Here is a 72,089-nt window from a genome sequence, read left to right on the forward strand (position 1 = left end):
ATCTCACTCACCCTTGCCAATCAGAGGAAAAACAAACAAAGAAACAAAACTCAGCACAAATCTCACCCTGTAGGAACCATACACAAACCCCTGGACCAACCTTCAGTTCAGTTCAGTTCTCTTCAGTCGCTCAGGCATGTCCTATTCTTTGTGACCCCATGAACTGCAGCACACCAGGCCTCCCTGTCCATCACCAACTCCCGGAGTTCACTCAAACTCATGTCCATCGAGTCGGTGATGCCATCCAGCCATCTCATCCTCTGTCGTCCCCTTCTCCTCCTGCCCCCCATCCCTCCCAGCATCAGAGTCTTTTCCAATGAGTCAACTCTTCACAGGAGGTGGCCAAAGTGCTGGAGTTTCAGCTTTAGCATCATTCCTTCCAAAGAACACCCAGGACTGATCTCCTTTAGAATGAACTGGTTGGATCTCCTTGCAGTCCAAGGGACTCTCAAGAGTCTTCTCCAACACCACAGTTCAAAACCATCAATTCTTTGGTGCTCAGCTTTCTTCACAGTCCAACTCTCACCATCCATACATGACTACTGGAAAAACCATAGCCTTGACTAGCCGGACCTTTGTTGGCAAAGTAATATCTCTGCTTTTGAATATGCCATCTAGGTTGGTCATAACTTTTCTTCCAAGGAGTAAGCGTCTTTTAATTTCATGGCTGCAATCACCATCTGCAGTGATTTTGGAGCCCCCCAAAATAAATTCTGACACTGCTTCCACTGTTTCCCCATCTATTTCCCATGAAGTGATGGGACCAGATGCCATGATCTTCATTTTCTGAATGTTGAGCTTTAAGCCAACTTTTTCACTCTCCTCTTTCACTTTCATCAAGAGGCTTTTTAGTTCCTCTTCACTTTCTTAGGAGGGCAGAAACCAAAAGGAAGAAAGAATTCAACCTTGAAGCCTGGGAGAAGGAGACCTTGAACCTAATAAATTTTTAAGAGTGAAAAGGCAGAGAAATACTACACAAATGAAGGAACAAGCTAGAAATACAGAAGTCCAAATAAATGAAGAGGAAATAGGCAATCTGTCTGCAAAAGAATTCAGAATAATGATAATAAAGTCAATCAAAAACCTTGAAAACAGAATGGGGAAAATGCAAGAATCAATGAACAAAGACCTAGACAAATTAAAGAATGAACATACAGAGACAAACAACACAATTACTCCAATTTAAAATACTTTAATATGAACCAATAGAATATCTGAAGCAGAAGAACGAATCAGTGAGCTGGAAGATAAAATGGTGGATAAAACCATGTAAGGGCAAAATAAAGTAAAAACAATGAAAAGAATAATGGATAGTCTCAGAGACCTCTGGGACAATATTAAATGCACCAATATTCGAATATTAGGGGTCCCAGAAGAAGAGAGAAAAAGAAAGGGTATGAGAAATATTTTGAAGACATTATAGTTGATAATTTCCCCAACATGGAAAAGGAAATAGTCGATCAAGTCCAATAGGCACAAAGAGCCCCATACAGGATAATCCAAAGGAGAAACCCAGCAAGACACATACTAACCAAACTAACAAAGACTAAACACAAAGAAATAATATTGAAAGCAGCAAGGGAGAAGCAACAAGTAACATACAAGTTAAAGCCTATACCCGTAAGAGTTGTTCTTTCAGCAGAAACTCTGAAGGCCAGTAAGGAATGGCAGAATATATTCAAAGTCCCAAAAGGGAAAAATCTACAACCGAGATTACTGTACCCAGCAAGGATCTCATTCAAAATTGATGGAGAAATCAAAATCTGTTCAGACAAGCAAAAGTTAAGACAATTCAGTACCACCAAAGCAGCATTACAACAAATGTTAGACTTATATAGTCAAGAAATACAAAAGAAGAAAAAAGATCTACAAAATCAACCCCAGTCAATTACGAAAATGATACTAGGAACATATATATCAATAATTACCTTAAATATAAATGGATTAAATGCCCCAACCAAAAGACACAGACATGCTGAATGAATACAAAAACAAGACCCATACATAGGTTGTCTACAAGAAACCCACTTCACACCTAAAGACACATATAGACTGAAAGTGAGAGGAAAAATATATTCCATGCAAATGGGAAGCAAAAGAAAGCTGGAGTACAAATCCTTATATAAGACAACATAGACCTTAAAATAAGAGTACCACAAGGGACAAGGAAGGACACTACATAATGATCAAGGGGTCAATCTAAGAGGAAGACATAACAATTGTAAATATCTATGCACCCAACATAGGAGCACCTCAGTACATAAGACAAACACTAACACACATGAAAGGAGAAACTGACATCAACACAGTCATAGTCGGAGACTTTAACACCCCACTCACACCAACGGACAAATCATCAAACAGAAAATTAATAAGGAAACACATGTCTTAAATGATACATGAGATGAGATGGATCTCATTGATACCCTCAGGACATACCATGCAAATGCAGAAGAATACACCTTCTTCTCAAGTGCACATGGAACATTTTCTAGGATAGACCATACCTTGGCTACAAATCAAACCTCAGTAAATTTAAGAAAATTGAAATCATATGAAGCATCTTCTCTGACCACAACACTATGAAATTAGCATAATCATTCCCATGTTTTCCAACCCCAGTTCAGGTCCTCCCTTTGCCTGGCCAGGCACTGATCGGGACTGGATATCTCAGTCACGCTGGCTTGATCCAAATGGGACCTATTGGATATGTGGCCCTTACGTATTTGCTTGGCTTCCCCCTGGCTGGATAGGGAGACGCACCCTAGGTCTAGCTTTTACTCATGGCTTCATGCTTTCAGAACTTCCAGAAAAACCTGCTAATTTACCAGATCTTAAAACTTGGTGGGCAAGGTCTGTATTTCACTGGTATGATTATTTGGCTGCACTGTTGTTCCCTCTCTGGGAACTACAGATGTTATGCTACGAGTGGATGCTTTGACTAATTTTATTCAATGGGATTTCTAAGATTCTCAAAAAGCTATTTCAGCTCTTAATGCTGAATGAATACAAATTAGAAAGGTGGTTTTACAAAACAGATTGGCCTTAGATATTCTGACAGCTGCACAAGGAGGAACTTGTGCCATTATTCATACCCATTGGTGTACATATATACCTGATATGAGCACTAATGTTACTCATTTTACTAAACTTGTGAACAAGATGATTCAGGCTATGGATACTCCTGAAGCCTCAACTGTCTCACTTTGGGAGAAGTTAACTAGTTCCCCATGGTGGAAAACTATCTTAATTACAAGAAATCTGATGGTTCTGTTTTTGCTGTTTGCTCCCTGCATCTGTAACTGTGTAGCTGGATTTGTTTCCAGTCACATGAAGGCTTTTAAGTTACAAATGGTTGCTCAAGCTTCTGCAACTGTGGCTGCTGCTGCTGCTACTAAGTCGCTTCAGTCGTGTCCGACTCTGTGCAATCCCATAGACGGCAGCCCACCAGGCTCCCCTGTCCCTGGGATTCTCCAGGCAAAAACACCGAAGTCGGTTGCCATTTCCTTCTCCAATGCATGAAAGTGAAAAGTGAAAGTGAAGTCGCTCAGTCGTGTCTGACTCTTAGCGACCCCATGGACTGCAGCCTACCAGGCTCACAAGCTCATGGGATTTTCCAGCTTCCTCCAACTACTACTTGGGGCCCCTGGATCAGAGACCCTCAATATGAGGGTTAGGAGAATATGTTGCCTCACCAATTTAGAGACGATGCTCCTTATCAGCTTGGAAGCAGTTACAGAATGAGAACAATGTCCCTTTCCCGAGGCAACATAATTCTACTAAAAGAAAATGGGGGAATGAGAGGGTAATAGGTAGGAAGGCGAGGGGTCTCCAAACGGAGGAAATAGATTGCAACTGTCAGACATTTTTACCTCTCTTTTAAGTGGCAGGAGAAAACAAACAAGTGTTAGATTATTTCCCCTTCTCTATACAAATTTAAAAAGAGGTTTCTTTTAAAATTCTTTGTTGCCATGATGACACCTGGTTCCACCTGAACTTAACTCATCTCAATCCCTGAGCTAACCAATGCGTTTTGCTTATAGAAATATTGACCTTCAGTTCACTTCAGTTCAGTCGCTCAGTCGTGTCCAACTCTTTGCGACCCCATGAATCGCAGCACTCCAGGCCTCCCTCTCCATCACCAACTCCCGGAGTTCACCCAGACTCACATCCATCGAGTTAGTGATGCCATCCAGCCATCTCATCCTCTGTCGTCCCCTTCTCCTCCTGCCCCCAATCCCTCCCAGCATCAGAGTCTTTTCCAATGAGTCAACTCTTCGCATGAGGTGGCAAAAGTACTGGACTTTCAGCTTTAGTATCATTCCTTCCAAAGAAATCCCAGGGCTGATCTCCTTCAGAATGGACTGGTTGGATCTCCTTGCAGTCCAAGGGACTCTCAAGAGTCTTCTCCAACACCACAGTTCAAAACCATCAATTCTTTGGCACTCAGTTTTTTTCACAGTCCAACTCTCACATCCATACATGACCACAGGAAAAACCATAGCCTTGACTAGACGGACCTTTGTTGGCAAAGTAATGTCTCTGCTTTTTAATATGCTATCTAGGTTGGTCATAACTTTCCTTCCAAGGAGTAAGCGTCTTTTAATTTCATGGCTGCAGTCACCATCTGCAGTGATTTTGGAGCCCCCCAAAAATAAAGTCTGACACTGTTTCCACTGTTTCCCCATCTATTTCCCATGAAGTGATGGGACCAGATGCCATGATCTTTGTTTTCTGAATGTTGAGCTTTAAGCCAACTTCTTCACTCTCCACTTTCACTTTCATCAAGAGGCTTTTGAGTTCTTCTTCACTTTCTGCCATAAGGGTGGTGTCATCTGCATATCTGAGGTTATTGATATTTCTCCTGCCAGTCTTGATTCCAGCTTGTGTTTCTTCCAGTCCAGCATTTCTCATGATGTACTCTGCATATAAGTTAAATAAGCAGGGTGACAATATGCAGCCTTGATGTACTCCTTTTCCTATTTGGAACCAGTTTGTTGTTTCATGTCCAGTTCTAACTGTTGCTTCCTGACTTGCATACAAATTTCTCAAGAAGCAGATCAAGTGGTCTGGTATTCCCATCTCTTTCAGAATTTTCCACAGTTTATTGTGATCCACACAGTCAAAGGCTTTGGCATAGTCAATAATGCAGAAATAGATGTTTTTCTGGAACTCTCTTGCTTTTTCCATGATCCAGTGGATGTTGGCAATTTGATCTCTGGTTCCTCTGCCTTTTCTAAAACCAGCTCGAACATCAGGAAGTTCACAGTTCACATATTGCTGAAGCCTGGCTTGGAGAATTTTGAGCATTACTTTACTAGCGTGTGAGATGAGTGCAATTGTGTGGTAGTTTGAGCATTCTTTGGCATTGCCTTTCTTTGAGTTTGGAATGAAAACTGACCTTTTCCAGTCCTGTGGCCACTGCTGAATTTTCCAAATTTGCTGGCATATTGAGTGCAGCACTTTCACAGCATCATCTTTCAGGGTTTGAAATAGCTCAACTGGAATTCCATCACCTCCACTAGCTCTGTTCGTAGTGATGCTTTCTAAGGCCCACTTGACTTCACATTCAAGGATGTCTGGCTCTAGGTGAGTGATCACACCATCGTGATTATCTGGGTCATGAAGATCTTTTTTGTACAGTTCTTCTGTGTATTCTTGCCATCTCTTCTTAATATCTTCTGCATCTGTTAGGTCCATACCATTTCTGTCCTTTATCGAGCCCATCTTTGCATGAAGTATTCCCTTGGTATCCCTAATTTTCTTGAAGAGATCTCTAGTCTTTCCCATTCTGTTGTTTTCCTCTATTTCTTTGCATTGATTGCTGAAGAAGGCTTTCTTATCTCTTCTTGCTTTTCTTTGGAACTCTGCGTTCAGATGCTTATATCTTTCCTTTTCTCCTTTGCTTTTTGCTTCTCTTCTTTTCACAGTTTTTTGTAAGGCCTCCCCAGACAGCCATTTTGCTTTCTTGCATTTCTTTTCCATGGGGATGGTCTTGATCCCTGTCTCCTATACAATGTCACGAACCTCAGTCCATAGGTCATCAGGCACTCTGTCTATCAGATCTAGGCCCTTAAATCTATTTCTCACTTCCACTGTATATTTACCTTAAGCTATGTTAATGAACCCTAGATTCTGTCTTCAAGTTGGTTCTGCCTAAGACTCAGAAGGACTGGACAAACCAGTATGTTTTACTCATGTAAATGTTCTCTTAAGCTATGTTAGTGAGACTATATTTGCTTAGAAGCCTGCCTTTCTTCAAGATTCATATAAATCATTTTATGGCCCAGGATGACTCACTTTGTGCCAATGTAATCTCAATGCATGTTGTGAGTGAGGGGCCTGTCGCCAGTCTCTGAGTTTTGAGACATTTCCTTTCTCCAATTAGCAGACTGCTAGTAGCTATATAACATCCAGTTAAAGACTAGGGGGGGCACTCTTTCTGCCCCCCTTCTGATGCCTATATCAGAAGCTTTCTCTATCTATTTTATACTTTAATAAAACTTTATTACCCAAAAGCTCTGAGTGATCAAGCCTTGTCACTGGCCCCAAATTGAATTCATCTCCTCTGGAGGCCAAGAATCCCAGAGTCTTTCGTGGCTCAGCAACAGCCTTTCAATAGGACAGCCAAAGTCTTTGACTGTGTGGATCACAACAAACTGGAAAATTCTTAAAGAGATGGGAATATCAGAGTACCTTAACTACTTCCTGAGAAATCTGTATGCAGGTCAGGAAGCAACAGTTAGAACCAAACATGGAACAACAGACTGATTCCAAATTGGGAAAAGCACATCAAGGCTCTATATTGTCACCCTGCCTATTTATTATTTGCAGAGTACATCATGTAAAATGCCAAGTTAGATGAAGCACAAGCTGAAATAAAGATTGCAGGAGAAATATCAATAACCTCAGATATGCAGATGACACTATGCTTATGGCAGAAAGTGAAGACGTAAAGAGCCTCTTGAAGAATTGAAAGAGAAGAGTGAAAACGTTGGCTTAAAACTCAAAATTCAAAAAACAAAGATAATGGCATCTTGTCCCATCACTTCATGGCAAATAGAAGTGGAAACAATGGAAACAGTGAGAGATTTTATTTTCTTGGGCTCCAAATTACTGCAGATCGTGACTGCAGCCATGAAATTAAAAGATGCTTGCTCTTTGAAAGAAAAGCTATGATCAAGCTAGACAGCATATTAAAAAGCAGAGACATTACTTTGCTGACAAAGGTCCATCTCGTCAAAGCAATGTTTTTTCCAGTAGTCGTGTATGAATATGAGAGTTGGACCATAAAGAAAGCACAGTGCCAAAGAACTGAAGTTTTTGAACTGTGGTGCTGGAGAAGACTCTTTGAGAGAGTCTTTTGGACTGCAAGGATATCAAATCAGTCAGTCCTAAAGGAATCAGTCTTGAATATTCATTAGAAGGACTGATGCTAAAGCTGAAGCTCCAATAATTTGGCTACCTGATGCAAAAAGCTGACTCATTAGAAAAGACTCTTGATGCTGGGAAAGACTGAAGGTGGGAGAAGGGGATGACAGGGGACAAGATGGTTGTATGGCATCACCGAGTCAATGGACATGAGTTTGAGCAAGCTCCAGGAGATGGTGAAGGGCAGGGAAACCTTGTGTGCTTCAGCCCATGGGGTTGCAAAATGTTGGACACAACTCAGCAACTGAACATCAACAACAAATTTTAAAAATCTAAAAATTTTCTTAAAGGGAAGATAGGATAGGTTGGTATGAGAGATGCTTTAGTTTCAGACTTTTGTCATTGTGAGTACTTTGAGTAGAAAAAAAAACAAATCTGAAGAATTTATTTTGAGGCATTTAAAAATTGTAAGTATTCAGTGACAACAAGGAATAACTGTTAATATTCTTTAAGCAAGGGAATCATTTTGTTAGGATAAAGGGACAAGATGTTCCTTTATAACCATTTAAAAAGATTTAAAAGGGGGAAAGAAAGGATACATAAACCTTATACAGAGCAATTTCACTAATTCTTGTTTCCAGTAATATAGTGGAATGAATTCCTCATTTTCTCATTGTTGTTGTTGCTCAGTTGTGTCTGACTGCAACACCATGGACTGCAGCGTGCCAGGCTTCCCTGTCCTTTACCATCTCTACTTCTCCATATAATGGAGATTTTTATATGACAGATGTATAATACCAGAGCATAGAAAATAAATCAGCTTTTAGCAATCATTGAGGCGGGAAATAAAAGAATCTCAGAAACTGTTATTTCCAATGCACTAGATTTATAGTATTGTGATTAGGCAATAATTAAAATAAAAACTGGCAGATTGGAAAGATTTTTTAAATGAAATTCCTTAACTGAATCAATGAATCAAATCAAACACAGATTACAACTGAAGTAAATGGTTTACTACTTTCTGCCAAAAACTTTATTGCCATGGTCTCGAGTCCTTGGAAATTTGATTAAGCATCGTGGTAAGATTTCCCACAAACTTTTAGTAATGTTTGTTTTTGTACGATCAATGCAAACAGGAATCTACATTCCTGATACTTCAGGATGCACCTGGTTATCCAGGGGTAATTTGTAAGAGAAAAAACCACCCACCTAAGAACAGCGCAAAGGCAGCTAGACATGCCACTATAACAGTGTTGCCAATTTTCTGAGCATATGGCTTGAAGGGTATATTGAAAGATGGTGGGAAGACAATGCCCTCTTCAGTCATCACAGAGTGGTAATTCCAGATGACAGCAACTGAGATACAGATACCAGCAGCTATGTGGAGAATTCCTGAAATGACAAATGCTTTGTAGGTAGTAGTATTCTCAAGAATTCCCATGGACACATTTTTAAGTGCAAAAGTAACAGAGGCTTTCCCCAAGAGTCCTAGAATGCTGGCCATCAGTAAGAGGTGTTGAGAAACACGGATATCAAGAGGTAGGTAAGTATCATGGTAGCTGTAACTGTGACATGAGGTAGCTGTGGTGATGTTGGCTTGACGGAAGACACAGACTCTCCACATTCCCATGCAGGCCAGACCAGAGAATTGTGAGGCGTTGTCTAGATACCATACTCGCCACTCCACGAAGCCCATGGCAGTGGTGCCGAGGATCCATCCAATAGTGGCTACTGCAAAACCTACTATTTGGCAATTGGCGCTGTTGATGAGCAAGGACATGGTAGATGTGTACCCAAGCGAACTGCAAACAAATACAGGACATCATGAGTTTGGAAAATTTGGCCTAGAACAACACACTCAACCCACTATCTCCATTCTCCTCCCCTACGTTTACACTGCTGTGGATAAGCAGTACTGTATTTGAGATTTAAGTACTATTATTTCTCACCAGAGACGTTTGACCCTCAAGCTCTGCACTGGGGAGCACAGGCCAAGCAAATTTTCTGAAGGGCCATCTGGGAATATTTACTAAAAGACTTAAAATGTACAAATTTTCAAACAGACAATTCTACTTCGGAGCATTTGCCGAAAGATGTAATTTAAGATTGATCACAAACATTTAGTCAAAAAAAAAAAATAGTCAACACAGCCTCTTTGTAATATTGAAAAGTGGGAAATATTTCAGGGGCAACAACAGGGCTTAGTTAAGTAATTTATGCACATCCATGCAAGAGGCCTATATGGCAGCATTCAGAGTAGACTAGACTTGTATGAGGGGCAATATTTTGTGTTTTGACTCTTCTCAAGGTTCATCCATGTTGTAACATGTACGAGTACTTGGTTGCTTTAACTGAGTTAGAGGGGTTAGGCATTCTGAAAGCTATTCGTATTGTGAAGAATCAGTTACATGCAGGAAGGAGTACATAATCTAATGCAGAACTCAATGAGTTATGAAGGGGCCCACACCCACACAGTACTGCACTGGAAGGCAAAGTCCTAACCACAGGACCACCAGGGAACTCCCTAATTGTTTCTTCACTTTGATATATAGACAATTATTTAAAAAAAAAAAAGAATGATCTTTATGAACGCACATCCATCAGGAACATTCCGCCCATAACAGGGGACTGCTGGTATCACCCTGGCAGAATCTCTCACCCTGTTCCTCTCTCCCACCTAGGACCCCGCTAATGCCCTTCCATTGAATCCTTGCTCCTGCCTCACCCTTGATTTCTGCCAATGTTCCATTTAAATTGCTTAAGATTTTTTTCTTTTTTTTTTTTTTTTTGATTGTGTGCTGCTTTCAAAAGCCTTTATTAAATATAATACTGCTTATGTTCTGGGTATTTTGGCCATGAGGCATATGGCCAAAGAACCGAGACAATTGAGCTGGGTGCACTTAACTCACTACTGGTTGCTGGAGCAGGCAGGCTGCTAGGAAGGATTTGAATGTTCAGATAATTGAACATTTTAAACAGAAAACATTCAAGTACAGTAAGGAGATGGCATGCCACCTCAGCTTCCAGACTTAGAAGTTGGTTCAGACTGCTGTCCCAGGGCAACCAAAGCCCCCCTGGCACCCACAGTACATTCAAGAGAATAATGCTTCGAAGGACATGAATATTAATGAGAGATAAGTCATGGGCTTCTGTTTGCTATGCAAATATCTTTGGAGTTTTGATATATATTCTGTTTACAAATATATAAAGGGAAATATCTTTCTTAATTTTCACAGAAGTATGAACATTTCTACACTAACATTTGCAACTTATGTGTTTTTCAGCAAGGTATTTTGAATAGCTTTCCTTACAAGTGCATACTTTTCTCTCTCTGTTTTCAACATTCCTATCACACACAACATCTTCTTTTCCACAACTTTAACTTTTTGTCTAAAACATCCATTACTTTTCTTAATTGATGATTTGTTTACAATATTACTTTGATTTCTGTCATACATCAACATGAATTAAATTAACATGAATTAACCATGGGTGTACATATGTCCCCTCCCTCTTGAATCTCCCTCCCACTTACCACCCAGTCCCACCCCTCTAGGTTATTACAGAACCCCAGTTTGAGTTCCAAGTCTTACAGCAAAGTTAATCCATCAATTAATTGAAAACAGAGAGAGAAACAGAGCAGCAGAAAGTTACAACATCTCTGAGTTGAGCAGTCAACTGGTAATTCCTGGCAGAACAGAAGAAGAGGGAGCCATTAAATGAGAAGTTGGAAGAGCAGGGGGAATTTGTAATGGTTGCACAATATTAAAAAGGTAGTTAATGCCACTGAACTGTACACTTAAAAATGGTTAAAATGGTCAGCTTTTATCTTATGTATATTTACCACAGTAAGAGAAAAGAAAATTATTGAGACCCTCAAGGAGATTCTGTTAAGGCAGGTTGAATCTTTTGTTATTTATTAGAGATTAAAATTGAGAAAATTTAAATTATTAATTCATATAATACACTACCTCGTGTTAACATAGGGATTTTTATACAGAGTTAACTATTTCCCAAAACAAAATTTAGAAGGCATTGTTTTTAGCATCAAATCTCACGGAACCTCTTATTATACAGGAGGTGGTGATCAAGACCATCCCCAAGAAAAAGAAATGCAAAAAGGTAAAATGGCTGTCTGAGAAGGCCTAACAAATAGCTGAGAAAAGAAGAGAAGCTAAAGGCAGAGGAGAAAACGAAAGATATATTCATCTGAATGCAGAGTTCCAAAGAATAGCAAGGAGAGATAAGAAAGTCTTCCTCAATGATCAGTGCAAATAGGTAGAGGAAAAACAAAAGAATGAGATAGACTCCACTGTATACTTGTGAGAGAGTAAGAGTGAGCAAGGTACATAGTGTTTTAGTATCACCATGGTAAGTATTAAAAAAAAAAAAAAAACAGTTTTGCACTTGTGGAATCCACCTACACACTGGATAGTCTTGAAAAGTTTCACTTCTGTAGGGTTTATATTTATTGACTCCATTTACCTTTCTAAAGAACTACTAAGTATTCTTATCCTCATTTTATAGGTGGAAGCACTCAGAACAGAGGCTGAGTAACTTGCCTAAAGTTACATGGGAAGTGGCTTCAGAGTACATCATCCTACCTCATCTTTTAGGGGCAAAATGGCAGGAAGCTCAAAGAGCTATCTGGAAAAGGAAAAGCATCCAGGAAGAGGAGGAAACTGGGGCAACACTTCCCAACTACAGATTCAGTCCATTGCTCAGGGTAAGTGAAAACGGAAGAGATTTTGAAAGCTCCAGGATGGTTCCAGTGTGCAACGAGGGTGTGAGAACTACTGAATAAGGTAAAAGAAAGACCTTTTGAGAAACAGAGTGACGGTGAAAGAAATGTGATCTCAGGTGCCTTCCGCTGGAGTGAGGGATGTCATCAGAGACTCTTGCAATGGGTGCAATGGGGAGACAAAGTACCATCCACTATGGCATCAGCCAAACTGAGAATGACCTGGTCACTCTTTAGGATGGATGTGCTCATCCTAGGAAAGGCCACCAGAACTAGTGGTAATCAGGCTTTTTGGGAGACCAACAAGGCCAGCTCTCAAGGTGACTGTCACATAATGGGAATGTGGCAAAGTTACAGAAATGAAAGCTTTTATCTCCGGTTATAGATTCAGCTCCAAGTCCCCATCATATTCACAAGACATCAGTCAGCTATTACCACAATACTGAAGGATGACACTGTGAGTAGGCAAGCAGAAAGTTGGAGTCTTGATGCATCACACACAATCTACAGGATACAAATACTCCCCTTGTATTTTCCCTTCGATCATTTCAACTTCACTATCTCTTCAGTACAATAATACATCAAGAACTTGAAATCTGTCTGCTCCCAGGAATGTTTAGAGGACTCTTTGTTTTTCTCAATCAGATCCAAAGATTAAGACAGAAAGAGATGCCCTCAAAACTCAAGCCTGGGCCAGAGAAGCTGCTTAATCAATATTTGGAGAATGAAAAGTCAAACAAGAGGGACACAAAGGATGCTTTTTACAAGTTAAGTTCTAGTTATATTAACTACTGAATATATCTTTCTATCTTCCATATCTGTATCAGAGTCTCCTGCTTATTATTTAACTCGACCTGCTTAAAAGGTCTTACATTCCATGAAATGCTCCTTCACACTCAACAGAATTGCTGTTACACAAACAGAAAACTGTTGGCCACAATGTGGAGAAAGCAGAACCTTTGTGCTTTTCTGGTAGGACTATAAGCTGGTACAACTGCTGTTAAAAAATGGTACATTGTTTCCTTAAAACAAAGACTTACCACGTGATTCAGGAATTTCTTTTCTGGATAGACATATTTGTTGTTGTTCAGTCAGTAAGTCAAGTCTGACTCCTTGTGACTCCACAGACTGCAGCACACCAGGCTCCTCTACCATTTTCTACCTCCCTGAGTTTACTTAAGCTCATGTCCATTGAGTAGTTGATGCTGTCTAACCATTTCATCCTCTGTCACCCCCTTTTCCTTTTGCCTCCAATCTTTACAGCATACCCCAAAGTAAAAGGAGGGATTCAGATAGTGGTATACTTGTGTTTTAATAGCATTATTCACAATAGCTAAGATGTGCAAGTGACCCAATTCTGCACCCACGGATGAATGAATAGACAACATGTGGTCGATCCATATAACAGGGAATTTCTCAGTTGTCGAATGTAAGGAAACTTGGACAAATGTTACAAAAAGGATGAACCTTGAGGACTAATTATGCTGAGAGAAATAAGCCAGTTAGAGAGAGACAAATACTGAATGATTTCGCTTTTCGTAGGACCCAGACTAGTCCAATTCACAGACACAGAAAATAAAAGAGCTGTGACCAGGGCTGGGTGGGGCGGGGCGGGGGGGAACTCGTTCAATGGTGAGTTTCAGTTAGCTTCAGTCTGAGGAGATGAAAAAGTTCTGAAGATTGCTGGTGATATGGTTGCACAAGTGTTAATATCCTTAATGCCACAGAACAGTATGCTTATACATGTTAAAAAATATATATATCTTGTCTATTTTACCACACCAAAACATACACAATAACGAAGCCAGAGCGCCTACTAACCAGTCTCCAAGGAAATCAGCATTTAGTGAGGAGGGTGGCTAGTTCAAAGGGCAGCTCCTCCCTATGGGCAGATGTCCCCCACTTACACACTCTGCTCTCTGCTCCTGGGCTCCTGACTCTGAGCACAGAACAGCTTTTGGCCCCACTGTGAGTTAGTCTGGCCTGTAAGGCCAAGGCTCTCTCCTTGGACTTGCGCAGTCACCGCATTCTGTATCCACTGTACACACCTCCAGCATTCTCAGTTGCTAGGTCACAGACACCATGGCGGCATTTCTGTTGCTGATGGTGGCATGCCCTCTTCACCTGGTCTCCTCTTTGTCTCCCAGCCCTATGCCAGAGGGGAGTACATTCCCTCCAAAGACCCTAACAGTTCAATTTTAAGATCTGTGTGACTGCTTCAGGTATGTCCCCTCATCCCTTTCTCTTGTTCCCCAGACATGGTACCTAACCCATCTCACTTGGAGTTAATGACATTTTTTCTTAAAGCGATGGCAACCTATACATGGAGGTGTTAGCAGCAGTGGTGCCCACATCGGGGAGACTGAGTCGAGACAGACCAATGACAAGAAACACATTAGGAAACATACTTTTAGCTCATGGGAAACACCCCCTTCCTGTTGAGTCTTGGATCACAGATGGTCCACCGGAGTATGGCGGTACAGACTAGATAAGGTAGCTGCTAAGATAGGGGAGAGCTTCAGATGAGACTTCTGTAAGAAATGAGACATCATGTCAATGAGCCATGACTCATTGTAGTGAGGACTGCATTTCACATACAAGTCTAAATGCCACTGGAATCCTCTGTGTACAACTTTTCTGTAACAAATTTATCCCAAGGAAATTTCAAACATGTCAGTGAAACACACATACCCAATGAACTTTATAACTGAGCTTACAATGGGGACAAATAGGGAGAAGAAAACCCAGGCAGAGAATATGTACAGTAAACCATTTTATAAACTTACAATGGGACATAACACAATTCCACATTAGGAAGAATAAAGAAGAAAAAACCTCCTAGTACTGCTAAATAAAAAGCTGATTGATTTGGGAGAATGGCATTAAAACATGTATAATATCATATAAGAAACGAATCACCAGTCCAGGTTCGATGCAGGATACAGGAAGCTTGGGGCTGGTGCACTGGGATGACCCAGAGGGATGGTATGAGGAGGGAGGTGGGAGGGGGTTCAGGATGGGGAACACGTGTACACCCGTGGTGGATGCATGTTGATGTATGGCAAAACCAATACAATATTGTAAAGTAAAAAAAAAAAAAAATGCTGGAGAGGATGTGGAGAAAAGGGTATCCTCCAACCCTGTTGGTGGAAATGTAAATTTGTGCAGCTGCTATGGAGAACAGTAAAGAGGTTTCTCAAAAAACTAAATACAGAATTACTATATGATCTAGCATCCCACTCCTGGGAACATACCCAGACAAAACTGTAATTCAAAAACGTACATACACCCCTATGTTCCAGCAGCACTACACACAAGAGCCAAGACATGGAAACAACCTAAAGTCCAGCGAGAGGTGAATGGACAAAGATGACATGATGCCTATTTAATGGAATACCACCCAGCCACAAAGAAAAGAATGAAACAATGCACCAGTGTGGATGGACCTAGAGATTATCATGGGCTTCCCAGGTGGCTCAGTGGTAAAGAATCCGCCTGCAATGCAGGAGACCCAGGTTTGATCCCTGGGTTGAGAAGATCCCCTGGAGAAAGGACTGGCTACTTACTCTGGGATTCTTGCCTGGGAAAGCCCAGGGACAGAGCAGCCCAGTGGGCTACAAGGCATGGGGCTGCAAAAGAGTTGGTCATGACTCAGTGACTACGCAACAACAAAGAGACTATCATAGTAAGTGAAATAAGTCAGACAGAAAAAGACAAATACCATACGCTATCACTTATATGTGGAAGCCAGGTCAGTTCAGTCACTAGTTGTGTCTGACTCTTCACGATCCAATGGACTGCAGCATGCTAGGCTTCCCTTTCCATCAACAACTCCCGGAGCTTGCTCAAACTAATGTTCATTGAGTTGGTGATGCCATCCAACCATCTCATCCTCTGTTGTGCCCTTTTCCTCCTGCCTTGTTCTCATGATTTGATCTCCTTCCATTCCAAGAGACTCTCAAGAGTCTTCTCCAACACCATAGTTCAAAAACATCAATTCTTTGGTGCTCAGCTTTCTTTACACTCCAACTCTCACATCTGTACATGCTGCTGCTGCTAAGTTGCTTCAGTCGTGTCCGACTCTGTGCGACTCCATAGACAGCAGCCCACCAGGCTCCACCATCCCTGGGATTCTCCAGGCAAGAACACTGGAGTGGGTTGCCACTTCCTTCTCCAATGCATGAAAGTGAAAAGTGAAAGTGAAGTCACTCAGTCATGTCAGACTCTTTGGGACCCCATGGACTGTAGCCTATCAGGCTCCTCCGTCCATGGGATTTTCCAGGAAAGAGTGCTGGAATGGATTGCCATTTCCTTCTCCAGGGGATGTTCCTGACCCAGGAATCGAACCCTGGTCTCCTGCATTGCAGGCAGACGCTTTACCGTCTGAGCCACCAGGGAAGCCTGGGGTGGAAGCCAGAATATGGCACAAATGATCATACCTGTAAAACAAACAAAAGACTCATACAGAACAGACTTGTGTTTGCCAAGGGGGAGAGTGGAAGGATGGACTGTGTGTAGGGATTTGGTAGATACAAACTACTACATTTAGAATAAACAACAAGGTCCTACTGCAGAATGCATGGAGCTATAGTCAGTATCCTGTGACAAAGTGTAAAAGGCTATAAAACAAGAATGTCTTTGTGTGAATCACTGAGTCAGTTTTCTGTACAGCAGAGATGGGCACCACATTTTTTTTTAAATTTTATTTTATTTTTAAACTTTACATAATTGTATTAGTTTGGGCACCACATTTTAAAGCAACTAGACTTCAACTTAAAAAAAAGACAAAAGTATGTAGTTAAGAATCTTGTTTCTTAAAAAAAAAAAAGAAAATGGAGAGATGTGAGGGGAGGGATGGGATACACCAACACCTTACCTGACTTGGCACCGTAGGTCCCTGAGAGCCTTGGCATCCTGTCCTGTACAGGGAAGAAAGGACTCGGGCAAAGAAACAGGAGAAAGGAGTACCTGTGAAGGGCCTAAAGGAACCTCAGCTCACTTGAGTAGATCCTGGCACTGCTCCCAGGGCAGCTGGCAAACCACAGGGAGAGAGAGCTCTGAGGAGAGGCCTTAAGGGAGACGGGGCGGTCCCCCGGAGAAACCGTGGTTTGCGGCTGGCCTGTCAGTACTGCAAGATGGTTCTTCATCCAGATGAGAAGGCGGGCGAGTATGCATGCACGCGGAGCTCCAGTATTGCTGTAAAGCTGTCAGCTAGTGCCATCCACACACTTGCATCACTGTCTGTTTATGTGTGTATGTTTCCCCTATCTTCTTTCATGCCAGAAAAAAAAAAAAAAACAAAAAACATACCTGGCCACGAATGTACACACAAATCACATGAGACCAGGGTCTCACATAGAGATGTCACAGGACACTTCCTCTCGACCTCCCGCCCCCTCTCCACCCTCAGGGGCCTGGAGGCCCTTGTATCCAACATTCAAAAGAGTCCCACAATGGCAACCTGGAATTGCAATTTCCCTGGAACGGTGCCTCTGGAGACATGGGGGAGTTCTGAGCGGCATTCAGTGTTTAATCACGCGGTGCAGGGCGGGACAGGGCGGGCGGGGGCGGGGGGTGCAGCAGCAGTCCAAGCGCACATGCCTTCGGGAAAACCCCTATCGGAAAGTTAAAATCTGGTGCCTCAGTGCAGGATTGCTGGGAAGCGTTCTGCGCTCAGAGCACAGAGTGTTTGTGCACCAGCTCGAGCGCATCACCATCTTCCATGCGGAACCATACTCCCACGTGCAGCCCGAGATCCGGGGGTTTTTGAAACCGTGAAATGCCGGCGTCCCTTCCCAGGCTGCTGCCCTCCACCCCACCCCAACCCCACCCCCCCAGGGTCGGAGCTCTACCCCTTTCTCGCCTCAAGGCTGAGGGTAGTACCACCAGGTCTGCCTGAGCGCAAACCTGGACATGCACGTCCACTACGACACACCCCCTGCCCCCTCCAGCACAGAACTGGGATGGTGAAGGAACTGAACCTCTGCCACTGAGGGGCCAGCAATCCTGTGTTCCTTTTCCCCAGTGCTGAAGTCTGGCTTCCGAACACTCAGGGGATGGCGTTGGCATCCTGGTGTGGGCGCCCTGCCTCTCAGGGCCTGGCTTTCCACACCCCACCCCACTCCTCTCCCCTGGCCCCCATGGGCTGGCTGCCCACGCTCACTGCTCCTGTCCACATCAGCTACCCACCTGGACAAGCACAGATAAGCACCCTCCCCAGTACTTACTGACAGTTTAAAGCAGGAGTCTTCTGAAAACCCAAGAGGTCCTAGGGCCCCAGCTCCACGCTGGCCTTCCTGTTATGAAGAACTATTCCCAACTCAGCTTTAAAGCTCCCCTCACACGCTGGAAGAAAGTGCTGGAGTGAGGAGGTACAGAAGGAAATCCTCCTTTGAAATTGTGGAAAGCAACCTGTTGAGCACCTTTTCCATCTGAAAAAACTGTTAGTTTCTGGGGAAAAAAAAAAAAAAGAGAGAGAGAGATGCAAATAGCACATCTCCACACATTCTTGCAGGAGACCTCAGTTTGATTCCTGTTTTGGGACGTTTCCCTGAAGAAGGGATAGGCTACCCACTCCAGTATTCTCTGGGCTTCCCTGGTGGCTCAGGTGGTAAAGAATCCACCAGTGCTGTGGGAGACCTGAGTTCGATTCCCCAGGTTGGGAAGATCCCCTGGAGGAGGGCATGGCAACCCATTCCAGTATTCTTGCATGGGAAACCCCATGGACAGAGGAGCCTGGCAGGCTACAGCCCATGGGGTGGAAAAGAGTCAGACATAACTGAGTGACTAAGCACAACAACAACATCACATTCTTCACCAAAGATTAACCAAGTGAAAATGACACCAGTCACCATAGCATGACCCTGGGAATCAAGGAATTCACCTTGACTACTGCTAATTATTAAAGAAATGCAAATCAACACTGTAGTGAGGTACCGCCCATACTGGTTAGAAAGGCAGTCCTTAAAAAATGTACAAACAATGCTGGAGAAGGTGTGGAGAAAAGGGAACCCTCCTACATGATTAGTAGGAATGTAAATTGGTGCAGCCATTATGGAGAAGAGTAGGAAGGTTCCTTAAAAAACTGAAAGTAGAGCTACCATATGACCCAGCAATCCCATCCTTGGACGTATATCCGGACAACACTAATTCAAAAAGATACATATATTCCCATGTTCATAGCACTATTCACAATAGCCAAGCCATGGAATCAAACAAAATGTCCAGCAGCAGATGAATGGATAAAGATGTTATTACTCAACCATAAATTAAAAAACCAAAAGAATGCAGTCTGCAGCCACAGGGATGGATCTGATCATACTAAGTCAACAAAAAGCAAGTCAGCAGCAGAAAGACAAATACCATATGATATCACTTAGATGTGGAATCTAAAATACGACAGAAATCAACATATGTATGAAGGAAAACAGACTCAGAAATCAGACTTGTGGTTCCCAAGGGCGAGAGGTGGGAAAGATTGGGAGTTTGGAATTAGGAGTATATATATATATATATATATATATATATATATATATATATATATATATATATAATGGTGAACATTGAGAAAAGGAGGTGGGATGGAAAAGGTTTCTGGAAGATGGCCCAGAATTAAATGGTCTTCAAGGTGCTTTATGACCACCTTGTAGGAGGAAAGTGGAATGATTCTGATTTCTGAAAACACTTCAATACAGCCTAATTATCATGGAGGGATTTTAGGCAAGATATTAAAAACTAGATAATGGTGAAAGGTGAGAGAGAACAGAATGAAAGCCTGAGTACTGTGGCTGTGAGGCAAGGTTTGGAGGGGATGCATGCTCCCTGTCATGTAACCCATGAGAGTTGCCTGAGAGAGATGAGGATGAGGTGAGTTTGAAGGGCTCTTAAGGGGCATTAAAAATGCCTCATTTCTCCCACAAAATCATCTGAATTGCTCCGCATCCTTTCCTAATGTTGTCAGGATGGGGCTTTGTGATGTCAAGTTTCACCCAGGGCCACCATTGCCTGGGGAAGTGACATGCTGACCTCATAAAGCATAAGGATATGCCCCCCTGGGTAGGGGTATGTATAAGGGTGCTTGGGGGCTCTGGAGCAGACCACTGGGAGTCTTCAAAACGACTAAGGTGACTGGGAAGCCACAAGGCTCTAGAGCAGTTATGGAACAGTGGATTCCGGATACCCAGGAGGAAAAGATGAAAACCCCCTATCAGCTAAGGCCCAAAAGATGTGTCAAGGTGACCTGAACCCATCCAAGCTCCTCTTGCCCATTGACACCTCCCCATAAGAAGCCCTCCCCTGTCTTTGCCAGGCATATACCTCTTCTCTGCCCACACCCCTTCTCCTGAAGCCATCATTCCCATCCATCTTCACCCTCTTCCTCAAACCAATGCCATTCTGTACTCACTCTCTTGTTTTCTCCAGGTGGCCTGGGTAACCGTGAGGGTAAATAAGCAATTCAACCAAAGCTGACCAAGAATCTTCTCAGAAACACCCACCTAAAGAAACTGAAGAAAATCAAAGGCTCAAAAATCTGTAGCCAGTGTTCCAAGGTGAATGAAGAACTGAATCAGAATAACCGGAGGAGGTCCCAGGGATCGTGGGGACCCCTGCCATTCCAGCTAGACCAGTGGGCAGCCAGTGACTTCAGAGCATGGCTAGAGACCTCAGAAATCTTCAAGGATCTTGCCGCTGAGAAATGGCCAACAGTACAGACGTTGAATCTTATACCAACAGCATACATTAATAATGAACTTTAAATAAAATCAACCTAATGTGGAATTATCTGTCTCTGAGCTCTCTGATAAGCAGTGGGGGGTGGGGGGGGGCAGAGAGGACAGGGAAGGGATAAATGTGTGAAGAGGGAGGGAGATGTGTCCTGTGGAGTTGGAGATGGGACAAAAAGTCCAGTTAGCCAGAAAATAGGAGGAAGAACTGGGTCCAGACTGAGCTCGAAAGATACACTTCTCATGGGAGAAGAGGAAGAGGACTTTGTGTTTCTGTGTGTGACTGCAGAGTTGGGAGCTTAGCTGGGGAGCTGTGTCATGCGAGGGGTGGCAGTGCTATTTGCTAAAAAAGGCATACAAAGTAGTTGCCCCTTTGGCACCTACCTCACAGTAGTGTTTATTACACCTCAAGTTATGATGTCAGCAACTAGCAGCCTCAAAAACTCAAACTTGCTTGCTAAAAGGTAGTTCTTAGGAGTAAAATATTTGTGGTTTTCAGTATGGAGATTGTTGGGGGCCAGCGTGAGGCACTCCACCTGTGGCAAAGGTCATGAGGAAGGAGGCTCGACATACACAAAGGCGGGATCGAGCCTCAGGAGTCCCCCTGGACATCCTCAAGCATCTACCCCCATAACCAGAGCCTGCCTACTTTACTACTTTGTGCTCTCACCTACACCTCTAACTTTACGGGGGGCTGTCCCCCACCACCTCTTTCGGAGAAGGAGTTAACTTAGAGCTCCAGTTAATAAAAATTCCTGGGTGTGATAGGAGTGTTTCAACCTACAAACTCCTCTGAAGGTTCTCTAGCCTGCCTGACAGGCTTGTCCGTCCACATGTGATTGCTCACAGCCTCCCAACCGTGAGAGGCACAAGATGCTTTAAACCTTCTAAAAACAGGTTCTTTAGAGAAGTTAGAAAATTATTAGTATAAGTATAGTGGGCTGATTAGAAATTGTATTGGTGAAGGGTTTTTCACTTGTTGAGCCAATGTTTGTTGCTAAGTCTCCACATCCCCTGCCCTTACACACATTAATGAATATATAGAAATAAGTATTAACCTTTGATATTAATCACGTTAGACCTTAAGTTAAGTAAATTCTTTCCTTAACTAAAACCCACTACACCCTCACCCTATAGGAATGTAACTTTATTTGGGTGGCGTCTGTTTTAAGAATAATCACCCCTGGAGAAATGAGTGTCCTGGTTGACTGACTGCTGTCACAAGGAGAGGGTCATAAATTGTCAGCAGACCCCCTGGCCAGAAGATGATGTAACATCCCTAAGACCTCTGTATACATTTGTATGAAGCACCTGACTTTGATAAAAGTCAGGGCTGCTGACCCCGTGTGACTTTTGCATAACATCTCAGTGTATAAAAGTAGACCATGGAAAATAAAGAATTGGGATAAGTTCCTCGAAAGACTGATCTCCCCATGTCTCTCTCTCTCTCTCAAACTCTGGCTGAGTCTCCATCTGGAGTGCAGAACCCACCATGCTCACTAATTATGCCTGGGCTTCTAAGATCCAACCGGGGAGGCCTCAGTGTCTCCTCTCCTTCAGGAGAATGGAAGGACGCCTGCGGCCTACGTAAGTGGTGCAAACTTCTTGTCTTGAAGTTTTATTGGTCTCCCGTGTAAACCAAGCTACTCAGCCTCTTTTCTCCACTGAATTTTCCTACTGAGCTATCCTCATTCTATTACTCTGTATATCTCTAATTAATATCTAACTGAAGCTATTGTATCCTGATCCTCGCCAATGCCGTCCCCACTTCAAACTCCCTGGATCAGCCGGGGCTGGACCCCGGCAGGAGATTTCTCAAAAAATGAAAAATGTAACACATGACCTAGCTATGTCATTCTTGGATATATATATTTTTTAAAAGCACAATGTTAATTAAAAAGACACATGTACCCCAATGTTCCTTGAAGCACACCATTCACCAAGACATAGAAGCAACTTAAATGTCCATCAGATGATAAACAGATGAATGGATAAAGATGTGGTATATATATATACTATGGGACAGTCGTTGTTGTTCAGTCACTAAGGGAAATCATTAAGGGAAGTCACTCACTCGTGTCCAACTCTTTGCGACCCCATGGACTGTACCCCACCGGGCTCCTCCACCCATGGAATTTTCTAGGCAAGAGTACTGGAGTGGGTTGCCATTTCCTTCTCCAGGGGGTTTTCCCAACCCAGGGATCGAACCAGGGTCTCCCACATTTTGGGCAGACACTTTACCGTCTGAGCCATCCCGGAATCCCTATGTATATACTATGGGACACTCATTGTTCAGTCACTAAGTCATGTCCCACTCTTTGCGACCCTATGGACCCTACCCCTCCAGGCTCCTCTGTCCATGGAATTTTCCATGCAAGAACACTCCAGTGGGTCGCCATTTCCTTTTCCAAGGGATCTTCCTTACCTAGGGATTGAACCCATATGTCCTTCTTGACAGGCGGATTCTTCGCCCTGGAGCCACCAAGGAAGACCTACGGAATGCTGCTCAGCCATAAAAGGAATGAAATAATGCCATTTGCTGCAACATGTAAGGTATAATACTTAATAAAATAAGAAAAATACTGTATTATATCACTTATTGAACCTTAAAATACCACAAAGTAGAGAATATAACAAAAATAGGGGCTCACAGATAGAGAGAACAATCTACTGGTTACCAGAGAGGAGTGGGGAGGGGAAGGGGCAGTACAGAGTTGGAGGAGTTGGAGGTACAAAGTTTTAGGTGTAAGATGAGCTCAAGGATGTATTGTGCAACATGGGGAATATAGCCAGTATTTTGTAATAACTATAAATGGAAAGTAATCTTTAACAATTGTATAATAAGAAAGAAAAGGAAAGAAAGAGTGGGGAGGAAGGAGGGAGGAAAGCAAGGGAAATAATGGTGGTTTTGGGAGGTCACAAAGCCAATAATGATTAGGACCTTTTTAGCTAAGGAATTTAGAATGTAACAGTGGCCTTCCACAGGTGGGGCAGAGGGAGTGGCCCACATCCAGTGCAGGCAATACTGGGGGGCATTGCCCATGAAGAGTTTTATTACAAGAATAAAACCAAGTAAAACTGGTTCTATTTTTATTACCATCTCCATACTTCAGAATTTTTAAATAGTGTCAGTAATTAAATATTTTTCCCCTGCAAGACCAAATTTTGTTGGTTTAAGTTGTAAAAGTTTGTTGTCATATATGTCAGGTTTTAGTATTTTATTTATTATTCACAAGGTACAAAATTTTAGTCTATATATATACACATATATATACACATATGCACACACATATGTGTAGATAGGTGTGTACATATATATGTAATTTCATACGGCCATAGTTTTAGTACTTCTCTTTAAAAATTCACTGTCTTCTATGAGGGGGTTAATTAAGAGAAGACTCTGTTAAACATTTGTCGCCAACACAGGCTGCCATGTTACCATTTCTCCATTCCACAGAGCATGCTTAATGGTTTGCAAGGCCTTGGGACCACTTCCTGCACAGCCTGCAGTCCCTGAAGGAATGTACTAATATACACCCCACATTCAAACAGTTGACTCTAAATACATAGTGATACCACAGACAGTCAAGGTAAAGACACACGATGTGCTTTTATTTATGTCTAAATCAGTGAAAGAAAGTATTCACTGCAATGTACAAACTTTCTTGGCTTGAAAAGTACAAAATCTTTTTATATTTGAACATAAAATTTCCTGCTGAATTTGGAAAAATATGTTTTAAAGTGAAATTCATTCTTACTTTTCAGTTATTTTGAGACTATGGAAAAAAGAAAATAAAATTACATTCATTGGTGTTTCTAAAACTGCATATTTTGCAGATGTTTTTTCTTAAAATTTCCCTTACACTTTTACAGTCATAATTAGACATAAAATGATCAGTACATTTTATACCATGTTTATTTTCTGAGCATTTTTGTTTCCTTTAATTTCTGAATGTGACTAGAAAGTTCTGTTGAGTGGGTATTAAAAATTGCTTCTCTGTTGTGTGGATCACACTGCTTACACTACTGTTGGGAGAGATTTTATTGTCTAAAATCTTTTATACTTCAGCTCTACTGTCTAGGTATTTTATAATTCAGTTCTACTGTCTAGGCATTTTGTTTTGCTTTGTTTAGGCTGAGAATTTTCTCATCTCTTTCTAGTATCTTCAGAGTTACTTAGGAAGGTGGGTCTGTTGTTGTTTAGTTGCTCAGTCGTTTCCAACTCTTTTCCACCCCATGGACTGTAAGCCCACCAGTCTCGTGTGTCCACAGCGATTCTCCAGGCAAGAATACTGGAGTGGGTTGCCATGCTCTTCTGTAGGGAATCTTCCCGACCCTGAGACGGATCTCGCGTCTGCTATGGCTTCTGCATTACAGGAAGATCCTATACTGCTGAGCCAAAATATGTCTTATTTACATGAAACCCATTTTAATTATGAAGATTCATAATCAGTAAAAAGTAAAGATGGAGAAGCCCAAACAAGTATTTATCCTTTACCAATTAATAATAAGAAAGAACCCTTCATTTCAATTTTCCTTCATTTATGCTTCTTCTAATTCATTTTTTCATTGAAGGATAATTCCAGAATTTTGTTGTTTCCTGACAAACTTCAGCATGACACCCTTTCTTAACTTATAGTTTCTCTTCAATATTATCTTATCCTGTGTGAATAACTTCTTGTAACATGTCTTACAGACCAGATATCTGCTGAGAATAAATTCCCTAATTTTTTTTCCTATGATAATATCTACTTCTCCTTTATTTTTCAAGGGTAATATTCCAGGACATAGAAGTTAAGTTCAGCAGTTTTTTTAAAAACACTTTTTATTTATTGACATGTTGTCCATGTACCATGAATTTACCAGTTAAAATGTATAATTCATTGATTTGTTATTTATTCATAGGTTGCATAACCATAATCACTGCCTCATTCTAGAATATTTTCATCACTCCAATGGGAAACATTGTCCAGTTGGTAGACATTTTCCATTTCCCCCTTCATCTGGGCCCTGGCATCCACTCCTCTATTTCCTGTCTTCAGAGAATTATCTAATCTGGGCAAATGCATTCACATGAATGGAATAATGCAACAAGCAGCGTTTTGTTCCTGGCTTCTTTTAATTAATGTAATCTTTTTGGAGCTATAGTATGTTATAGCATGTATAAGAACTCCACTCATTTGATGAGCAAATACTATTGCATTGCATGTTTTATTTATTCGATCACCAGTTGATGGACATTTGAGTCATTTCAACTTTTTCTCTTTTTTTTAGTTTATTTTTTATTTGTTTTTAATTTAATAATTTAAAATTTTTAAATTTAATGGCTTTCTCTGCATCTATTTAGTTTATCATACGAATTTTGTCTTTCATTTAGTGAATATGGTCTATCACATTGATTGATTTGCATATATTGAAGAATACTTGCATCTCTGGAATAAACCCAACTTGATCATGGTGTATGAGCTTTTTGATATGTTGTTGAGTTCTGTTTGCTAAAATTTTGTTGAGGATTTTTTGCATCTATGTTCATCAGTGATATTGACCTGTAGTTTTCTTTTTTCATGTTGTCCTTGTCTGGTTTTGGTATCAGGGTGATGGTAGCCTCGTAGAATAAATGTGGAAGTGTTCCTTCCTCTGCAATTCTTTGAACGAGTTTTAGAGGATAGGCATTTGCTCATCTGTAAATGTTTAGAATTTACCTGTGAAGCCATCTGCTCTTGGTCTTTTGTCTTTGGGGAAATTTTTGATCACAGCCTCGATTTGGAACTTCTAATTGGATTGTGCCTAGTTTTTTTTTTTTTCTTCCTGGTTCAGTTATGGAAGATTGAGCTTTTTAAAGAATCTGTTCATTTCTTCCATGTTATCCATTTTATTGCCATAGAGTTGTTCATAATAGTCTCTTATAATCCTTTGTATTTCACCTTTGTCTGTTGTAACCTCTTTTTTTTAATTTCTAAGTTTGTTGATTTGATTCTTCTCTCTTTTTTCTTTTTCTTTTTTTTTAAATTTAAATTTATTTATTTTAATTGGAGGCTAATTAATTTACAATATTGTATTGGTTTTGCCATACATCAACATGAATCTGCCATGGGTGTACACGTGTTCCCCATCCTGAACCCCCTTCCCACCTACCTCCCCATACCATCCCTCTGGGTCATCCCTGTGCACCAGCCCCAAGTATCCTGTATCCTGCATCAAACCTGGACTGGCGATTCATTTCATATATGATATTATACATGTTTCAATGCCATTCTCCCAAATCATCCCACCCTCTCCCTCTCCCACAGAGTCCAAAAGACTGTTCTATACATCTGTGTCTCTTTTGCTGTCTCACATACAGGGTTACCGTTACCATCTTTCTAAATTCCATATATATGCATTAATATACTGTATTGGTGTTTTTCTTTCTGACTTACTTCTCTCCATATAATAGGCTTCAGTTTCATCCACATGATTAGTACTGATTCAAATCTGTTCTTTTTAATAGCTGAGTAATATTCCATTGTGTATATGTACCAGGGCTTTCTCATCCATTCGTCTTCTGAAGGACATCTAAGCTGCTTCCAGGTCCTAGCTGTTGTAAACAATGCTGCCATGAACATTGGGGTACACATGCCTCTTTCAGTTCTGGTTTCCTCAGTGTGTATGCCCAGCAGTGGGATTTCTGGGTCATATGCCAGTTCCATTTCCAGTTTTTTAAGGAATCTCCACACTGTTCTCCATAGTGGCTGTACTAGTTTCCATTCCCACCAACAGTGTAAGAGGGTTCTGTTTTCTCTGCAGCCTCTCCATTTATTGATTGTAGAATTTTTGATAGCAGCCAATCTGACTGGCATGAGATGGTACATAATTGTGGTTTTGATTTTAATTTCTCTGATAATGAGTGATGTTGAGCATCTTTTCATGTGTTTGATAGCCATTTGTACATTGTCTTGGGGAAATGTCTGTTTAGTTCTTTGGCCCATTTTTTGATTGGGTCATTTATTTTTCTGGTAGTGAGCTTCTTGTATATTTTTTAGATTAATTCTTTGTCAGTTGCTTCGTTTGCTATTATTTTCTCCCATTTTGAAGGCTGTCTTTTCACCCTGCTTATAGTTTCCTTCGTTGTGCAAAAGCTTTTACATTGAATTACGTCCTGTTTGTTTATTTTTGCTTTTATTTCCATTATTCTGGGAGGCAGGTCATAGAGGATCCTGCTGTGATTTATATCAAAGAGTGTTTTGCCTATGATTTCCTCTAGGAATTTTGTAGCTTCTAGTCCTACATTTGGATCTGTAATCAATTTTGAGTTAATTTTTTGTATGGTGTTAGAAAGTGTTCTAGTTTCATTCTTTTATAAGTGGTTGGCCAGTTTTCCCAGCACCACTCGTTAAAGGGATTGTCTTTTCTCCACTGTATATTCTTGCATCCTTTGTCAAAGATAAGGTGTCCATTGGTGGGTGGATTTATCTCTGGGCTTTGTATTTTGTTCCATTGATCTTTATTTCTGTCTTTGTGCCAATACCATATTGTCTTGATGGCTGTAGCTTTGTAGTTTAGTCTGAAGTCAAGCATGTTGATTCCTCCAGTTCCATCTTCTTTCTCCATATTGCTTTGGCTAGTCGAGGTTTTTTTGTATTTCCATACACATTGTGAAATTATTTGCTCTAGTTCTCTGAAAAATACTGTTGGTAGCTTCATAGGGGTTGCATTGAATCTATAAATTGCTTTGGGTAGTACACTCATTTTCACTACATTGATTCTGCAGGTCCATAAACATGGTACACTTCTCCATAAATTTGTGTCATCTTTGATTTCTTTCATCAGTGTTTTAAAGTTTTATATATATAGGTCTTTTGTTTCCTTAAGTAGATTTATTACTAAATATTTTATGTTTTGCATTGCAATGGTGAAAGAGATTGTTTCCTTGATTTCTCTTTCTGTTTTCTCTGTGTTAGTGTATAGAAATGCAAGAGATTTCTGTGTGTTAATTTTATATCCTGCATATTTACTATATTCATAGATTCGGTTCAGTTCAGTGGCTCAGTCGTGTCCAACTCTTTGCGACCCCATGAATCGCAGCACGCCAGGCCTCCCTGTCCATCACCAGTTCCCAGAATTCACTCAAACTCACGTCCATCGAGTCGGTGATGCCATCCAGCCATCTCATCCTCTGTCGTCCCCTTTTCCTCCTTCCCCCAATCCCTCCCAGCATCAGAGTCTTTTCCAATGAGTCAACTCTTCGCATGAGGTGGCCAAAGTACTGGAGTTTCAGCTTTAGCACCATTCCTTCCAAAGAACACCCAGGACTGATCTCCTTTAGAATGGACTGGTTAGATCTCCTTGCAGTCCATGGGACTCTCAAGAGTCTTCTCCAACACCACAGTTCAAAAGCATCAATTCTTCGGTGCTCAGCTTTCTTCACAGTCCAACTCTCACATCCATACATGACTACTGGAAAAATCATAGCCTTGACTAGACGGGCCTTTGTTGGCAAAGTAATGTCTCTACTTTTTAATATGCTAAATATTAGCTTTAGTTATTTTCTGGTGGTGTCTTTGGGTTTTCTATGTAGAGGATCATGTCATCTGCAAACAGTGATAATTTTACTTCTTCTTTTCCAATCTAGATTCTGTTTAATTTATTTTTCTTCTCTGATTGCTATGGCTAAACTTCCAAAATTATGTTGAGTAGTATTGGAGACAGTGGGCACCCTTGTCTTGTTCCTGACTTTAGGGGAAATGCTTTCAAATTTTCGCCATTGAGGATAATGTTTGCTGTGGGTTTATTATATATGGCTTTTATTATGTTGAGGTATGTTCCTTCTATGTCTTCTTTCTGGAGGGCTTTTAACATAAATGGATGTTGACTTTTGTCAAAGGCTTTCTCTGAATCTATGGAGATAATCATATGGGTTTTATTTTTCCATTTGTTAATGTGGTGTATTACATTCATTGATTTGCAAATATTGAAGAATCCTTGCATCCCTGGGATAAAGCCCACTTGGTCATGATGTCCGATCTTTTTAATATGTTGTTGGATTCTGTTTGCTAGAATTTTGTTGAAGTTCTTTCATCTAGGTTCATCAGTGATGTTGGCCTATAGTTTTCTTTTTCTATAGCATCTTTGATTTGGGGATTATGGTGATGGAGGCCTCATATTATGAGTTTGGAAGTTTACCCTCCTCTGAAATTTTCTGGAAGAGTGTGAGTAGGATAGGTGTTAGCTCTTCTCTCAATTTTTGGTAGAATTCACCTGTGAAGCCATCTGGTCCTGGGCTTTTGTTTGTTGGGACATTTTTTATTACAATTTTGATTTCTGTGCTTCTGATGGATCTGTTAAGATTTTCTGTTTCTTCCTGGTTCAGTTTTGGAAGGTTATACTTTTCTGAGTGTTTGTCCATTTCCTCCAAGTTGTCCATTTTATTGTCATATAGCTGCTGATAGTAGTCTCTTATGATCCTTTGTATTTCTGAGTTGTCTGTTGTTATTTCTCCCTTTTCATTTCTAACTTTGTTGATTTGATTCTTCTCCCTTTTTTTCTTGATGAATCTGGCTAATGGTTTGTCTGTTTTATTTATCTTCTGAAAGAACCAGCTTTTAGTTTTGTTTATTTTTGCCATAGTCCCCTTTGTTTCTTTTTTATTTATTTCTGCACTAATTTTTATGATTTCTTTCCTTCTACTAACCCAGGGGTTCTTAATTTCTTCTTTTTCTAGTTGCTTTAAGTATAAAGTTATGTCATTTATTTGATTTTTCTCTTATTTCTTGATGTAAGCTTGTATTGCTATAAGCCTTCCCCTAAGCACTGATTTTACTGAATGCCATAGGTTTTGGGTTGTCATGTTTTCATTTTCATTCGTTTCTATGCATATTTTTATTTCTTTTGATTTCTTTTGTGATTTCTTGGTTATTCAGAAGCATATTGTTTAGACTCCATATGTTTCTATTTTTAACCTTTTTTTCCTATTCAGTTCAGTTCAGTTGCTCAGTTGTGTCCGACTCTTTGCAACCCCATGAATCACAGCACGCCAGGCCTCCCTATCCATCACCAACACCCAGAATTCACCCAAACTCATGTGCATCGAGTCAGTGATGCCATCCAGCCACATCATCCTCTGTTGTCCCCTTCTCCTCCTGCCCCCAATCCCTCCCAGCATCAGGGTCTTTTCCAATGAGTCAACACTTCTCATGAGGTGGCCAAAGTATTGGAGTTTCACCCTCAGCATCAGTCCTTCCAATGACCACCCAGGACTGATCTCCTAAAGGATGTACTGGTTGGATATCCTTGCAGTCCAAGGGACACTCAAGAGTCTTCTCCAACACCACAGTTCAAAACCATCAATTCTTCAGCACTCAGCTTTCTTTATAATCCAACTCTCACATCCATACATGACCACTGGAAAAACCATAGCCTTGACTAGACGGAACTTTGTTGGCAAAGTAATGTCTCTGCTTTTTAATATGCTATCTAGGTTGGTCATAACTTTCCTTCCAAGGAGTAAGCGTCTTTTAATTTCATGGCTGCAGTCACCATCTGCAGTGATTTTGGAGCTCCAAAAAATAAAGTCTGACACTGTTTCCACTGTTTATCCATCTATTTCCCATGAAGAGATGGGACCAGATGCCATGATCTTAGTTTTCTGAATGTTGAGCTTTAAGCCAACTTTTTCACTCTCCACTTTCACTTTCATAAGAGGCTTTCTAGTTCCTCTTCACTTTCTGCCATAAGGCTGGTGTCATCTGCATATCTGAGGTTACTGATATTTCTCCTGGAAATCTTGATTCCAGCTTGTGCTTCTTCCAGCCCAGTGTTTCTCATGATGTACTCTGCATATAAATTAAGTAAGCAGGTTGACAATATACAGCCTTGACGTACTCCTTTTCCTATTTGGAACCAGTCTGTTGTTCCATGTCCAGTTCTAACTGTTGCTTCCTAACCTGCATATAGGTTTCTCAAGAGGCAGGTCAGGTGGTCTGGTATTCCCATCTCTTGAAGAATTTTCCACAGTTTGTGATCCACACAGTCAAAGGCTTTGGCATAGTCAATAAAGCAGAAATAGATGTTTTTCTGGAACTCTCTTGCTTTTTTTGATGATCCAGCGGATGTTGGCAATTTGATCTCTGGTTCCTCTGCCTTTTCTAAAACAAGCATGAACATCTGGAAATTCACGGTTCATGTATTGCTGAAGCCTGGCTTGGAGAATTTTGAGCATTACTTTACTAGCATATGAGATGAGTGCAGTTGTGTGGTAGTTTGAGCATTCTTTAGCATTGCCTTTCTTTGAGATTGGAATGAAAACTAATCTTACTGCATTGTGATCAGAAAAGATGCTTGAAAGATTTCGATTTTTTTGAATTTACCAAGGCTAGATTTATCGCCCAGGATGTGATCTATCCTGAGAATGTTCTCTGTGCTCTTGAGAAAAAGGTGAAATTGAAATGTCCTATAGGTATCGATTAGGTCTAACTACCCCATTGTATCATTTAAAGTGTGTGTTTCCTGGCTAATTTTCTGTTTGGTTGATCTATCCCTAGGTGTCAGTGAGGTATTAAAGTCTCCCACTATTATTGTGTTACTGTTAATTTCCCCTTTCATACTTGTTAGCATTTGCCTTATGTATTGAGGTGCTCCTATGCTGGGTGCATATATATTTATAAATATTATATCTTCTTCTTGGATTGATCCTTTGATCATTATATAGTGTCCTTCTTTGTCTCTTTTCACAGCCTTTATTTCAAAGTCTATTTTATCTCATATGAGTATTAATACTCCTGCTTTCTTCTTGTCTCTATTTGCATGAAATACCTTTTTCCAACCCTTCACTTTCAGTCTGTATGTGCCCCTTAGTTTGAGGTGGGTCTCTTGTAGACAGCATATATAGGGGTCTGCTTTTGTAACCATTTTGCAATACTTCCTTTGTCATCTATCTATCCATTTTCCCACCCCTCTATCCAATCATCAATCAATCTTTTTCCTTGGTGCATTTTGTGGTAAATTGCAGACATCAGTATGCATCTCCTTAAGTATTTCTGCAAGCCTGCCATTAAGTAGTGAGCCATGTTTTTTATAGCAGTTTTCTTTGGATATAAACTTTACATACAATGAAACATACCAATCTTTTTTTCCCAGTGATGATACTTTTTAAGTGAAGCACAGCTGCTTTCCAATGTTCTGTTAATTTCTGCTTTACAGCAACGTGTTTCTATTATACACATGTATGTGTACATATACATTGTGTGTGTGTATGTATTTTTACATTATTTTATTTAATCTTTTTTTTTTTTTTTTGGCTACACTGTCCAGCATGTGGGATTTGTCTCCTCACCAGGGACTGAACCTGCATCCCCTGCAGTGAAAGTGTGGAGTCTTAACCAATGGACTGCCAGAGAAGTCCGTATATATTTTTTTTCCATTATGATTTATATTAGGATACTGAATATAGTTCTCTGTGCTCTACAGCAGGAACTTGTCCATCCATTCCATGTACTTTAGTTTGTATCTCTTAACCCCAATCTCCTACTCCATTGCTCCCCAATTCTCTCTGCCTTGGAAGCCACAAGTCTGTTCTCTATGTCCATGAGTATATTTCTGTTTCATACCCATGTTCATTTGTACCATATTTTAGATTCCACATTTCAGTGATATCATTTGGTATTTGTCTTTCTCTGTGTGCCTCACTTCACTTAGTATCATCATTTCTCGGTCCATGCATGTTGCCTCAAATGGCTTTCTTGTTGTAGATGTACAGATTCTTGTATACTTTTAACTATATATAAAAGTATTCATCTGTGGTTATTTTCCCAGTTATATTATTAAAACGTATGTTGTACACAACTCTTGGGATAGTATGTCCATTTTGAGTCTGTCTTAGGATTTTATATGCATATGCCAGTCAGTTCAGTTCAGTTAGTCAGTTGTGTCTGACTCTTTGCGACCCCATGGACTATAGCATGCCAGGCTTCTCTGTCCATCAGCAACTCCTGGCACCTACTCAAACTCATGTCCATCGAGTCCGTGATGCCATCTAACCATCTCATCCTCTGTTGTGCCCTTCTCCCCCCACCTTCAATTTTTCCCAGCATCAGAGACTTTTCCAATGAGTCAGTTCTTCACATCAGGTTGCCAAAATGTATGGGTATGAATTAATATTTACTGTACTTTTGCTGCCCTCTCGTGGAGAAATAGAAGAATGCTTATAAATGGAATTCATAAAATCCAGATGTAATCTGTGTATGAATATATACTGTGCTTATGCTGCCCTCCCGTGGAGAAATATAAGAATGCTTATGAATGGAATTTATAAAAATCCAGATGTATTATTCTTTACATGTTGAAAAAGATACGGTATAACTTTATTAAGAATTAATACAGTGCTCGATTGCAGCACATATACTAAAATTGGAACGATACAGAGAAGATTAGCATGGCCCTACGCAAGGATGACATGCAAATTTGTGAAACATTCCATATTTTTAACAAAAAGAAACTATAAGCAAGGTGAAAAGATAGCCTTCAGAATGGGAGAAAATAATAGCAAATGAAGCAACTGATAAACAACTAATCTCAAAAATATACAAGCAACTCCTGAAGCTCAATTCCAGAAAAATAAATGACCCAATCAAAAAATGGGCCAAAGAACTAGACATTTCTCCAAAGAAGACATACAGATGGCTAACAAACACATGAAAAGATGCTCAACATCACTCATTATCAGAGAAATACAAATCAAAACCACTATGAGGTACCATTTCACGCCAGTCAGAATGGCTGCGATCCAAAAGTCCACAAGCAATAAATGCTGGAGAGGGTGTGGAGAAAAGGGAACCCTCTTACACTGTTGGTGGAAATGCAAACTAGTACAGCCACTATGGAGAACAGTCTGGAGATTCCTTAAAAAACTGGAAATAGAACTGCCATATGACCCAACAACCCCCCTGCTGGGCATACACACCGAGGAAACCAGAATTGAAAGAGACATGTGTACCCCAATGTTCATCATAGCACTGTTTATAATAGCCAGGACATGGAAACAACCTAGATGTCCATCAGCAGATGAATGGATAAGAAAGCTGTGGTACATATACACAACGGAGTATTACTCAGCCATTAAAAAGAATACATTTGAATCAGTTCTAATGAGGTGGATGAAGCTGGAGCCGATTATACAGAGTGAAGTAAGCCAGAAAGAAAAACACCAATACAGTATACTAAAGCATATATATGGAATTTAGAAAGATGGTAACGATAACCCTGTATGTGAGACAGCAAAAGAGACACAGATGTATAGATCAGTCTTTTGGACTCTGTGGGAGAGGGAGGGGGAGGGATGATTTGGGAGAATGGCATTAAAACATGTATAATATCATATAAGAAATGAATCGCCAGTCCAGGGTCAATGCAGGATACAGGAAGCTTGGGGCTGGTGCACTGGGATGACCCAGAGGGATGGTATGGGGACAGAGGTGGGAGGGGGGTTCAGGATGGGGAACACGTGTACACCCGTGGCAGATTCATGCTGATGTATGGCAAAACCAATACAATATTGTAAAGTAAAAAAAAAAAAAAAAAAGAAAGAATTAATACATGCTCATAAGAGAAAACGTAAAGTTGATACACAGATACAAAGAAAGAAAAAAATCACCCATGATCTCATTTACCATTGACCCAGAATTCTGAATTCCTGGGATGGGGAGAAAAAAATTTGAGGGTGCTCTAATTCTTTCAGTATAAAATCAGCTTTTCTGCTCTTTGAATGCTAACATAGAACATGGTTCTGATAGGTGCTTATTGATTTGTTTACTTATCTTTAAGCCTCCACTTTTACAAATACCTAGTAATTTGACCCCTTGTTTAGAGACTGTTTACTTCAAGTTTTTGTTTTGTTTTGCTTGTTTGTTTTTAACTTTTGATATGATTAAACAATGTTGCATGTCGTGGCTCTACGTAAATAGTGCTGCAGTGAACATTGGGGTGCATGCATCTTTTTGAATTAAGGTTTTCTCCAGGAAAATGCCCAGGGTTAGGTCATATGGAGATTATATTTTTAGTTTTTTAAGAAGGTGCCATACAGTTCAACATAGTGGTGGTACTAATTTACATGCCCACCAACAGTGCAAGAGGGTTCCCTTTTCTCCACACCCTCTCCAAATTATTGTTTGTAGAGTTTTTGATGATGGCTATTTGGACTGGTGTGAAGTAATACCTCATTGTAGTTTTGAATTGCATTTCTCTAGTAATTTGTGATGTTGAGCATCTTTTCAAATGTTTGTTGGCTATCTGTATGCCTTCTTTGGAAAAATGTCTATTTAGATCTGCCCATTTATTCAGTTGAGTTCAGTTCAGTCGCTCAGTCGTTTCTGACTCTTTGCGACCCCATGAACCACAGCACGCCAGGCCTCACTGTCCATAACAAACTCCCGGAGTCCACACAAACCAGTGTCCATTGAGTTGGTGATGCCATCAAACCATCTCATCCTCTGTCGTCACCTTCTCCTCCTGCTCTCAATCTTTTCCAGCATCGGGGTCTTTTCAAATGAGTCAGCTCTTTGCTGAGGTGGCCAAAGTACTGGAGTTTCAGCTTCAGCATCAGTCCTTCCAATGAACACCCAGGACTGATCTCTTTTAGGATGGATTTGGTGGATCTCCTTGCTGTCCAAGGGACTCAAGAGAGACTTCTCAACACCACAGCCCAAAACCATCAATTCTTCTGTGCTCAGCTTTCTTTATAGTCCAACTCTCACATCCATGCATGACTATTGGAAAAACCATAGCCTTGACTAGACGGACATTTGTTGGCAAAGTAATGTCTCTGCTTTTTAATATGCTATCTAGGTTGGTCACAACTTTCCCTCCAAGGAGTAAGCGTCTTTTAATTTCAGGACTGCAATCACCATCTGCAGTGATTTTGGAGCCCAGAAAAATAAAGTCAGCCACTGTTTTCACTGCTTCCCCATCTATTTCCCATGAAGTGATGAGACCAGATGCCAAGATCCTAGTTTTCTGAATATTGAGCTTTAAGCCAACCTTTTCACTCTCCTCTTTCACTTTCATCAAGAGGCTCTTTAGTTCTTCTTCACTTTCTGCCATTATGGTGGTGTCATCTTCATATCTGAGGTTATTGATATTTCTCCTGGCAATCTTGATTCCAGCTTGTGCTTCATCCAGCCCAGCATTTCTCATGATGTACGCTGCATATAAGTAAGCAGGGTGACAATATACAGCCTTGATGTACTCCTTTTCCTACTTGGAACCAATCTGTTGTTCATGTCCAGTTCTAACTGTTGCTTCCTGACTTGCATACAGGTTTCTCAAGAGGCAGGTCAGGTGGTCTGGTATTCCCATCTCTTGAAGAATTTTCCACAGTTTATTGTGATCCACACAGTCAAAGGCTTTGGCATAGTCAATAAAGCAGAAATAGATGTTTTTCTGGAACTCTCTTGTTTTTTTTTGATGATCCAGCGGATGTTGGCAATTTGATCTCTGGTTCCTCTGCCTTTTCTAAAACAAGCATGAACATCTGGAAATTCACGGTTCATGTATTGCTGAAGCCTGGCTTGGAGAATTTTGAGCATTACTTTACTAGCATATGAGATGAGTGCAGTTGTGTGGTAGTTTGAGCATTCTTTAGCATTGCCTTTCTTTGAGATTGGAATGAAAACTAATCTTACTGCATTGTGATCAGAAAAGATGCTTGAAAGATTTCGATTTTTTTGAATTTACCAAGGCTAGATTTATCGCCCAGGATGTGATCTATCCTGAGAATGTTCTCTGTGCTCTTGAGAAAAAGGTGAAATTGAAATGTCCTATAGGTATCGATTAGGTCTAACTACCCCATTGTATCATTTAAAGTGTGTGTTTCCTGGCTAATTTTCTGTTTGGTTGATCTATCCCTAGGTGTCAGTGAGGTATTAAAGTCTCCCACTATTATTGTGTTACTGTTAATTTCCCCTTTCATACTTGTTAGCATTTGCCTTATGTATTGAGGTGCTCCTATGCTGGGTGCATATATATTTATAAATATTATATCTTCTTCTTGGATTGATCCTTTGATCATTATATAGTGTCCTTCTTTGTCTCTTTTCACAGCCTTTATTTCAAAGTCTATTTTATCTCATATGAGTATTAATACTCCTGCTTTCTTCTTGTCTCTATTTGCATGAAATACCTTTTTCCAACCCTTCACTTTCAGTCTGTATGTGCCCCTTAGTTTGAGGTGGGTCTCTTGTAGACAGCATATATAGGGTCTGCTTTTGTAACCATTTTGCAATACTTCCTTTGTCATCTATCTATCCATTTTCCCACCCCTCTATCCAATCATCAATCAATCTTTTTCCTTGGTGCATTTTGTGGTAAATTGCAGACATCAGTATGCATCTCCTTAAGTATTTCTGCAAGCCTGCCATTAAGTAGTGAGCCATGTTTTTTATAGCAGTTTTCTTTGGATATAAACTTTACATACAATGAAACATACCAATCTTTTTTTCCCAGTGATGATACTTTTTAAGTGAAGCACAGCTGCTTTCCAATGTTCTGTTAATTTCTGCTTTACAGCAACGTGTTTCTATTATACACATGTATGTGTACATATACATTGTGTGTGTGTATGTATTTACACATTATTTTATTTAATCTTTTTTTTTTTTTTTGGCTACACTGTCCAGCATGTGGGATTTGTCTCCTCACCAGGGACTGAACCTGCATCCCCTGCAGTGAAAGTGTGGAGTCTTAACCAATGGACTGCCAGAGAAGTCCGTATATATTTTTTCCATTATGATTTATATTAGGATACTGAATATAGTTCTCTGTGCTCTACAGCAGGAACTTGTCCATCCATTCCATGTACTTTAGTTTGTATCTCTTAACCCCAATCTCCTACTCCATTGCTCCCCCAATTCTCTCTGCCTTGGAAGCCACAAGTCTGTTCTCTATGTCCATGAGTATATTTCTGTTTCATACCCATGTTCATTTGTACCATATTTTAGATTCCACATTTCAGTGATATCATTTGGTATTTGTCTTTCTCTGTGTGCCTCACTTCACTTAGTATCATCATTTCTCGGTCCATGCATGTTGCCTCAAATGGCTTTCTTGTTGTAGATGTACAGATTCTTGTATACTTTTAACTATATATAAAAGTATTCATCTGTGGTTATTTTCCCAGTTATATTATTAAAACGTATGTTGTACACAACTCTTGGGATAGTATGTCCATTTTGAGTCTGTCTTAGGATTTTATATGCATATGCCAGTCAGTTCAGTTCAGTTAGTCAGTTGTGTCTGACTCTTTGCGACCCCATGGACTATAGCATGCCAGGCTTCTCTGTCCATCAGCAACTCCTGGCACCTACTCAAACTCATGTCCATCGAGTCCGTGATGCCATCTAACCATCTCATCCTCTGTTGTGCCCTTCTCCCCCCACCTTCAATTTTTCCCAGCATCAGAGACTTTTCCAATGAGTCAGTTCTTCACATCAGGTTGCCAAAATGTATGGGTATGAATTAATATTTACTGTACTTTTGCTGCCCTCTCGTGGAGAAATAGAAGAATGCTTATAAATGGAATTCATAAAATCCAGATGTAATCTGTGTATGAATATATACTGTGCTTATGCTGCCCTCCCGTGGAGAAATATAAGAATGCTTATGAATGGAATTTATAAAAATCCAGATGTATTATTCTTTACATGTTGAAAAAGATACGGTATAACTTTATTAAGAATTAATACAGTGCTCGATTCGGCAGCACATATACTAAAATTGGAACGATACAGAGAAGATTAGCATGGCCCCTACGCAAGGATGACATGCAAATTTGTGAAACATTCCATATTTTTAACAAAAGAAACTATAAGCAAGGTGAAAAGATAGCCTTCAGAATGGGAGAAAATAATAGCAAATGAAGCAACTGATAAACAACTAATCTCAAAAATATACAAGCAACTCCTGAAGCTCAATTCCAGAAAAATAAATGACCCAATCAAAAAATGGGCCAAAGAACTAGACATTTCTCCAAAGAAGACATACAGATGGCTAACAAACACATGAAAAGATGCTCAACATCACTCATTATCAGAGAAATACAAATCAAAACCACTATGAGGTACCATTTCACGCCAGTCAGAATGGCTGCGATCCAAAAGTCCACAAGCAATAAATGCTGGAGAGGGTGTGGAGAAAAGGGAACCCTCTTACACTGTTGGTGGAAATGCAAACTAGTACAGCCACTATGGAGAACAGTCTGGAGATTCCTTAAAAAACTGGAAATAGAACTGCCATATGACCCAACAACCCCCCTGCTGGGCATACACACCGAGGAAACCAGAATTGAAAGAGACATGTGTACCCCAATGTTCATCATAGCACTGTTTATAATAGCCAGGACATGGAAACAACCTAGATGTCCATCAGCAGATGAATGGATAAGAAAGCTGTGGTACATATACACAACGGAGTATTACTCAGCCATTAAAAAGAATACATTTGAATCAGTTCTAATGAGGTGGATGAAGCTGGAGCCGATTATACAGAGTGAAGTAAGCCAGAAAGAAAAACACCAATACAGTATACTAAAGCATATATATGGAATTTAGAAAGATGGTAACGATAACCCTGTATGTGAGACAGCAAAAGAGACACAGATGTATAGATCAGTCTTTTGGACTCTGTGGGAGAGGGTGGGGGAGGGATGATTTGGGAGAATGGCATTAAAACATGTATAATATCATATAAGAAATGAATCGCCAGTCCAGGGTCAATGCAGGATACAGGAAGCTTGGGGCTGGTGCACTGGGATGACCCAGAGGGATGGTATGGGGACAGAGGTGGGAGGGGGGTTCAGGATGGGGAACACGTGTACACCCGTGGCAGATTCATGCTGATGTATGGCAAAAACCAATACAATATTGTAAAGTAAAAAAAAAAAAAAAAAAAGAATTAATACATGCTCATAAGAGAAAACGTAAAGTTGATACACAGATACAAAGAAAGAAAAAAATCACCCATGATCTCATTTACCATTGACCCAGAATTCTGAATTCCTGGGATGGGGAGAAAAAAATTTGAGGGTGCTCTAATTCTTTCAGTATAAAATCAGCTTTTCTGCTCTTTGAATGCTAACATAGAACATGGTTCTGATAGGTGCTTATTGATTTGTTTACTTATCTTTAAGCCTCCACTTTTACAAATACCTAGTAATTTGACCCCTTGTTTAGAGACTGTTTACTTCAAGTTTTTGTTTTGTTTTGCTTGTTTGTTTTTAACTTTTGATATGATTAAACAATGTTGCATGTCGTGGCTACGGTAAATAGTGCTGCAGTGAACATTGGGGTGCATGCATCTTTTTGAATTAAGGTTTTCTCCAGGAAAATGCCCAGGGTTAGGTCATATGGAGATTATATTTTTAGTTTTTTAAGAAGGTGCCATACAGTTCAACATAGTGGTGGTACTAATTTACATGCCCACCAACAGTGCAAGAGGGTTCCCTTTTCTCCACACCCTCTCCAAATTATTGTTTGTAGAGTTTTTGATGATGGCTATTTGGACTGGTGTGAAGTAATACCTCATTGTAGTTTTGAATTGCATTTCTCTAGTAATTTGTGATGTTGAGCATCTTTTCAAATGTTTGTTGGCTATCTGTATGCCTTCTTTGGAAAAATGTCTATTTAGATCTGCCCATTTATTCAGTTGAGTTCAGTTCAGTCGCTCAGTCGTTTCTGACTCTTTGCGACCCCATGAACCACAGCACGCCAGGCCTCACTGTCCATAACAAACTCCCGGAGTCCACACAAACCAGTGTCCATTGAGTTGGTGATGCCATCAAACCATCTCATCCTCTGTCGTCACCTTCTCCTCCTGCTCTCAATCTTTTCCAGCATCGGGGTCTTTTCAAATGAGTCAGCTCTTTGCTGAGGTGGCCAAAGTACTGGAGTTTCAGCTTCAGCATCAGTCCTTCCAATGAACACCCAGGACTGATCTCTTTTAGGATGGATTTGGTGGATCTCCTTGCTGTCCAAGGGACTCGCAAGAGACTTCTCCAACACCACAGCCCAAAACCATCAATTCTTCTGTGCTCAGCTTTCTTTATAGTCCAACTCTCACATCCATGCATGACTATTGGAAAAACCATAGCCTTGACTAGACGGACATTTGTTGGCAAAGTAATGTCTCTGCTTTTTAATATGCTATCTAGGTTGGTCACAACTTTCCCTCCAAGGAGTAAGCGTCTTTTAATTTCAGGACTGCAATCACCATCTGCAGTGATTTTGGAGCCCAGAAAAATAAAGTCAGCCACTGTTTTCACTGCTTCCCCATCTATTTCCCATGAAGTGATGAGACCAGATGCCAAGATCCTAGTTTTCTGAATATTGAGCTTTAAGCCAACCTTTTCACTCTCCTCTTTCACTTTCATCAAGAGGCTCTTTAGTTCTTCTTCACTTTCTGCCATTATGGTGGTGTCATCTTCATATCTGAGGTTATTGATATTTCTCCTGGCAATCTTGATTCCAGCTTGTGCTTCATCCAGCCCAGCATTTCTCATGATGTACGCTGCATATAAGTAAGCAGGGTGACAATATACAGCCTTGATGTACTCCTTTTCCTACTTGGAACCAATCTGTTGTTCATGTCCAGTTCTAACTGTTGCTTCCTGACTTGCATACAGGTTTCTCAAGAGGCAGGTCAGGTGGTCTGGTATTCCCATCTCTTGAAGAATTTTCCACAGTTTATTGTGATCCACACAGTCAAAGGCTTTGGCATAGTCAATAAAGCAGAAATAGATGTTTCTCTGGAACTCTCTTGCTTTTTCGATGATCCAGCGGTTGTTGGCAATTTGATCTCTGGTTCCTCTGCCTTTTCTAAAACCAGCTTGAACATCTGGAAGTTCACAGTTCATGTATTGCTGAAGCCTGGCTTGGAGAATTTTAAGCATCACTTTACTACTGTGTGAGATGAGTGCAATTGTGCGGTAGTTAGAACATTTTTTGGTATTGCCTTTCTTTGGGATTGGAAAGAAAACTGACCTTTTCCGGTCCTGTGGCCACTGCTGAGTTTTCCAAATTTGCTGGCATATTGAGTGCAGCACTTTCACAGCATCATCTTTCAGGATTGGAATAGCTCAACTGGGATTCCATCACCTCCACTAGCTTTGTTCATAGTGATGCTTTCTACGGCCCACTTGACTTCTCATTCAAGGATGTCTGGCTCTAGGTGAGTGATCACACCATCGTGATTATCTGTGTCGTGAAGATCTTTTTTGTACAGTTCTTCTGTGTATTCTTGCCATCTCTTCTTAATATCTGCTGCTTCTGTTAGGTCCATACCATTTCTGTCCTTTACTGAGCCCAATCTTTCATGAAATGTTCCCTTGGTATCTAATTTTCTTGAAAAGATCTCTAGTCTTCCCCACTCTATTGTTTTCCTCTATTTCTTTGCATTGATCACTGAGGAAGGCTTTCTTATCTCTTCTTGCTATTCTTTGGAACTCTGCATTCAAATGGGTATATCTTTCCTTTTCTCCTTTGCTTTTCACTTCCCTTCATTTCACACCTATTTGTAAGGCCTGCTCAGACAGCCATTTTGCTTTTTTGCAATTCTTTTTCTTGGGGATGGTTTTGATTCCTGTCTCCTGTACAATGTCACGAACCTCCATCCGTAGTTCATCAGGCACTCTGTCTATCACATCTAGTCCCTTAAATCTATTTCTCACTTCCACTGTATAGTCATAAGGGATTTGATTTAGGTCATACCTGAATGGTCTAGTGATTTTCTCCACTTTCTTCAATTTCAATATGAATTTGGCAATAAGGAGTTCATTGAGGTTTTTTTTTGGGGGGGTACACTGGGCTGCATGTGCTGTTTGTATATTCTGGAGAATAATGCGTTGATAACTAATGAAAACTGCCTTGATATCCAATGAAAACTATCTGTTTAGCATGGGCAACAATGTTCAGTGCTCCTTGGTGACCTAAATGCGAAGGAAATTTATGCACAACTGAAATACTTTGCTGTACAGTAGGAAGTAACACAACATTGTAAAGCAACTACATGTGTACATACTCTAGGCTCCATTTTTAGAAAGTTCTAAATGAGGCAAAACTAATCTTTACTGAGAGAACTGATAATGGAGGTTACATGGGGGAAGGGTAGTGTGGGTTAGGAGCCCAAGAGATTTTCTAGGCTGATGGGAAAAAACTATTGCAGTGAACATCATATAGACAATATTGGTGAAATTGCGTCAATTCTTCCACAATGCAAATTCCAAACAAGGTCTTGCTACTTGGCTCCATGCATTTATAAATTTACTAGATAGTGTCAACTTGTCCTTCAGAAAGTTGCATCACCTTATGCTTTCACAACACTGCATGAGCACTCATTTTCCAGCCACTCATCCTCAATTTGGTGGAAACATTTTGTATCACTCGATGCTTTCGTTGAACTTTTGTCAATTTGCATGGTGAGAAATCGGCTGTTGTCCTCTCACCCTCCCCCTTTTCCCCTGGTTCATCTGTCTGTGGTCCTGTCTTTGATGCTCAAAGCTTTGCTCCTTTTTCCATCTTCCTGCTTTTATTAACATCTTCCTTTACAGAACCAAGAAGCCACAGGACTCTGCTGTCTGGATGTCCCCAAACTGCCCAATTCAAATAGCCCCCATCTTTGCTTCAGTCTGCTGGGAAAGATTGAAGGCAGGAGGAGAAGAGGACGACAGAGGGTGAGATGATTGGATGGCATCACTGACTCAATGGACCCGAGTTTGAGCAGGTTCCAGTAGTTGGTGATGGATGGAGAAGCCTGGTGTGCTACAGCCCTTAGGGTGACAAAGAGTCAGACACGACTTAGTGACTGAGCTGAACTGACTAACGTATACATGTAAAATCCTAATACAACCTCAAAATGGATGTACTATGCCAAGAGTGGTATACTAAACACTTTTAATAATATATACATGAAAATAACCACAGATGAATACCTCTATGTATGGTTTAAAGGATATAAGAATCTGTACAACTACAACAACAAGGCCATTTGAGGCAAGGTGAATAGACTGAGAGATGGTCATACTAAGTGAAGTGAGTCAGATGGAGAAAGACAGACACCAAATATCACTTAAATGTGGAACTGAAGATATGACACAAACGAATATATATATGGCAAAGAAATTCATTCATGGACATAGAGAACAGACTTCTGGCTTCCAAGGCAGAGAGCACTGGGGGAGGGATGGAGTAAGAGATTGGGGTTAAGAGCTATAAACTAGAGTATATGGAATGGATAGACTAGTTCCTACTGTAGAGTATAGACAACTATATTCAGTATCTGATGATAAATCATAATGGAAAAGAATATATATGGGAGTTCCCTGGTGGCCCAGTGGTTAAGACTCCACACTTCCACTGCAGGGGATGCAGGTTCAATAGCTGGTCAGGAAGTTAATCTCACATGCTGCACAGTGTAGCCAAAAAAAAAAAAATTGATTAAATAAATGAATCTGTATATGGATACACACACACAATGTATATTACATATATATGTGTATAACTGAATCACTTTGCTGTAAAGCAGAAAATGACACAACATTGTAAATCAACTATACTTCAACTAAAAAGTAACATGACTTAGAAAAAAAGATTGGTATAATTTATTGTATGTAAACTTTATCTTTCAAAGAAAACTGCTGTAAACAAATACAGTTCACTACTTAATGGTAGGCTACCTAAAATACCTAAGGAGATACATACTGATATCTGCAATTTACCACAAAATGCACCAGGGAATAAGATCGATTGATGGATGGATAGAAGGATGGACAAATGGATAGATGTGTGACAAAGGAAGTATTGCAAAATAGTTGCAGTGAAATCTAAGTGGGAAATCTTTGTGTATTAGCTAGAAAAAAATTTTCCACTTTGTTGAATGTTTGGAAATTTTTATGATAAAATGTTTGGGAAAGTACAGAGCAAAGAACAATGGAAAGCAAAATGCACATGAAGTGTAATTCTAACTTTAAAAATACGAGTTGAAAAATGATGGGGAAGAAATAGGCTAAAATATGAACTGTGGTGAAAGTAATCGTGGTTTTTGCTTACTTTTTCACACTCCGTGCACTGACCAAGTTCTTTTCCCAATATCCACAGAGTACCTTTTCCATAATGAAAGAAGCATCACCTTCCCTCTGGCCCAAGGGAGACAGGCTTACTGGCAGCATCATCACCCTGCTTGTGCAGCTCCTTGTGACCTTGGCTTTGAGCACGTGCTGGGGCTCCCGGAGTCCTCCAATCACAGCTCTAGAGAGGTGTCCCTGTTGGCTTCACAGGGCTGACCAAGCCTATGGCTGATTCATCTGGAGTCCCAGATGCAGCCCCACCCGTCCTGGTTTCATCTTGACCCATCATGGCGCCACCCGCCTCCACTTCATTTTCTCTCTCTATATATATATGTGTGTGTGTATGTGTGTGTGTATTTCAAGGTAAAGTAAATAGCTAATTGTAAAGTTCACGTGGAAAGGCACACAGGTGCACTCATAGAGAATTGCCTCCCCCCAATTCTTTTAACCTCACCTTCTAGCCTCCTGAACAATTTCTCAGTTACTTAAATTTCCTATTTTACCATGTCCTGTGTCCAGAAGCTAAAAAGGGAAAATTTACATACCTTTCTTTGTAGTAAAATTTCTGCGTGCCTAAATAATTAATAAACAAGGAATTATAAAGTGACAATTGAAAACTATTTGGAAGATAGCTGACAAAGAGTGCATTTACTTAATTTATGAAGAGTTCAAAAGTTAAAATAAGAAAATAAGATGAAAAACTCAATAGAAAACAAACATGAAATAAACAAAGGGTACAAAGATACACAAATTACTCAGAAGAAAAAAAGAAAAACTACCAAAAAACAGGAGGAAATGCTGAACCTAATTGGTAATAAAAGAAATGCAAACCAAAGCAATAATGGAATATGATTTCTCACCAAGCACATCGCCAAAAGTTCAGTGAAAGCTTTGAATGATACCAAATGTTTCCTCCACTTTGACGATGAGGGATTAGAAAATCAGTGCTCATGCAGAATTGTGAAAGCATAAAATGATGCAAATTTCTGAAGGACAAGTTGACAATATCTAGTAAACTTACCAATGCATGGAGCCACTTAGCAAGACCCTGTTTGGAATTTGCATTGCAGAAATATTTATGCAATTTCACCAAGATTATATATATGATGTTCACTGCAATGTTTTTTTTTTTCCCCATCATCCTAGACAATCTCTCTGGGCCCCTTCCTCACACATCCCTTCTCCCATGCACAACCTGTTCTATCAGTATACGTTAATTTTGCCTCATCTAAAACTTCCTATAAGTGGAGCCTACAGTATGTACACATGTAGTTGCTTTACAATGTTGTATTACTTCCTGCTGTACAGCAAAATAAATCAGCTGTGCATATGTGTGTGTGTGTGGTATATATATCCTTTTTGTAATTTCTTTCCCATTTAGATCACCACAGAGCACCGAGGACAGTTCCCTGTGATGCACAGATGGTTCTCATTAGTTCAGGTCAGTTCAGTTCAGTGACTCAGTCGTGTCTCACTCTTTGCAACCCCATGGTCTGCAGCATGCCATACCTCCCTGTCCATCACCAACTCCCGGAGCTTACTCGAACTTATTTCCATCCCATCAATAATGCCATCCAACCATCTCATCCTCTGTCATCCACTTCTCCTCCCACCTTCAATCTTCCCCAGCATCAGGGTCTTTTCCAATGAGTCAGTTCTTTGTGTCACTTTTGACTTCAGAATCAGCCTTTCCAGTGAATATTCAGGACTGATTTCTTTTAGGATGCACTGGTTTGATCTCCTTGCAGTCCAAGGGACTCTCAAGAGTCTTCTCCAACACCACAGTTCAAAACCATCAATTCTTCAGTGCTCAGCTTTCTTTATAGTCCAACTCTCACATCCATACATGACTACTGGAAAAACCATAGCTTTGACTATGTGGACCATTATTGGCAAAGTAATTTCTCTTCTTTTTAATATACTGCCTAGGTTAGTCATAGCTTTTCTTCCAAGGAGCAAGTGTATTTTAATTTCATGGCTGCAGTCAACATCTTCAGTGATTTTGGATCCCAAGAAAATTAAGTCTCTCACTGTTTCCATTGTTTCCCCGTCTATTTGCCATAAAGTGGTGGGACCGAATGCCAGGATCTTAGATTTTGGAATGCTGAGCTTTAAGCCAACTTTTTCACTCTCCTCTTTCACTTTCATCAAGAGGCTCTTTGGTTCTTCTTTGCTTTCTGCCATAAGGGTGATGTCATCTGCATATCTGAGGCTATTGATATTTCTGCCAGCAATCTTGATTCCAGCTTGTGCTTCATCCAGCCCAGCATTTCACGAGATGTAGAATACTTTGGCCACCTGATGTGAAGAACTGACTCATTTGAAAAGACCCTGATGTGGGAAAGATTGAAGGCAGGAGGAGAAGGGGATGACAGAAGTTGAGATGGTTGGAGAGCATCACTGACTCAATGGACATGAGTTTGTGTAAACTCCGGAAACTGGTGATGGACAGGGAGGCCTGGCGTGCTGCAGTCCATGGGATAACAAAGAGTCGGACATGACTGAATGACTGAGCTGAACTGAACTCTGCATATAAGTTAAATAAGCAGGGTGACAATATACAGCCTTGATTTACTCCTTTCCTAATTTGGAACCAGTCTGTTGTTCCATGTTCAGTTCTTACTGTTGCTTCTTGACCTGTATACAGATTTCTCAGTAGGCAGGTCAGGTGGTCTGGTATTCCCATCTCTTGAAGAATTTCCCAGTTTGTTGTGATCCACACAGTCAAAGTCTTTGGCATAGTCAATAAAGCAAAAGTAGATGTTGTTTTGAAACTCTCTTGCTTTTTTGATGATCCAACGGATATTGGCAATTTGATCTCTGGTTCCTCTGCTTTTTGTAAATGCAGCTTGAACATCTGGAAGTTCATGGTTCACATATTGTTGAAACCAGGCTTGGAGAATTTTGAGCATTACTGAGTGCAATTGTGCGATAGTTTGAGGATTCTTTGGCATTGCCTTTCTTTGGCATGGGAATGAAAACTGAGCTTTTTCAGTCCTGTGGCCACTGCTGAGGTTTCCAGATTTGCTGGCATATAGATTGCAGCACTTTCACAGGATCATCTTTTAGGATTTGAAATAGCTCAACTGAAATTCCAACACCTCCACTAGCTTTGTTCGTAGTGATGTTTCCTAAGGCCCACTTGACTTCGCATTCCAGGATTGTCTGGCTCTAGGTGAGTTATCACACCATCGTGATTATCTGGGTCGTGAAGATCTTTGCCACCTCTTCTTAATATCTTCTGCTTCTGTTTGGTCCATTCCATTTCTGTCCTTTATTGTGCTCATCTTTGTGAGAAATGTTCCCTTGGTATCTCTAATTTTCTTGAAGAAATCTCCAGTCTTTCCTATTCTATTTTTTCCTCTATTTGTTTGCTTTGATCGCTGAGGAAGCCTTTCTTTTCTCTCTGCTACTCTTCAGAACTCTGCATTCAAGTGGGTATAACTTTCTTTTTCTCCTTTGCCTTTTGCTTCCCTTCTTTTCTCAGCTGTTTGTAAAACCTGGTCAGACAACCATTTTGCTTTTTTGCATTTCTTTTTCTTGGGGATGGCCTTGATCACTGCTTTCTCTACAATGTCATGAACCTCATTAGCTATCAAGGCATTATTCTCCAAAATATACAAACAGGTCATGTAGGCCAGTATCAAAAAAAAAAAAAAAAAAATTCAATCAAGAAATGGGCAGATCTAAATAGACATTGTTCTAAAGAAGACATACAAATGGCCAACAAACACATGAAAAGATGCTCAACATCACTAATTATCATAGAAATGCACATCAAAACTACAATGAGGTTATTACTTCACACCAGTCCGAAGAGCCATCATCAAAAATTCTACAAACAGTAATTTCTGGAGAGGGTTTGGAGGAAAAGGGACCCTCTTTCACTGTCGGTGGACATGTAAATTGGTACAGCCACTATGGTGAACAGTATGGCAGCTCCTTAAAAACTAAAAATAAAATTACCATATGACCCAGCAATTCCACTCCTGGGCACATTACTGGAGAACAACCTGAATTCCAAAAGATACATGCACTCAAATGTTCATTGCAGCATTATGTACTGTAGACAAGACATGCAGCATTTTTTAATAAAAGCAGAAATGGCAAAAAAAAAAAAAAAAAAGAAAGAAAGAAACCTTGAAGCCAACAGTCTCTAAACAGGGGATCAAATTACTAGGTATTTGTAACAGTAAAGGCTTAAAGATAAGCAAACAAAGCAAGAATCAACTATCAAAACCAAGATGTATGTTAGCATACAAATAGCTGAAATGATGATTTTATACTAAAAGAAGTAGCACACCATCATCGCCCCGAGCCAGGAACTCAGAATTCTGAGCCAATGGTAAAGTGAAATCATGGGTGATTTTTTTGTTTCTTTCTATTTTTTGGAAACTTTATCTTTTTTGTTATGAGTATATATCATTTAATAAAGCAATACAGTATCTTTTCCAACATGTGAAGAATACATCTGGATTCTATAAATTGCATTCATAAGCTTTCTTCTATTTCTCCACCAGAGGGCAGCAAAAGCACAGTAAATATTTATTCATACACACATATATACGAGAGTATACATCTGAATTTTATAAATTACATTCATAAGCACAACAAATATTTATTCATACCCACGTATACTCTGGAGAGTCCCAAGGAGATCAAACCAGTCAATCCTGAACGAAATCAGTCCTGAATATTCATTGGAAGGAATGATGCTGAAGCTGAAACTCAATACTTTGGCCACTGGATGTGAAGAACTGACTCATTGGAAAAGACCTTGATGCTGGCAAAGATTGAAGGCAGGAGGAGAAGTGGACAACAGAGGATGAGGTGGTTGGATGGCATCACCCAATCAATGGACCTGAGTTTGAGCAGGCTCCGGTAGTTGGTAATGGACATGGAAACCTGGCATGCTACAGTCCATGGGGTCGCAAAGAGTCAGACATGGCTGAGCGACTGAACATATACATATAAAATGCCAATACAGCCTCAAAATGGACGTACTATGCCCAGAGTGGTGTACTACAGATGTTTTCATAATATATACGTGAAAATAACTGCAGATGAATACCTGTATGTATGATTAAAAGGGTACAAGAGTCTGTACAGCTACAACAGTAAGGCCATTTGAGGCAACATGCATGAACCGAGAGATGATCATACTAAGTGAAGTGAGTCAGAGAAAGCCAACTACCAAATGATATTACTAAAATGTGAAATTTAAGATATGACACAAATGAACATATGCGTGAAACAGAAACACACGGACATAGAGAACAGAGTTCTATCTTCCAAGGCAGAGACAACTGGGGGAGGGATGGAGTAAGACACTGGGGTTAAGAGCTATAAACTCGAGTACATGGAATGGGTAGACAAGTTCCTACTGTAGAGCACAGAGAACTATATTCAGTATCCTATGATAAATCATAGTGGAAAAGAATATATATGGGACTTCCCTGGCAGTCCAGTGGTTAAGACTCCACACCTCCACACACTTCCAGCTTCAATCCCCAGTCAGGGAACTAATCCCACATGCCGCACAGTGTAGCCAAGAAAGAAAGATTAAATATAAGAACGCACACACACACAATGCATATATACACATATACGTGTATAACTGAAACAATAATTCCTATAGAGGTTGTGGAGAAAAGGGAACCCTCTTGCACTGTCAGTGGGCATGCAGATTGGTACCACCACTATGGTACCAATGGCATATGGTACCATATGGAACAGTATGGCAGCTCCTTAAAGAAGTTAAACTAGTATTACCATATGACACAGTCATGCTACTCCTGCCATATTCCGGGGAAAACCTTAATTCCAAAAGATACATGCACTCCAATGTTCATTGCAGCACTATTTACCATAGACAAGACATGCAAATTTTTAAAAAATCTTACCAAAAGCAGAAGGAAAAAAAAAAAAAAACTTGAAGCAAACAGCCTCTAAACAGGGGCTCAAATTACTAGGTATTTTTAAAAGTAGAGGCTTAATGATAAGTAAACAAAGCAAGAGTCAAGTATCAAATCCAAGTTCTATGTTAGCATTCTAACAGCAGAAAAGGTGATTTTATTTTAAAAGAACACACCTTCGTCTTTTTATCTCCCTGTCCCAGGAACTCAGAATTCTGAGCCAATGGTAAAGTGAGATCATGGGTTTTTTTTTTTTTTTCTTTGTATTATTCTGTCAATTTTACATTTTCTCTTATGAGCATGTATTAATTTTTAAAAAGTTATGCAGTATCTTTTTCAACAGGTAAAGAATGCATCTGGATTTTATAAATTACATTCATAATCATTCTTCTATTTCTCCACAAGAGGGCAACAAATGCACAGTAAATATTGATTCATACACACATATACATATAAGAGAATACATCTGAGTTTTATATATTACATTCATAAGTATTCTATTTCTCCGCAAGAGTGAAGCATATGCACAAAAAACATTTATTCATACCCACATTTACTCTGGAGAGTCCCTTGCACTGCAATGAGATCAAACCCATCAATCATAGGGGAAATCAGTCCAGAATATTTCACAATACCCCACGTCCAGGGACAGAGAAGCCCCAGCAAGACAGTAGGATGGGCAAACTGCATTTAGAATCAAACTCCATATCTGCCAGAGACACTCAGGGGGCTCAAACAAACCTTGTGTGCACTGGAACCCAGACACCCCACAGAGACTGAGACAGAAGTGTGTTTGAGTGTCTTCTGTGGAGGTATGGGTCAGCAGTGGACTACTGCAGGTGCAGGGACTCTGGTGCAACAGAGTTGCATATGGCATAAGCCCTCTTGGAGGAGATCACCATTAACCCCACCATAGAGCGGCCAAAACTTACACAGGACTGGGAAACAGACTCTTGGAGGGCACAAACAGAACCTTGTGCACACTAGGACCCAGGAGAAAGGAGCAGTGACCCCACAAGAGTCTGACTCAGACTTGTCTGTGAGTGTCCAGGAGCCTCTGGCAGAGGTGTGGGTCGGCAGTGGCCTGCTGTAGGGTTGGGGACGCTGAGTGTACCACTGTGTGCATGGGACCTTTGAATGAGATTGCCATTATCTTCATTACCTCCACCATAGTTTGGCCTCAGGTCAAATGACAGGGAGGGAACACAGCCCCATCCATAAACAGAAAAGTGGATTAAAGATTTACTGAGCATGGCCCTGGCCATCAGAACAACACCCAGTTTCCCCCCTCAGTCAGTCTCTCCCATTAGGAAGCTTCCATAAGCCTCTTATCATTCTCCATCAGCTGGCAGACAGATGGAAAACCATAATCACAGAAAACTAACCAATCTGATCACATGGACCACAGTCTTGTCTAACTCAATGAAACTATGAGCCATGCCCTGCAGGGCCTCCCAAGATGGAGTGGTCATGGTGGAGAGTTCTGACAAAACGTGGTCCACTTGAGAAGGGAATAGCAAATCCCTTTGGTATTCTTGCTTTGAGAACCCCAGGAACAGTATGAAAAGGCACAAAGATAGGACACTGAGAGATGAACTCCCCAGGTCTGTAGGTGCCCAATATGCTACTGGAGATCAGTGGAGAAATAACTCCATAAAGAATGAAGAGATGGAGCCAAAGCAAAAACAGCGCTCAGTTGTGGATGTTACTGGTGATAGAAGTAAATCTGATGCTGTAAAGAGCAATAACACATAGGAACCTTTGATGTTAGGTCCATAATCAAGGCAAATTGGAAGTGGTCAAACAGGAGATGGCAAGAGTGAACATCGACATTTTAGGAATCAGGGAACTAAAATGGACTGGAATGAGTGAATTTAACTCAGATAAACATTATATATACTACTGTGGGCAAGAATCCCTTAGAAGAAATGGAGTAGCCATCATAGTTAACAAAAGAGTTTGAAATGCAGTACTTGGATGCAATCTCAAAAATGACAGAATGATCTCCGTTCGTTTCCAAGGCAAACGGTTTAATATCACAGTAATCCAAGTCTATGCCCCGACCAGTAATGCTGAAGAAGCTCAAGTTGAATGGTTTTATGAAGACCTACAAGACATTGTAGAACTAATACCCCAAAAAGATGTCCTTTTCATTATAGGGGACTGGAATGCAAAAGTAGAAAGACAAGAAACACCTAGAGTAACAGGCACATTTGACCTTGGAGTACATAATGAAGCAGGGCAAAGGCTAATAGAGTTTTGCCAAGAGAACACACTGGTCATAGCAAACACCCTCTTCCAACAACACGAGAAGACTCTACAAATGGACATCACCAGGTGGTCAATACTGAAATCAGATTGATTATACTCTTTGCAGCCAAAGACAGAGAATCTCTATACAGTCAACAAAAAGAAGACCAGGAACTGACTGTGGATCAGATCATGAACTCCTTGTTGCCAAATTGAGACATAAATTGAAGTAGGGAAAACTCCTAGACAATTCAGGTATGACCTAAATCAAATCCCTTATGATTATACCATGGAAGTGAGAAGTAGATTCAAGGGGTTAGATCTGATAGACAGAGTGTCTGAAGAACTGTGGACAGAGGTTCATGACATTGTACAGGAGGCAGTGATCAAGACCATCCCCAAGAAATAGAAATGCAAAAAGGCAAAATGGTTGTCTGAGGAGGCCTTATAAGTAGCCGTAAAATGAAGAGAAGTGAAAGGCAAAGGTGCCGGGGTCCAGCCCCGGTGGATCCAGGGAATTTGAAGCGGGGACGGCGTCGGAGAGGATGAGGAAACAATTGCTTAATTAAACGTTAATTAAGGATATAAAGAGTAATAGAATAAGGATAGCTCAGTGAGGAAATTCTGTGGAGAAAAGAGGCTGAAATAAGGATAGCTCAGTGAGGAAATTCAGTGGAGAAAAGAGGCTGAATAATTCAGCCAGAAGGTGAGAGAAAGAACGACATGGGGAGACCAAGCTTCGGTGAACAAGGCCCGCACTTTATTTTCCAAAGTAGATTTTATACCTTAAGTTATGCATAGAGGATAATGGGGGAAGGGGTAGAGTCATGCAGTAAGCCAGGCTTTCTTCCTGCAAACTTATCATATGCAAAAGTTTAGGTGATTTGCATCATCTTCTGGCCCAGAAGCCTGTTAACATTTTAAGACCCTTTCTTCAGAAAACTTATTTTTCTCTAAAGGTGATTAGTCAGGCCCCACCCTCCAAAAGCATTAGATAAAGTTGCATTTCTATAGGGTAAAGGTGTGGTGGGCTATAACAAGAAAAAGAATTAACTCAAGGGTCCCAGGTTACAAACATTAAAACTACTACTTACACCAATCATATTAATCAATACACTGCCAGGGACACAGCAGGTAAGGGATATGGAGACTTAACAGGAAACATTGGCCCAAGAAGTGAAAAACCCCTCACCAATACAATTTCTAATCAATCTTTTAACTGCTCAAAGGAATCTGTATTTAGACAGTTTGGAACATCTCCTGCCTCTCACAGTTGGGAGGCTCTGAGCAATCACATGTGGCCAGAAAAACCTATTCAGGCAGGCTAGAGGACTTCCAAAGGACTTTGTAGGTTGAAACACTATCACACCCAGGAACTTTATTAACTGGAGCTGTAAGTTAACTCTTTTTTTCAGAGAGAGGTAGTGGGGGACAGCCCCTGTAAAGTCAGAGGTGTAGGTGAGAGCACAAAGCAGAAAGTAAGCAGACTCTGGTTTTGGGGGTAGATGCTCGAGAATTTCCAGGGGGACTCCTGAGGCTCGATCCCGCCTTTGCATATGCCAAGCCTCCTTCTTCATGACCTTTGCCACGGGCGGAGCTCCTGCTCCTGGCACAAAGGAGAAAAGAAAACATACACACATTTGAATGCAGAGTTTCAAAGAATAGCAAGGAGAGATAAGAAAGACTTCCTCAGTCATCAATGCATAGAAATAGAGGAAAACAATATAATAGGAAAGACTAGAGATCTCTTCAAGAAAATTAGAGATACCAAGGGACATTTCATGCAAAGATGGGCATAATAAAAGACAAATTGTATGGATTTAACAGAATCAGAAGATATCAATAGTGGCCTTTTTGATTTCTCAGTAGTGATATCCCCTTGCAGTTTAATTTTTCGTATCACTGACAAAAAAAACAAATGAGGCACATTTCCAGACGCATCTTTCTTCATTGAATTGCAGTTACCTGTTGATGTTTCCTTCCTGATCGTGTGGTTTGTTCTCGTTTTTATTTCGGTGTGCGAACCCTGGCCATTTTGTAAGGGTAGGTGTCATTTACTGCCCGGCCACCTCGTGAATAGGCAGTGTCCATCAGCCCAAGGTTTAAGGTTGCCGTTCCCGAATACGGCCACAAGGTAGCAGCATTTCTTTGGATTCTCCTCTTGTTATCATGGGAATTGCATCTTTAGAGGTATTCGCCATTTCTGATTGTAAATGAGAGTAGAATGAGTTAGAGGAAGCCCCCGAAAGCTTGTGTCTCCTTCCTTCTCAGTTTTATTGCAGTTGATATTTCTTGTTTGACAAAGCTGATGTACAGAATTGCCTTTGTTGTAGCTATACTGATTCTTGCTCCCTTATACTGGTACACAGAGGCATTCAGGAGCAGTTTATTTCCTCTGACCTGCTCTCAGAAAGTGTGTAGTACATCAGTCTTGCTAAGTCAGTCCCTGTGGACTATGTATTTGACAGGTATTTCTGGGAATCCATGATTTTCAGACTTCCAATGTAAGCCTTCCTCTCACCCATCCCCTTTGTTAAGCATCAGTGTGTTCCCAGCACTGGGTGTTCATTTCACTTTGGATAAAGAAAAATTCAGAAATCATCACACTGAGTGAAGGAGGGTCAATTCAAGTTACATCATGGGAAGTAACGGAGAGGTGGGATACAAAAATCCACAGCAGTGAGCACCCAAAGGTTAAATGGATATCCAACCTGGCAAGAAACTTATGGGAAGCAGAGGACCCTGGTGGATGGAGGGGGTACGTATGGAGCTTGGAGTTAATTTCTTCCCAAAGATATGTATAAAATACACGTTAAACCTACTTCAACAAGAGGGGCAGTTGAAATACTTTCTAATCTCATGTAGGTGAAAACAGCACAGCTGAATAGATCTGGTACTCTCAGTGCCATGGAACAAGAATCTGTACACGTAAAACAAAAGCATCCTTGCCAGTCAACTTAAAAATAGAATAGAAACTTTAAGTTAAAATAAAATCCAAGAGTGAGGAGACACCAGGTTTGGTGGCATTCTATGGCTCATTCTATTCTAATGTATAACAAGGCTTGACAAAAGCTCCAAGGTGGCGGAGGCCAAGCTAAAAGAGGACGGAATAAGGAAACTTTGCAGCATGGAGGCCGTTCTCTGTAACCACAGCCTGAAACTTATCACTGATGGACATCTGATATTCACAAGGATGCTGGACTGGACATGACACCTACCCTTGAATATGTCAGGAGTCACACATCCAAAAGTGAATAAGTAAATAAAAACAACAACAACAAAAAAAAACAAACAGAAACAGAACCGGGAAACTCTCAAAAGAAAACATCAACAGGTAAATACAACTCAAAATGCTTTCCAAAAGCCAAAAGCCCATCAACAGTGCTCCATAGGATTTCTTATCAGAGATACAAAAGCTAAATGGCCATGAGCCATCAACTCTTAGCACTGGAAAAGGCCACCATGGACAACACTCCAGACCAGAAATGGTAGGTTGACATTAGTCAGGGGGATCATTTTATAGTAGTGGGGGGAATATCAGTGGGAGGAGCCAGTATAAGAATCACTGTCCAAGTGCCTTTATAGATAAAAAGAGACAGAAAGTATGACATGGCCTCTCCATTCCAAAGACATCTCAGAAATACACAGATTTTTAAAACCACACGCCCCAGAGCATGCACTGCAGGGGCATTCCCATTGCTAAGAGATGAAAGTAAAGAAAATACGCAGGGACAGAGAGATCAGTGGATCAAGAAATGGGACACAGGTTCACGATGGAATATGACTCAGGTATTGAAACAAGGAAATAATGTCATTGTCAGAGGTACAGACAAGTGTAGTGATAATCAGAGTCAGTGAAGAAGGGCAGATTAGAGCTATGTCATAGGATTTACCTTTCAAACGGGAAAGACAATACTGCTGGCAGTGAGTACCCCGACAGAGGTGAGATGGACACCCAGTGCTGGGAACGCCCTGATGCTTAGCAAAGGGGATGGGTGAGAGGAAGGCTTACACTGGAAAGCTGAAATTCACGGATTCCCACAAATACCTGTCAAATACATAATCCACAGGGGCTGACATAGCAAGAATGATGTACTACACACTTTCTGAGAGCAGGTCGGAGGAAATAACCACTGCTGAATGCCTCTGTGTATCCATGTACGGGAGCAAGAATCGGTAGAGCTACAACAAAGGCAACTCTGTACATCAGCTTCATCAAACAAGAAATATGAACTACAATAAAACTGAGAAGGAAGGAGACTCAAGCTTCCACGGGCTTCCTCTAGCTCATTCTACCCTCCTTTTCAAGTGGAAACGTCACATGCCTCTAACACTTTCTGAGAGCAGGTTGAAGGAAATAACCACTACTGAATGCCTCTGTGTATCCATGTATGTGAGCAAGAATCGGTAGAGCTACAACAAAGGCAACTCTGTACATCAGCTTCTTTAAACAAGAAATATGAACTACAATAAAACTGAGAAGGAAGGAGACTCAAGCTTCCATGGGCTTCCTCTAGCTCATTCTGCTCTCATTTTCAAGCGGAAATGTCACATGCCTCTAAAGACGCAGTTACCGTAGTAACAAGGAGAAGGCAATGGTACCCCACTCCAGTACTCTTGCCTGGAAAATTCCATGGATGGAGGAGCCTGGACGGCTGCAGTCCATGGGGTCGCTGAGGATCAGACACGACTGAGCGACTTCACTTTCACACATTGGAGAAGGAAATGGCAACCCACTTCAGTGTTCTTGCGTGGAGAATCCCAGGGACGGGGAAGCCTGGTGAGCTGCCATCTATGGGGTCACAGAGAGTCGGACACGACTGAAGTGACTTAGCAATAGCAATAGCAACCATAGTAACAGGAGGAGAACCCGAAGAAGTGCTGCCACCTGTTGGTCGCTCTCGGGAACAGCAACATTAAACCTTGGGCTGATGGACACTGAAGATTCACAAGGCGGGCAGGCTCTAAATGACACCTACCTTTATAAAATGGCCAGGGGTGGTACACTGAAATAAAAACAAGAACAAACCACACGATCAGGAAGGAAACTTCAACAGGTAAATGCAATTTAATGCTTAGAAAGAAGGCTCTGGAAATGTGACTCATTTACTTTCTTATCAGCGATACGAAATTTTAAACAGCAAGGCAATATCAATACTGAAACCAAAAAGGCCACTATCCAAAACTATACAGGCAAGAAGGAGTAAGGCAGTATTAGTAAATGGGACCCTTATATTCTACTGGTGGGAGGTAAGCAGTCAGAGCCTTTATGAGCATGACTGTCAAAGGGCCTGGGAATCAAAAATGAGACAGATGATGTCATATGTCAGTTCTATTCCTAGATTATTTGAGAAATCAACAGATCATGGAAAACACAGGCCTACACGCCCACCCCCACAAACATGCACTGCAGCAGCATTCACATCGCCTAAGAGATGAAAAGAAAGAGAATTGTTGAGTGCAGACAAAAAGAGAAAGAAATGAGACAGAGATACCCAATGAAATATGACTCCAACATTATGAAAATACAAAAAAAAAAATGCCATTTTTTCCTAAATGAAATTTAGAGCAAAGCCCAGTAAGCAAAGAAGTGTGGATTAAAGAGATACCACATCATGTACCTTCCAGGGGGGATTTAAAAAAAACATCGATGGCGATGAATACCTAAACAAAAGTGAAATGTACTTACACTCCTGGTAGGAAAATTACGGTTAGCAAAGGGAGTCTGTGGGTGAGAGGCCGAAAGGTGAAAGGTGGAATAAAGCTATCCCCACAAATACCTGTGCAATTCACAATCCAGAGGACCTCCTGTATCAAGAGGCATGTGCTCAACAGATTCGGGAACCATTGCTGTGACAGTAACAACAGCTGAATACCTCCAGTTATGTGTGGAACGGAAGGAGAAACCGTCTCCCTGCAAAAACTACAACAGTGTGCTACTGCTACTGCTAAGTCGCTTCAGTCGTGTCGGACTCTGTGCGACCCCATAGACGGCAGCCCACCAGGCTCCCCCGTCCCTGGGATTCTCCAGGCAAGAACACTGGAGTGGGTTGCCATTTCCTTCTCCAATGCATGAAAGTGGAAAGTGAAAGTGAAGTCACTCAGTCGTGTCTGACTCTTAGTGACCCCATGGACTGCAGCCCACCAGGCTCCTCCGTCCATGGGATTTTCCAGGCAAGAGCACTGGAGTGGGGTGCCATCGCCTTCTCAAACAGTGTAAATAGTCTTAAATAAAAAACAAAATATCATTTGTAGACTTAAGGAAGCAACCTAGATGTTCATTGGCAGACAACTGGATAAGAAAGCTGTGGTACATATACACAATGGAATATTACTCAGATATTAAAAAGAATGCATTTGAAGCAGTTCTAATGAGGTGGATGAAACTGGAGCCGATTATACAGAGCAAAGTAAGTCAGAAAGAAAAACACCAATACAGTATACTAAAGCATATATATGGAATTTAGAAAGATGGTAACGATAACCCTGTATGTGAGACAGCAAAAGAGACACAGATGTATAGATCAGTCTTTTGGACTCTGTGGGAGAGGGAGGGGGAGGGATGATTTGGGAGAATGGCATTAAAACATGTATAATATCATATAAGAAACGAATCGCCAGTCCAGGGTCAATGCAGGATACAGGAAGCTTGGGGCTGGTGCAGTGGGATGACCCAGAGGGATGGGATGGGGAGGGAGATGGGAGGGAGGGTCAGGATGGGGACACATGTACACCCATGGCTGATTCATGTGGATGGCAAAACCACTACAATATTGTAAAGTAATTCGCCTCCAATTAAAATAAATTTAAAAACATAAAAGAATATATATCACTTAAACAAAAACCTCAAAGAATACAGAGACAAAAGTTTTTGGCGACTTCTTGTGTCTCATTTTACTCTAATTTACAGCCAGGCCCTGGATAACCACCCAGGTTGCTCTTATCATAGCCACAAGAGGAGGGAATGAAGAAATGCTGCCGCCCTGTGGACATTTTCTCTAACAGCAACCTTAAAATGCCTGCTGATGGACACACTATTCAGAGGTGCTGTGAATAGTGTGAACCCTTAACGAATTGCCAGGGCTCATATAGGGGGAAAAACTCAAGTAAACACAGGGGAAGCTAACAGGAAGAGGATATGAACAGGTAAACACAATTACGTGTTTCTTTAAAAAAACACATGACAATTTACACACAGGGTGAATTCGAAGATGCAAACATGCAAGCTGCAAGGACATTATCACCTCTGCCTGAGCATGAAAAAGGCCGCTGCTGAAAGCTGGACCTGGCATCAATGGTAGAGTAACGTTAGTACAGTGGACGCAGTAGGGTACTGATGGGATGGACCTGGTGAGAGCCACTATGAGCATGACTAGAAAAGTGCACTCCCATGAGAGATACATAAATAAATAATTGAAGAGGTAGAGACAGTATGATACATCAGGTCCTCTCCTGGAATATTTCAGAAATGAACAGATTTCAAACACCACACACCCCAAACCGGGTCCCACAGCAGCATTCAGAACATCGAAGAGATGAAAGTAAAGACAGCATACCTAGACAGAGGAATGGATATAGAAATGACACAGGTCTAGAATGAATGATGAATCAAGGGTTGAAATATGAAAGTGGCAGTCTTCAGAGATAGAGATAAATGCACTGGTCATCATACTGAGTGAAGGAGGGTCAACTCAAGAAATATCATGGGATGCAACCAAGAGGTGGATACAAAAAGCCACAGCAGTGAGCACCCACACAAAGGTGAAGTGGACATCCAACCTGACAAGAAACTTATGGGTCGAAGAAGACCCTGATGGATGGGATGGAAGTATTGTAAAATAGTTACAGTAGAATCTAGGTGGGAAGTCTTTGTGTATTAGGTAAAAAACATGTTCAACCTCATTGTATGTTTGGAAAATTTTATAATAAAGTGTTGCGGAATGTACAGAGCAGAGAACAATGAAAACCAAAATGCACATGAAGCATAATTTCATATTTAAAAATATGAGCTGAAAAATGATGCCGAGGAGATAGGGTAAAATATTGTGTGCTCAGTCACTCAGTCATGTCTGATTTTTTTGCAACCCCATAGACTGTAGTCCACCAGGTTCCTATGTCCATGGGATACTCCAGGCAAGAATACTGGAGTGGGTTACCAATCCCTTCTCCAGGGGATCTTTCTGACCCAGGTTTCTAATTCCTGACTCCTGCATTGGCAGGCGGGTTCTCTACCAGTGAGCCACCAAGGAAGCCCCAAAATATGAACTGTAGTGAGATTAAACATGGTTTTTATTTACTTTTTCACACTCCATGCCCTGACCAAGTTCTTTTCCCAATATCCGCAGACTACATTTTCAATAATAAAAGTAGCATCACCTTGCCTCTGGCCCAATGGCGACAGGCCTCCTGGGCAGCATCATCGCTCTGCTTGTGCTCCCCTCCTGGTGATCTTGGCTTTGAGCACCTGTTGGGGATCACAGGGTCCTCCAATCACAGCTCTAGAGACGTGTCCCCACGGGCTTCACAGGTCTGACCAAACCTATGGCTGACTCCTATGTTTGGGACACCAAGGCGCGGCCCCACCCATCCTGGCTTCATCTTGGCCCATCATGGCGCTACCCACCTCCACTTCATTTTTTCTCTTTATATGTGTGTGTGTGTGTGTGTGTGTGTTTCAGGGTAAAGCAAAAAGTACATATGGAAAGGCATACAGATAAACCCAGAGAGTTGCCCCACCTCCCTGCAATCTTTCAACATACACCCTCTAGTTCCCTGGAGTTTTTCTCAGTTATTTAAATTTCTTAATTCAACTGATCTTTGTCCAATAGCTAAAAAGGGAAAATTAACACTTTGCAGAAAAATTCCTGCATGGGTAAATAATTAATAAACAAGGAATTATAAAATGGCAATTGAGAAATATTTGGAAGAGAGCTGACAAAGGGCACATTTACCTAATTTATGCAGAGTTCAAAAGTTAAAATAAGAAAAGAAGATGAAAAACCCAATAGAAGACAAACACGAAGTAAACAAAGGGAAGAAAGAAATGCAAATTACTCAGAAGAAAAATAAAGATTACCAGAAAACAGGAGGAAATGTTGAACCTAATTGGTAATAAAAGAAATGCAAACCAAAACAATAATGTATTACGACTTCTCACCATGAAAACTGACAAAAGTTCAATGAAAGCATTGAGTAATACCAAATGTTTCCTCTAAATTGAGGATGAGAGGTTGGAAAATGAGTGCTCATGTGTTGTTGTGAAAGCATAAAGTGATGCAACTTTCTGAAGGACAATTTGACAGTATCTAGTAAATTTATCCAGAGAAGGCAATGGCACCCCACTCCAGTACTTTTGCCTAGAAAATCCCATGGACGGAGAAGCCTGGTAGCCTGCAGTTCATGGGGTCGCTAGAGTTAGACACGACTGAGCGACTTCACTTTCACTTTTCACTTTCATGCACTGGAGAAGGAAATGGCAACCCACTCCAGTGTTCTTGCCTGGAGAATCCCAGGGACGGGGGAGCCTGGTGGGCTGCCCTCTATGGGGTCGCACAGTCGGACACGATTGAAGCGACTAAGCAGCAGCAGCAGTAGCAGTAAATTTATCAACGCATGGAGCCAATTAGCAAGACCTTGTTTGGAATTTACATTGCAGAAGTATTTATGCAATTTCACAAAGATTATATATATGATGTTCACTGCAGTACTTTTTTCCCATCATCCTAGAAAATCACGTGGGCCCCTTCCCCACACTGGGCTTCCTGATGCAACCCCTGTTCTCAGTTCTATCAGTAAACATTAGCTTTGCCTCGTCTAGAACTTTCTATAAATGGAGCCTACAGTATGTACACATGTAGTTGCTTTACAGTGTTGTGTTACTTACTGCTGTACAGCAAAGTAAACCAGTTGCATGTATGTGTGTATTTGTATATATGTGTATGCATCGTCCTTTTTCAGTTTCCTTCCCATTTAGGTCACCACATAGCACTATACAGATAGTTCTCATTAGTTATTATGGCATTACTCTCCAAAATATACAAACAGCACATGTAGCCCAGGATTAAAGAAAAAAACACTCAATAAATGGGCAGATCTAAATAGACATTTTCCCAAAGAAGACATACAGATGGCCAACAAACACTTGAAAAGATGCTCAACATCACTAGTTACCAGAGTAACGAAAATCAAAACTACAATGAGGTATTACTTCACACCAGTCCAAATAGCCATCATCAAAAATTCTTCGAGCAATTTTTTGGAGAGGGTGTGGAGAAAAGGGAACCCTCTTGCACTGTTGGTGGGCATGTAAATTGGTATCACCACTATGGTGAACAGCATTGTGGCTCCTTAAGAAAGTAAAAATATAATCATCATATGACCTACTCCTGGGCATATGAACTACTCCATGCTTTATTAGTTATTCTGTTGTTGCTATAGAGTTCATTGGATATTTTACATAGACATCGCTGACAAATAAAAACAGTTTAATTCTTCTTTTCCAAACTGGATAACTTCCCTATCATTTTCTAATATGACTTCATGGACAGAAATTCAATATAATGAGAGTGGACATCTTTTTGTTGATTCTGATCTTAGAAGTAAAGCACTCAGTTTTCTACCATAAAGTGTGAGTTAGTTGTACAGTTTATTACCTTCATCAGGTGGAGGAAGTTTTCTTTTTCTAGCTTGCTAAGAGATTTTTTTTTTTTAACAGAATGTGCTCAGTCGCTCAGTTGTGTCCAGCTCTTTGCGACCCCATGGAGTGTAGCTCAACAGGCTCCTGTGGCCTTGGGGATTCTCAAGGCAAGAATACTGAAGTGGATTGCCATGCCCTCCTACAGTGGATCTTCACTACTCAGGAATAGATATTAGATTTGATCAACTTTTTTTTCAGCATTTATCGAGATGACCCTATTGTGTTTCACTTTTAGTTCATTAGTAAGTTGAATTACACTGATTGATTTTCAAATGTTTAACAACTTCTGCGTTCTTAGGGGGACAAAAATCAATAGATTATGCTGTGTCCTACTTTGTATATATTGCTGTAGTCTGTCCTTCATTCTGTACACTTTCTATTGCTACCTCTTCAAGTGCATAATTTTCTCCTGTTGCCCTGTATAATCTGTCATTTATTCTATCCACAGTGTTTGTCATCTGACTCTATAGTTTTCATATATATATATATAATGAAATTGGGCCTATTTTATGATTTCCATGTCTATACTTAATTTTACAACATACAAAACACAGTTATTCCAAGTATTTTAATGTCTCTGTCCACAATTTCTAAAATCTATGCCACTTCTGGGTCAGTTTGATTTCTCAAGGAAAATTTAATATGATTCTTCTTACTTTAGTGAGATAAATATCTTTTTAATGTGGTTACGGGCTACTGCCATATCTTTCTTGTCAATTGGCTGCTCGTGTCTTTTAAACATGTCTTAATAAAGTTAAAGGCCAGTGGTACATCTTTCTTATCAGCTGTTGGCTCACATCTTTTTCACATTTTTCTATTATGTCTTAGGTTCTTTGTTCTAAAAATTTTAAGAGTCAGTCTTTGAATTTGTTTATGGTGTGCTTTGTTCTACCTCGTAAAATTATAAGCAGTGTGATGCATCCTGGGTGAATAAGCAACCACTGGACACCAGGATGTGAGCACTTCACAGGAAACCCAGGAAGTCCCACTAAGTCAACAAACTGTGTCCCCAGGCGCACACCTCAGCCTGGCTGACCCTGCTTGTCAATTAGGAACACAAGGACTGTGGCGAAGCACACAACTCATCCCCCTTTCCTCCAGAGCCAACCACCTCAATGAGAGACCTTGGGAACTAGATGGGCAGGACATGATTACTCAGTGTTTCCTCAAGTAAGCTGGAAGCTTCTGGTAGCCATTCATGGAAATGAATTCCACCATGGTCTTAACTGTGAGGTAAGCTCCAATGGAGGTGCCAGCAGGAAAACAAGATGAGGAAAAAGATTTGTGATGGCACATGTTGAGAAGACCTTTGCACAAGAGGCTCATGTGCCTCTGGTCAAGGACCACCCCTTCTTGGGAATACTAATCAGTCACAGGTGTTCATTTCCTTCTTGGGATCACCCAGAACAACCCGAAGCATGCATTTATCTGTCTCATCCTCATCACCTGTTAAAACCCAAACCTAGTACACCTAGTGAGGTGACCATGAGTCCTAGACTTGAAGCAAGACAGCTAGCTCCAAGTGGAACAAGGGCAAATGTATTCAGTGCAGTCTCACAGCCTGAAGACAGGGGTTTCAGAATGGAAACTAGAAAACTGAGGAGAGCTATGTGAACACTGAGAAAAGGAGATGGGATGGGAAAGATTTCTGGTAGGTGGTCCAGAATTAAATGGTCTTCAAGGTGCTTTAAGACCACCTTGTAGGAGGAAAGTGGAATGATCCTTATTTCCACAGACACTGCAATACAGCCTAATTATCATGGAGGGATTTTAGGCAAGATATTTAAAACTAGATAATGGTGAAAGGTGAGGGAGAACAGAATGAAAGCCTGAATAGTGTGGCTGTGAGGCAAGGTTTGGAGGAGACACACTCTCCCTGCCATGTGACCCATCAGAGTTGGCTTAGAGAGATGAGGATGGCAGGCAAGTTTGAAGGGCTCCTAAGGGGGATAGAGATGCCTCATTTCTCCCACCAAATCATTTGAGTTGCTCCCCATCCTCCCATAGAGGTGTAAGAATGGGGCTTTGTGATGTCAAGACTTACCCAGGGCAACCATTGGCTGGGGATGTGACTTGCTGACCTCATAAGGCATATGGGTGTGGGCCCCTGGGGAGGGGTATTATAGAGGGGTGCTTGGGGGCTCTGGAGAAGACCACTGGGAGTCTTCAAAATGACTAAGTTGACTGGGAAGTCACAAGGCTCTACAGCAGTTATGGAACAGCCAACTCCAGATACCCAAGAGGAAAAGATGAAGACCTCCTATCAACTGAGGTCCAAAAGATGTGTCGAGGTGAGCTGAACCCACCCAAGCTCCTCTTGCCCGTTGACACCACCACATAAGACCCCTTCCCCTGTCCTTGCCTGACATGTTCCTCTTCTCTGCCCACATTCCCTTCTCCTGAAGCCATTGTTCCCACCCATCTTTATCCTCTTCCCCAAACCAATGCCGTTCTGTACTCCCTCTCTTGTTTTCTCCAGGTGGTCAGGGTAACCATGAGGGTGAATAAACCATCTGGTCCTGGAATTGTTGTTGTTGTTGTTGGCTTGTTGGAAGACTTTTAACTACAGTTTAGATTTCCGTGCTTGTGATGGGTCTGTTAAGATTATCCATTTCTTCCTGGTTCAGTTTTGCAAGGTTATACTTTTCTAAGTATTCATCCATTTCTTCCAAGTTGTCCATTTTATTGTGATATAGATACTGATTGTATTCTCTTATGATCTTTTGTATTTCTGTGTTTTTTGTTGTGATTTCTCCATTTTTGTTTCTAATTTTGTTGATTTGATTCTTCTCCCTTTCTTTCTTGATGAGTCAGGCTAATGGTTTGTCTATTTTATTTATCTTCTCAAAGAACCAGCTTTCACTTCTGCTGATTTTTGCTATAGTCTCCTTTGTTTCTTTTTCATTTATTTTTGCACAAATTTTTATGATTTCTTTCCTTCTACTAACACTGGGGTTCTTCACTTCTTTTTCTAGTTTCTTTAGGTGAAAAGTTAGGTCATTTATTTGATGTTTCTCTTGTTTCTTGAGGTAAGCGTGTATTGCTATGAACCTTCCCGTTAGCACTGGTTTTACTGAATCCCATAAGTTTTGGGTTGTCGTGTTTTCATTTTCATTTGTTTCTATGCATCTTTTGATTTCTTTTGTTATTTGTTGGTTATTCAGAAGTGTGTTGTTTAACCTCCATATATTTATATTTTTAATAGTTTTTTTCCCCCTGTAGTTAACATCTAATCTTACCCCATTGTGATCAGCAAAGATGCTTGAAATAATTTCTTTTTTTTTTTTTTTTTCAAATTTACCAAGCCTAGATTTATGGCCCAGGATGTGATCTATCCTGGAGAATGTTCCATGTGCACTTGAGAAAAAAGTGAAATTCATTGTTTTGGGGTGAAATGTCCTATAGATACCAATTATGTCTAACTGTTCCACTGTATCATTTAAAGTTTGTGTTTCCTTGGTAATTTTCTGTTTAGTTGATCTATCCATAGGTGTGAGTGGGGTATTAAAGTCACCCACTATTACTGTGTTACTATTAATTTCCCCATTCACACTTGTTAGCATTTGCCTTATGTATTGACATGCTCCTATGTTGGGTGCATATATATTTATAATTGTTATATTTCTTCTTGGATTGATCCTTTGACCATTATGTAGTGTCTTTCTTTGTCTCATTTCATGGCCTTTATTTCAAAGCCTGTTTTATCTGATATGAGTGTTGCTACTCCTGCTTTCTTTTGGTCTCCATTTGCATGAAATACCTTTTTCCAGCCCTTCACTTTCACTCTCTATGTGTCCCTTGGTTTGAGGTGGTTCTCTTATAGACAGCATATACAGGAGTCAGGTTTTGTAAACATTTTACAATACTTCCTTTCTCACCTATCTATCCATTTGTCCATCCTTCTATCTAATCATTAATCGATATTTTTCCTTGGTGCATTTTGTGGTAGATTGCAGACATCAGTATGTGTCTCCTTAAGAATTTCAACAAGCCTGCCATTAAGTAGTGAGTCATGTTTTTACAGCAATTTTCTTTGAATATTAACTTCACATACAATGAAATATAGCACTCTTTTCTTTTACCAGTCATGTTACATTTTAATTGAAGTATACTTGATTTAAAACGTTGTGTTAATTTCTGCTTTACAGCAAAGTGATTCAGTTATGCATATATATGTGTGTGTCTACATTGTGTGTGTGTATACATACACATTCATTTATTTAATCTTTTTTTTTTTTGGCTACACTGTGCAGCATGTGGAATTAGTTCCCTAACCAGGGATTGAATCTACATCCTCTGCAACAGAAGTCTGGATGGAGTCTTAAACACTGGACTGCCAGGGGGGTCCCATATATTTTTTTTCCATTATGATTTATCATAGGATACTGAATATATTTCTCTGCCCTCTACAGTAGAAACTTGTCAACCCAGTCCATATACTCTAGTTTTTATCTCTTAACCCCAGTCTTTACTCCATTGCTCCCCCAATTCTCTCAGTCTTGGAAACCACAAGTTTGTTCTCTATGTCCATGAGTGTGTTTCTGTTTCATACATGTGTTCATTTGTGTCATATCTTAGATCCCACATTTAAGTGATATCATTTGGCATTTTTCTTTCCCTGTGCGCCTCACTTCACTTAATATGATCATCTCTCTGTCCATGCATGTTGACTCAAATGGCCTCATTGTTAGAGCTGTACATATTCTTGATTCCCTTCAACCATACATAGAGGTACTCATCTGCGGTTGTTTTCCTGGATATATTATTACAACTTGTGTAGTACACCACTCTTGGGATTGTACATCCATTTCGAGTCTGTATTACAATTTTGAATGTATATGTCAGTCACTTCAATTCAATCACTCAGTCTTGTCCGACTCTTTGGGACCCCATGGACTGTAGCATGCCCCGCTTCCCTGTCAATCACCAAATCCTGGAGCTTGTGTCTCCTTCCTTCTCTGTTTTATTGTAGTTCATATTCCTTGTTTGACAAAGCTGATGTACAGAGTTGCCTTTGGGTGCAGCTGTACTGATTCTTGCTCCCTTACACCAATACACAGAGACATTCAGCAGTGGTTATTTCTTCCTACCTACTCTCAAAAAGTGTGTGGTACATCACTCTTGCTAAGTCAGTCACTGTGGATTATGTATTTGACAGGTATTTCTGGGAATCTGTGAATTTCAGCCTTCCAATGTAAGCCCTCCTCTCACCCATCACCTTTGCTAAGCATCAGGGAGTTCCCAGCACTGGGTGTCGATATTACCTCGCTCAGGGCACTCACTGCCAGCAGTATTGTCAGCTCCGTTTGAAAGGTAAGTCATATAACCTCTCTCTAATCTTCCTTTCTTCACTGACTCTGATTATCACCACACTTATCTCTACCTCTGACAATGACAGTATTTCCTTGTTTCAATGCCTGAGTCATATTCCATCATGAATGAGTGTCCCATGCCTTGATTGATTCATCTCTCCATCCCTATATACTTTCTTTACTTTCATCTCTGGGCATTGGGAATGCTGCTGCATTGCATGCTCTGGAGCATGTGGTTTTCAAAATCCGTATATTTCTGAAGCATCCTAGGAGTAGAGAGGCCTTGTCATACTTTCTGTCTCTTTTTTCTATAAAGGCATGTGGACAGTGATCCTCATACTGGCTCCTCCCACTGATGTGTGTGTGTGTGTTAGTTGCTCAGTCGTGTCCAACTCTTTGCAATCCCACAAACTGTAGCCTGCCAGGCACCTCTGTCCATAGGATTCTCCAGGCAAAAATACTGGAGTGGGTTTTCATGCCCTTCTCCCCTCCCAATGATATGCCCCCACTAATATAAAAGGATTCCCCTGACTAATGTTAATCTACCATTTCTGGTCTGGACTGTTTTCCATGGTGGCCTTTCCCACTGCTCAGAGTTGATGTCTCATGACAGTTTAGATTTCGAATCTCTGATAAGAAACCCTATTGAGCACTATTCATGGCCTTTTTGCTTTCTGAAAGCACTTTGAATTGTATTTACCTGTTGATGTTTTCTTCCCGAGAGTGTCCTGGTTTTGTTTTGTGTGTGTGATTTTATTTATTTATTTATTTATTTTTGGGTGTGTGACCCCTGACATGTTGAAGGATAGGTGTCATGTCGAGTCCAGTGGCCTTGTGAATATCAGATGTCCATCAGGGATAGTTTCAAGGCTGCAATTACAGAGAAAATCCTCCATGCTGCAAGGTTTCTTTATTTCCTCCTCTTTTAGGATGGCCTGCACTGCCTGAGAGTTGTTGTCAGGCCTGGTTGTACATTTGAGTAGAACAAGCCAGAGGATGCCACCAACCCTGGTGTCTCCTCACTCTCGGATTATTTTAAGTAAATGTTCCTATTCTATTGAAGCTGATTGACAAGGATTCATTTGTTTTATGTGTACAGATTCTTGTTCTGTGGCACTGAGAGTACTTGATGTATTCAGCTGTGCTTGTTTTCACCTACAAGTTATTAGGGCATGTTTCGTCTACCACTCTTTGCAGCAGGTTTACATGGATTCTGAATTCTATATCTGTGGGAAGAAATTAACGTCAAGTTCCAGATGTATCCCTTCCAACCACTAGGGCCCTCTGTTATCCATAAGTTTCTTGCCAGGTTGGATGTCCACGTCACCTTTGTGGGGGTGCTCACTGCAGTGGATTTTTCTATCCCACCTCTCTGTTTCATCCCATGATGTTTCCTGAATCGACCCTCCTTCACTCAGTGTGATGATCTCTGGATTTATCTCTGTCTCTGAAGATGGCCTACATTCTTATTTCAACCCTTGATTCAAAATTCATTCTAGACCTATATCACATTATCCATTCCTCTGTCCAAGTTAACTATCTTTACTTTCATCAATTCGATGTTCTGAATGGTGCCACAAGACCCGGTTTGGGGTATGTGGTGTTCGAAATCTGTTCATTTCTGAAATATTCCAGGAGAGGACCTGATTTATCATACTGTCTCTGCCTCTTTATATATATATATATTTTTTTTTTTAATTTCTTTTTCTCTCATGGGAGTGCACTTTTCTAGTCATGCTCATAGTGGCTCTTACGAGGTCCATCCCATCAGTGCCATAAAGCGTCCACTGTACCAATGTTACTCCACCACTGATGCCAGGTCCAGCTTTTGACAGTGGCCTTTTCCCATGCTCAGGCAGAGGTGATAATGTCCTCACAGCTTAGATGTTTGTATCGCTTAGAATTCATCCTATGCTCAAACCGTCATGTGCTTTTTTAAAGAAACACAGAATTGTGTTTACCTGTTCATATCCTCTTCCTGTTAACTTCCCCTGTGTTTA

The 72,089-nt window shown here is 40.7% G+C and overlaps 1 protein-coding gene and 2 non-coding genes across 3 annotated transcripts; 2 read left to right on the top strand and 1 right to left on the bottom strand.

Annotated features, from left to right (window-relative positions):
• Positions 1-8,542: 8,542 nt before the first annotated feature.
• Positions 8,543-9,151, bottom strand: CLDN34 (claudin 34). The gene has a single exon (XM_005911646.2). It carries the CDS (start codon positions 9,149-9,151, stop codon positions 8,543-8,545), a length of 609 nt encoding a protein of 202 aa, XP_005911708.2.
• Positions 9,152-34,190: 25,039 nt separating this feature from the next.
• Positions 34,191-34,294, top strand: LOC138986598 (U6 spliceosomal RNA). Its single transcript, XR_011463402.1, has one exon. It is a non-coding gene; the product is annotated as a U6 spliceosomal RNA (small nuclear RNA).
• A 5,252-nt stretch (positions 34,295-39,546) lies between these two features.
• Positions 39,547-39,653, top strand: LOC138986590 (U6 spliceosomal RNA). Its single transcript, XR_011463394.1, has one exon. It is a non-coding gene; the product is annotated as a U6 spliceosomal RNA (small nuclear RNA).
• The last annotated feature ends 32,436 nt before the right edge of the window (positions 39,654-72,089 follow it).

This window comes from Bos mutus, chromosome X (assembly GCF_027580195.1).
Source record: "Bos mutus isolate GX-2022 chromosome X, NWIPB_WYAK_1.1, whole genome shotgun sequence".
Taxonomy (NCBI): domain Eukaryota; kingdom Metazoa; phylum Chordata; class Mammalia; order Artiodactyla; family Bovidae; genus Bos; species Bos mutus.

Excerpts from the sequence above, each read along its gene's own strand:
- CLDN34 (XM_005911646.2), bottom strand. The coding sequence starts at position 9,151 with ATGTCCTTGCTCATCAACAGCGCCAATTGCCAAATAGTAGGTTTTGCA.